Raw genomic sequence first — 64,455 nt, 5'->3', positions numbered from 1 at the left:
GGGCTGGACCAGGGATTGAACCTACCTCCTAGCGCTCCCAAGACATTGCTGGACCCGTTGTGCCAGAGTGGGAACTCCCCATGCATGCTTCCTGATGCCCACTGCAGGACCAGCACTCTGCTGTATGCTGGTGGAAAAAATGATGTAGGGAATGAGGTCCCTGCTCTTAGGGAGCCCGCAGTCTGGCAGGAGAGGCAGATGTAGAAACCATTGTTCACTGAACAATGTATTTTCTGTGCCAGACATGCACAGAGAAAGGCCACTTCACCCAATCCGAGGAGGTCAGAAAAGGCTGCTCTGAGGTTGTGTTCCTTGAATTGAGCTTAAAGTTTCAGATTTCCCCAGATGGACAGGTTTGGGTGATGTTCCAGGAGAGAGTAGCTTGGGTGTACAATGGCACCGTAGCTGTCGAGAGACCAACGTGATTCCAGGGACCCAGTAATTTGGACTAGTGGGAGTGCGGCTAGTGTGACTGAGTGGTGTGAAGACTGGGATGCCGGTCTGGAGTGTCCACACCATCACTTGATCCTCCAACTCCGCAGACACCAAGTGGGTGTCCAACCACTTGATTCAATTCTTCGACTACCCAGAGTTAGCACGGACTTGGCAGCTGAAGGGCGCCGTGCCACAGGACCATCCCCACTTTAGATGCCAGTTGTAAAGCTACCCTTTGGTTATAAATAGAGGGCTCTCATGAGCCCCTCCTTGGGTTCAATAATTTGCTAGAACGGCTTCCAGGACTTGGGGAAATGCCATACTTAGGTTTACCAGTTTCTTACAAAGGATATGACCAGGAGCAGCCAGATGGGAGAGAGGCACAGGGCAAGGGCCAAGGGTGGGCAGCAGTGTGAGCTTCTGCGACCTCTCTGGGGCACCACCCTCCCTGCACCTCACTATGTTCCCCTGCCAGGAAGCTCATCAAATCTCATTGTTGAACAGTTTTGATACAGCTTAATCTCCAGCCCCCACCTGCTCCATCCCCTTTCTGTAAGTCAGTCGGCAGGACTGAGATGTCCAACCCTGTAATCACTTGGTATTTCTGGTGACCCTAGCCATCCTGAGGCCACGTGGGGCCCCACCCTCAGTCGCCTCAGTAGCATCAACTCAGGTGTGATCGACGGGCACGGTAAGATTAACAGATGGCACTCCTGTCACTTGGGAAATTTCAAGAGTTTTAGGAGCTCTCTACAGAAACCAAATATCATAGCAAAAGATGCTTCACACTCAGGAAGTTACCTGGGTTTTAGTTGCTCTGTGCCGGGAACCCAGAACAAAGACCGAGACATGTCTCATTATACTGCAGCAGATTGTAAAGACCTTTAATGACAGACTGATGTCTTGAATAACAGGCTGAGGGTCTTGGGGCCTATGGAGGGGCTTTAAGGAGGGAATGACGTGGTCACACCTGTGTTTTAGAAAGATCTCTCTGGATGACTGGCTGGGATATGTGTGTGCAGAGGGGATCAAATGGTCCAGTCTCTGCAGAATGAGGACTTGGACAATGATGTGCTCTCGATGCAGCCCCTGGGGTTGGCCCCAACCCCCATGTTAGGCCTGGGCCCAAACCCAGTTCTTGTTCCACTGACCCTGCGAAGCTGAAGTCAAGGCAGCCGGGCTGAAGTTGTGGCATCAGAAAGATGCAGGGGTTCTCCTTTTTCCAGAGGGGTGTGCAGTGTGCCCGAGGTCTTCAGTCTTGTTGCGGTCCCTCTCCAGCTTCAGGGCTGCTTTGGACCAAGAAACACCAGTATGTGGAAGGGGAGAGAGTTCAGGCTGCAGAGTCGGGTGGGCTTGGGTTTGTGTCTTTGCTCTGCCACTCACTGGATTGTGTCCTTAGAGAGGTGACTTCATTTCCTCTGAGCTTCAATTTCTTCATATGTAGAAGGGAAAAATAAAATGTATCTATCTTACTATAGAGTTTTTCAGGTAGCAGCTAATGCAACTAATGGGAACCAACTTGAACCATTTTAAGCAAAAAGGAGAATTTACTAGAACCCAAGTCTGGGCTTCCTGAATCCCTAGAGTAGGGAAGAGAGAAGCAGATGGGAACTCAGGCAGGACTCTGCCTCTTATCTCTGCAGCCTCTGCTCAGTCTCCTAATTTTTCTGGCCCTGCAGACCCTCTTTCTTCATTCCTTCATAAAAAAAGTCTATGCCGCAGCTTAGGAGTGAGTTCCTAGCAGGTCATTTTAACCACAAGCAGACCTGACTGACCTCTTTGAGACACAAGTCCAAATTCCCAAGAGTGAATCTGATCGGCTGAGTTGTATCTCATCCATTCAGCTGTGACAGGGTTGGGGGGGCATACAGCACAAATGTGGCAGCTAGTGGACATACACATAAGCAAGGGGTAGGATTTTTTTTTTTGAGATATAGTTGAGTTACAATATTATATTAGTTTCAGGTATACGGCATAGTGATTCAAGTTTTAGAGATTATACTCCATATAAAGATATTATAAAAATTGGCTATATTCTCTGTCCTTGTAACTTGTTGGTTTTGTAGTAGTTTGTACTCCTAATCCCCTACCTCTATTTTACCCTTCCCTTATTCTCTTTCCCCACTGGTAACCACTGGTTTGTTCTCAATTTGTCTGTGAGTCTGTTTATGTTTTTTTATATTCTTTCATTTGTTTTTATTTTTAAGAGTCCACATATAAATGATAACATACAATCTTTTTGTTTCTCTAACTTGTTTCACTAAATGCAATACTGTCCAGGTCCATCCATGTGGTTACAAACGGCAGAATTTCAGTCTTTTTTATGGCTGAGTAATATTCCATTGTATATATGTACCACATTGTCTTTATCCATTCACATGTTTATGGACATTTGGGTTGCTTCAGTATCCTGGCTACTATGAACAGTGTTGCTGTAAACATTGAGGTGCATGTGTTTTTTGGAATTAGTGTTTTCATTTTCTTTAGATATATATCCAAGAGTAGAATTGCTAGATTATATGATAGTTTTAATTTCACTTTTTTTAAGGACCTTCCATACTGTTCTCCATATTGCACCAATTTACATTTGCACCAGCAGTGAACTAGAGCTCCCTTTTCTTCACACTTTTTCCAACTATTTGCTATTTGTTGTCTTTATGATGATGGCCATTCTGACAGGTAGGACGTGATATCTCCAACATTGTGGTTTGACTTGGTTTTTCTGATGGTTAGCAATGTCGAGTATTTTTTCATGCTGCCTATTGGCCACCTGTATGTCTGGAAACATGTCTATTCAGATCTGCCCACTTTTAACTGGATTTTTTTTTTATATTGAGCTCTATGAGCCATTAGTATATTTTGGACATTAGCCCCTTGTCAGTTGCATCATTTGCAAATATTTTCTCTCATTCTGTAGGCTGTCTTTTCATTTTGTTGTAGTTTCCTTTGATGTGCAAAAGCTTTTAAGTTTAATTAAATCCCTTTTGTTTATTTTTTATTTTGTTTCCTCTGCCTTAGGAGACAGATCCAAAAGCATTGCTACAATTTATGTGTTCTGCCTATGGTTGCTCCTAAGAGTATCAAGGTTTCCAGTCTTACATTTGTGGCTTTATTTTGAGTTTGTTTTTTTCTATATAGTGTGAGGAAATGTTTTAATTTGATTCTTTTGCATGTAGCTTTCCAGTTTTCCCACTTATTGCAGAGGCTATCTTTTCCCCCATTGTGTATTTTTGCCTCCTTTCTCCTAGATTAACTGAATCATAAGTGCATGGGTTTATTTCTGGGCTCTCTGTTCTCTTCCATTGATCTGTGTGTCTGTTTTTGTGTCAGTACCATCCTTTTTCCCCCCTTTTTATAGCTACACCCATGGCATATAGAAATTCTCAGGCTAGGGGTCAAATTGTAGCTACAGCTGCTGGCCTACACCATAGCCACAGCAATGCCAGATCCAGGCTTCATCTATGACCTACACTGCAGCCTGTGGCAATGCCGGATCCCCTAACCCACTGAGAGAGGCCAGGGATCGAACCCACATCTTCATGGATCAAGTACTTGGATTCTTAACCCACTGAACCACAATGGGAACTCCCAAGTACCATCCTGTTTTGATTACTGTAGCTTTGTAGTATAGCCTGAAGTTAGGCAGTGTGATACTTCCTCCTCTGTTCTTTCTCAAGATTATTTTGGCCACCTGGAGTCTTTTGTGGTTCTGTATAAAATTAAGAATTATTTGTTCTAATTCTGTGGAAAATGCCGTTGGTATTTTGATAGAGATTGCATTGTATCTGTAAATTGCCTTGTATATTATAGTTGTTTCAACAATATTAATTCTTCCAGTCCATGGACACAGTATATCTTTCCATCTGTTTGTGTTGTCTTCAGTTTCATTTCTCAGTGTCTTATAATTTCTGAATATGGGTCTTTTACCTCCTCAGTTAAATTTATTCCTACGTATTTTATTCTTTCTGATGTGTGTGTAAATGGGATTGTCTCCTTAAATTTTCCTTCTGATAGTTCATTCTTAGAGTATGGAAATGCAACAGATTTCTGTATATGAGTTTTGTACCCTGCAGCTGTAGTGAATTCATTCATGAGCTCTAGTAGTAATGTTTTGGTGGCATCTTTAGGATTGTCTCTAGATAGTATCATGTTATCTGCAAACAGTGACAGTTTTACTTCTTCCTTTCCAATTTGGATTCCTTTTCTTTTAAAATTAAAAAAAAAATTTAAGTATAGTTGATTTACAGTGTTGTGCCAATTTCTGCTATACAGCAGTGACTCAGTTATATATATATATAAATATATATGTATATATATACACACACAGACATATATATATACAACACATTCTTTTTTTATACTTTAAAGTTTTATTGAAGTATAGTTGGTTTACACTGTTGTGATAATTTATGTTGTACAGCAGTGTGATTCGGTTATATATGTACACAATCCATTCTCTTTCAGATTCTTTTCCCACATAGATGATTACAGAATATTGAGTAGAGCTGAGGCATATGGAATGATTGGTCAACAGGGATCTGCTCTATAGCACAGAGAACATATATTCTTTTTTAATATTCTTTTCCATCACGGTCTAGCCCCAGCAGACTGAATATAGTTCCCTGTACTATTCAGTAGGACCTTGCTGCTTATCCATTCTAAATGTAACAGTTTATCTATGAATCCCAAACTCCCAGTCCATCCCCACCTCTGCAGGCAACCACAAGTCTGTTCTCCGTGTCTACAAGTCTGTTTCTTTCATAGATAGGTTCATTTATGCCATATTTAATTCAAAAAAAATTTTTTTTGGTCTTTTGTCCTTTTAAGGCCTCACCCGAGGCATATGGAGGTTCCCAGATTAGGGATCTAATTGGAGCTGTAAGTGCCAGCCTATGCCACAGCCACAACAATGCCAGATCTGAGCTACACCCATGACCTACACCACAGCTCACGGCATTCTGGATCCTTAACCCACTGAGCGAGGCCAGGCATCGAACCCGCAACCTCATGGTCACCAGTCATATTTGTTTCTGCTGCACCATGATGGGAACTCCCATATTTTAGATTCCACATATTAAGTGAAATCATGTGGTATTTGTATTTCTCTCTCCAGCTTACTTCACTTAGTTTGATAATCTCTGGTTGCATCCATGTTGCTGCAAATGGCATTATTTCATTCTTTTTTATGGCTGAGTAGTATTCCATCGTATATATGTACCACATATTCTTAATCCACCATCTGTCAATGGACATTTAGGTTGTTTTCATGTCTTGGCTTGTGTGTGTGTGTGTGTGTGTGTGTGTGTGTGTGTGTGTGTGTGTGTGTTTTAGGACTGCATATGGAAGTTCCCAGGCTAGGGGTCATGCTGGAGCTACATCTGCCAGCCTATGCCATAGCCACAGCAACTTGGGATCCAAGCCACTTCTGTGACCTATACCATAGCTCATAGCAATGCCAGATCCTTAACCCACTGAGTGAAGACAGGGATTGAACCCACCTCATGGATCCTAGTTGGGTTTGTTAACCGCTGAGCCATGAAGGGAACTCCATTTTGGCTATTGTGAGTAATGTTGCTATGAACACAGGGGTGCGTATATCTTTTTGAATTAAAGTTTTGTCCACATATATGCCAAGGAGTGGGATTGCTGGTAATTCTTAGTTCTCTATGGAACCTCCATACTGTTTTCCACAGTGGTTGTACCAACTTACATCCCCACCAACAGTGTAGGAGGGTTCCCTTTTCTCTATACCCCCTCCAGCATTTGTTATTTGTAGACTTTTTAATGACGGCCATTCTGACTGGTATGAGGTAGCATCTCATTGTAGTTTTGATTTACCTTTCTTTATTTAGTGATGTTGAACATCTTTTCATGTGCCTACTGGCTATCTGTATGTCTTCTCTGGAGAAATGTCTATTTAGGTCTTCTGCCCATTTTTTAGATTGGGTTGTTTGTTTATTGCTGAGTTGTATGCGTTATTTGTATACTTTGAAGATTAAGCCCTTGTAATTTGCATAATTTGCAAATATTTTCTGTTTTCATTTTTTAAATTGTTTCCTTTGCTGTGCAAAATCTTGCAAGTTTGATCAGGGCCCATTTGTTTACTTTTGTGTTCCTTTCTATTGCCTTGGGATACTGACCTAATAAAACATTTGTATAATTTATGTTGGAGAATGTTTTGCCTTTGTTTGCTTGTAGGAGTTTTATGGTGTCATGTACTCTGTTTAAATCTTTAAGCCATTTTTTTGTGCATGGTGTGAGGGTGTGTTCTGATTTCATTTATTTACATGCAGCTGTCCAAATTTACCAGCACTACTTGCTGAAGAGAGTCTTCTTCCAATTTTATATTCTTGGCTTCTTTGTTGAAGATTAATTGGCTGTAGGTATGTGGGTTTGTTTCTGGGCTCTCTGTTCTGTTCCACTGATCTGTAAGTCTGGTTTGTTTGTTTGTTTTTTTACCAATATCACATTGTTTTGATTACTGTAGCTTTGTAGTATTGCCTGAAGTGTGGGAGAGTTATGCCTTCTGCTTTGTTTTTTTGTTCCTCAGGGTTGCTTTGGCAATTCTGAGTCTTTTATGGTTCCATATACATTTTTGGATTATTTGTTCTAGTTCTGTGAAAAATGTCATGGGTGATTTGATAGGGATCACATTAAATATGTAGATTGCTTTGGGTAGTAATTTAATTTATTAATTTCCTTTATTAATGTTTTATAGTTCTCAGTGTGTAAGTCTTTCACCTCCTTGGTCGGTTTATTCCTAGGTATTTTATATTTGGGTGGAAATTTTAAAAGATACTGTTTTTTTCCCACAATCATTTTCTGATATTTCATTGTTAGTGTACAGAAATGCAACTAATTTCTAAATGTTAATCTTGTGTCCTGCTACTTCACTGAATTCGTTTATCAGATCAAGTAGTTTCTGTGTGGAGTCCTTAGGGTTTTCTATAGATAGTATCATGTCATCTGCATATAGTGACAATTTCACTTTTTCCCTTCCAATTTGCATAATTTTTATTTCTTCTTCTTGTCTGATTGCTGTGGCTAGGACTTCCAGTACTGTGCTGAACAAAAGTGGTGAGAATGGGCATCCTTGTCTTAATCTTAGAGGAAATAATTTCACCTTTTTACCATTGAATATAATTTAGCTTTGGCTTATCATACATGGTCTTTGTTGAAGTATACCCACTTTGTAGAAATTTTTAAAAATAAGTGGGTATTGAATTTTGTCAAATGCTTTTTCTGCATCTGTTGAGATGGTCATAGAATTTTTATTCTTCCATTTGTTAATTTGATAAATCACATTGACTGATTTGTGGATATTGAATCATCTTTGCATCCTTGGGATGCCCCCCAATTGATCATGGCATATAATCCTTCTAATGTATTGTTAGATTCAGTTTGCTAATATTTTGTTGAGAATTCTTCATCAGTGACATTGGTTTATAATTTTCTTTTTTCGTGTGATATCTTTGTTTTGGTTTTGGGATCAGAATGATTCTGGCCTCAAAGAATGAGTTTGAAAGTGTTACCTCCTCTGTAACTTTTTGGAATAGTTTGAGAAGGATAAGTATTAACTCTTCTCTAAATGTTTGGGAGAATTCACCTGTGAGGCCATCTGGTCCTAGACTTGTTTGTTGGGATTTTTTTGAATTTTTATTTTTACTGATTCATTTTCATTACTGATAATTGGACTGTTCATATTTTCTTTTTCTTCCTGGTTTAGTCTTGGAGATTATACATTCTAGGAATTGTCTGTTTCCTATAGGTTGTCCATTTTATTGGTATATAGTTGTTCATAATAATCTCTTATGATCCTTTGCATTTCTGTGGTGTTGGTTGTAACTTCTTTTTCATTTCTGATTTTATTGATTTGAATCCTCTCTGTTTTTTATTGATGAATCTAGCTCAATGCTTATCAATTTTGTTTATCTTTTCAAAAAAACCAATTCTTAGGTTCATTGATCTTTTATGTATTTTTTTGCCTCTTGTTGTTGTTGTTGTTGGGGCTGCACCTGCAGCATATGGAAGTTCCCAGGCTAGGAGTCGAATCAGAGCTATAGCTGCCGGCCTACACCACAGCCACAGCAACACCAGATCCGACTGAATCTGCGACCTACACCACAGCTCACGGCAATGCCAGATCATCGACTGCAGGGACTGAACTCACATCCTCATGGATCCTAGTCAGGTTTGTTAACTGCTGAGCCACAAAGGGAACTCCTGATCTTTTCTATTTTTATTCTCTACTTTTTTTTTCTGCTCCGATATTTGTGATTTTTTTTCCTTCTACTAAGTTTGAATTTTGTTTTTTCTTTCTCTAGTTGCTTTAGGTATAAGGTTATGTTTATTTGAGATTTTTCTTGTTTCCTGAAGTAGGCTTGTGTTGCTGTAAACTTTCCTCTTAGAACAGCTTTTACTGTGTCCCATAGATTTTGGATCATTGTGTTTTCATTTTTATTTGTCTTCAGGTATTTTTAAATTCTTTTCTTTGATTTCTTAAGTGATCCATTGGTTGTTTAATATCATATTGTTTAGCCTCCACATGTTTGTGGTGGTTTTTTTGCAGTTTTCTCCCTTGCGGTAGGTCCCTTGTATGTACCTTGTTGTGTTTCCCTTGCTGCTTTTAATATTCTGTCTTTATTTTTAATTTTTGCCTTTTTTGGGGGGCAGGCCAGAGATTGACCCCCCACCACAGCAGTGGTAAGAGTCACAGCAGTGACAATGCTGGATCCTTAACCACTAGGCCACAAGGGAACTCCAATTTTTGCAATTTTAGTGACACTTTGTCTTGGTGTGATCTTCTTTTTGGGATTCCATGCTTCCTGGACTTGGATGTTAGTTTCCTTTTTCAGTTCGGGATATTTTCAGCTATTAAGTCTTCAAACTTATTCTCAGCTCCTTTCTCTCTTTTCCTTCTGGAATCCCCGTAATGTGACTGTTAGTGTGTTTGATGTTGTCTCAAAGGCCTCTGAAGCTGTCCTCATTTCTTTTGATTCTTTTTTGCTCTCTTCTGTGTAGCTCCAGTGATTTCCACTACTCCGTCTCCAGCTCACTGATCCACTCCTCGATATCATTTAATTTAGTGTTGATTCCTTCTAGTGTATTTTTTTTAATTTTAGTTTTTGTATTCTTCATCTCAATTTGGCTCTTTATTTCCTAAATCTTTGTTGAAAGCTTTGAGCGTCTCGCTCGGTTCATCCATCCTTCCTCGAGCTCTGTGATCACCTTTGTGACCATTACCTTGAACTCTTTGTCGGGCAGGTTGCCTACCTCCACTTCACTTGGTTCTTCTTCTGAGGTTTTCTTTTGTTCCTTTACTTGGAACCTGTTCCTCTATTGCCTCGTGTGGCCTAGTTTGTTGTTTTTATTTCTATATACCTGGTAGTTGGTTACATTTCCCGACCTTAGAGAAGTGACCTTTCATAGGAGACATCTTACGTATCCCAGCAGTACACTCCCCTTTGGCACCAGAGATGTTTGCTCTAAGCGTGTCCCCTATGGGGACAGCCTGGGTCTTTCTGTTGTGGCAGACCGACCCCTGTGGGTGGTGTGGTGTGTGTGGCTGGCCCCCAGTCGGGTTGGTGCCAGACCTTGACGTAAGCTGGGTGACACTCAGCATTGTCTCTTACGTTAGTTCAGGGTTGTTGAGAAGATTAAATAGGACCATGAATGTAAGCATCTGGCACAGTGTCTGGTAGATACTTTGGGCTCTCTAAAGGGCAGCTGCTATCATTCATTCCTTACCTTACTTAAAAACCACTTTTTAGTGTATAGTTTGTATTAGATCCTGCACTAGGAAGTTCCTGCCATGGCTCATTGGAAATGAATCTGACTAGTATCCATGAGGATGCAGGCTTGATCCCTGGCCTCACTCAGTGGGTTAAGGATCCCACCCTCCAAAAAAAAAAAAAAAAAAAAGAGATCCTACACTAGGTGCTGAGGACAAAGTTGTATGTTGTTGTTGGGGTTTTGGTCAAGGATTGGAAGAAAAAAGACATGCAAATTGATGAGACAGTTCCTGACACATAGTAAAGTTTCAGTAAATTTGCCTGCACACGTTGACTAATTGCAAAAGGGCAAAAAAAAAAAATTCTTAGGATTTGTCTATAGTTTTTGGTCCCCTGGCCACAGGGCTGAGACACGTTTGGTTACAGAAATAGATTTCAGTGATCAAAATAATGTCAGCTGCCAGACTGACAGTTTTCAGATGCTGTGTTTCAGTCCAAAGTTTAGAAAAAGAACATTGGCATTTTCTGAACTTAAGCACTTAAATTATTAGGAATTAAATCATTTAAAAATACCCTTGTGCAATCTGTGATTGTCTTTATTTTCCTGGCCAGCGTGGATGGGCCTTCCCATCTGTAGGAGAATAAACTGGGGTAGAAACGAGCAACGAGGATGAACATACTGAAAGCGCAGACAATGGATGGGCAACTCACAGAGCTGGGCAAAGGAAACCAGACACTAAATGATTCTTTTTATATAAATTTCCAAAACAGGACAAACACATCTATGGTATTAGAAGTCCAGAAAGTGTTTGCCCTTGACCAGGGCTTGGCTGGGAGGGGGGTTTAGGTGCGTTGGTAATGCTGGGTGCTGGGTACAAAAGTGAATTTTGTGAAATTTTATGAACAGTGCACTTATGTGCATTTTAATGTATGAATGCTATACTTTGATAAAAAGTTAAAAAAAAAAAGGGAGTTCCTGTCTTGGCTCAGTGGTTAATGAACCCAGCTAACATCCATGAGGAGGCGGGTTCGATCCCTGGCCTTGCTCAGTGGGTTAAGGATCTGGGGTTGGCTTGAGCTGCGGTTCAGGTTGCAGATGTGGTTTGGATCCCATGTTGCTGTGGCTGTGGGGAGACCGGCAGCCACAGCTCCAATTCAACCCCTAGCCTAGGAACCTCCATATGCCTCGGGTGTGGCCCTAAAAAGACAAAAAACAAAAAAGCAGAACCTCCCCCATCCCTCTCTTTTGCCTGTAGATGCAAAACATTTCTGGCTCCAGGGACCACTTGCTAATAACCCCAGTCTGCTCTTTTCCACATTTCTGCTTTTTCTGCTCTTGGTGCAAACTAATGAAACTCTGGAGCTCTGCACTGAAATCTGCAGACTTCTAGGAGTTCCCATTGTGGCTCAGTGGGTTAAGAACCCAACCTAGTGTCTGTGAGGCTGCAGGTTCAATCCATGGCCTCACTCAATGGATTTGTTGTTGCTCAAGCTTCAGCTTGGGTTGCAAACGTGACTCAGATCCATGTTGCTGTTGCTGTGGCTCTGGCGTAGGCTGGCGGCTACAGCTCTGATTTGAGCCCTGGCTTGGGAACCTCCAAATGCCACAGGTTTGGCCCTAAAAAGACAAAAAAAAAAAAGTGAAAAAAAGAGAGCCCCACCTTTATGCACCTGCTTAGCCAAGGCAGGAGAGGCAGGCTCCCCCCTTGATAACCGAGGAGGAATTAGGTTTCCAGGCAGAGGGGGCAAAGGGAGAGGAACTAATATTTGTTCAGTCATGGGAGAACTTTGTTTTGAGGCGCAGTAACAAAAAGAGTTTCACTTCTTCTGAGCAATAATTTTTTTCTTTTTCTTTAAAATATCTCTTTGGGAGTTCCCACTGTGGCGCAGTCGGTTAATGATCCAGCTTGTCTCTGTGGAGTTGCCGGTTTGATCCCCAAGCCAGGGCAGCAGGTTAAGGATCCAGAGTTGCTGCAGCTGTGGCAGAGGCTGCATATGCGGCTCACATTCCATCCCTGGCCTGGGAACTTCCATATGCCTTGGGTGCGGCAAAAAAAAAAAAAAAAAAAGGCGGGGGGGAATATCTCTTGCATCTTGTTTTTTTTTTTTTTTTTTTTTTCTCTTGCATCTTGTGAATCTTGCAACAGAGGCTGCTTCCCTCTACAGTGGCTGCTACTTAAAGTCACTTTTGGGTCCATCTCTGGCAAGAGCAGGAATTGGATCTTTTGGTGTCATCTATTTTTCCTTTGTTTCCTATCCTTAATTTCCTTTGTCCCAATTCACTCCCTTCCTTTTAAAAAATTGTAATGCACATGTTTTCTTTGTCTTGATTTACTCACTTATTTAAAAAAAAATTGAGATGTGTGTATATTTCCTTTGCCCGTAGTTACTCACATGTTGGAGAAAACATGATGGTGCGTGCATGTCTTTTAGTGGCTTTGATTCTTTTTTGAAGAGGACGGTGTACAAAGAAACAAAACAGCGCAGAAAGCACTGGTAGAAAACATGCGTGCATGGGGTGTTACCACCACTTATTTCAGAGGACAGTTCCTGGGGAAAGGGCACAGACCGGGGTGGGGGGCTGGTGCAGCCTACAGTAGGTGTCCAATGCATTTGAGAGGTACTGGCCAGTTGGGGAGAAGGATGGAACACAGGGGACTGCATGAGGTCTCTGCTTTCTCCAAGTTCTGCAAAGCGCAGAGAAATTCACTCTGAGCTGGACCAGGATCTCTGAGCTTGGAGGCAGGAAACTTGGGTTCAGTTCCCCACTCTCACTTACCTGCTGTGTGTTTCTTGTCCACTCAAAGCCTTGGTCCAGCAGGAGGAGTCTCCAGCAGGCACTGCCTGGGACTGGGGTCTCCTGTCCAGCATCTTCAGCCTGGGGCCCCCTGCCTGGAGTGGTCAGCAAGTATGAAGGGGACTCTTAACCCAGCCTCTTCTTTCTGTCCCATCCCTCTGCACCTGAGTTCCAGGGGACCTTTGGTAACTCAGGAGTATCCCCATGCCACTTGCTCACGTCCACAAGACTCAGAAGAGCAGGGAGTCCCAGAACCCAAGCAGATGGCTGTGGGGGGCTTTACCGCTCCCTGCATCTGCTCCTCTTAATCAGGCTCAGCAGCCGGGCACTTAAGAGACTGAAGCCCTGACCAGCAGAGAGAGATGGGCCCCTCTTTGACCCCACCTTAGGAGGCAGCCTGTCTGCTGTTCCTTCTGAGCTGACCAGGTGGACTTGAAATGCTGCTGGGAGACCTCAGCCCTGAGAAGTACATTCATCATGTCACCTGAATGCAGTACAGAAGGGTTTACCCCTCGGCCCAGGTAGCTGAGCCTGCGCACTGGCGGAGAGGTAGGCAGCCTGGTGGACCGCTGGAGTCTTGTGAATCTAACCCTGTGGGAAAAGGCATTTCCCAGCATCTCTGTTTGGACCATCACTTTGTTCATTTTCCCAGCACATGGTGTGCTCCAAGCATCCCCCCGCCAAAGCTGGATACAGGCTGCCTTCAGAATAACCTTTCCTCAGCTCAGCCTGGAAGAGAGGACGCCCCTCCACCCCTCCGTCCCTCCACCCCTCCATCCCTCCACCCCTCAGCCCCTCCACCCTGGCCTTGGTGCTTCCTTGAATCGAGCCACACCCTTGCTTAAGCCCCTCAATAGTTTCCTGTTTCTACAGGGTCAAGTCCACACCGGAAAGGACAATCAAGGTCCTTTCTGATCTGGTCCCTGCTCGCCTCTCTAGGTTCTATTCTTGTCACTCCACTCCTGGGCTGTAGTCATTTTGAACATCCGAATGCCCCTTTCTTTGGCTGTTTCTCTGACCTTGTCATCCCTCAGGTTGAAGGAATAGCCTCTTGATCTGGGGTCCTGTAACACACTTCACATTTCAAAATGATGGAAATGGCTGAAGTTTTTCTACTGTGTTTATGCATACATGCCTCCCCGTTTGTGAGCCTTTGGAGGGAAGGAACAGAGTCTTGTTCAATACTGTGTCTCCATTAAAAAAAAATGTGGATATCTGTCTGTATGACTGAGTCACTTGACTGTGCAGCAGAAATTGGCACAACACTGTAAATCAACTATACTTTAAAAAAAAAAAATTGTGTCTCCAGCTCAGGATCTGACTCAGGGCCTCATAACTATTTGTTGCACGAGTGGCATTGGATCATAAAGATGCCAGCGATTGTGCTGGAGCAGGGGGCTGCCTCCAGAGGGCCTGGTCTGCCCTTGCATTGTTCTAGTTCTTTCTCTCTCCCTGTCCCTTCTCAGTGTGTCAGTTCTAGCTCTCCTCCTCTTTCCATTTGATACTTACAAGCTTCCCAGCAGAGCTGTAGGTTGCTTAGAGAACAATATCCATGATTGCTACATAAATAAGCTTATATTCACAGACAGTTCAGTAAAACCAGGTTTGGTGAGAATGACTGCCTTCTTACCAGGACACTGCTGGCTGTGTAGCAGTCCTTTAGAAGACGAAACAAAACACTCTTTTCATTTTGAGAGAATTTTAGACTTACAGAAAAATCGCAGAAACAGAGTTCCTGTATGTCCTTCATCCAGTTTCCCCTAATGACCACCACTTAGACACCCACAGTAGGATCAAAACCAGGAGGTTAACATTGGTACAATTTTGTTACTGTATCCTATGTAAATTTCACTAGTTTTCACCTCTTGTTCCTTCTCTGTTTCTAGGTCAGCTTCAAGAGTCCATCTTGCCCATGTCCTTGTGTCTCCTTGAGTCTGTAACAGTTCCTCATTCTTTGCTTGCTTTCATAAACTTGCCATCTCTTGATGAGTACCGACCAGTTACTGAGAAGCTTTTTATTTGCTCCTGGTTCCTGGTTGGTTTCCAGGTGATTGAAGTTCCTGGAGGCGTGTGTTTAGGATGAGGTCTGCATAGATGTTTTTTTTCCCTTTCCCTTCTCATGCTGCTTGATTCCCTTGGGATTCTCTGGAGCAGGCGTCAGGGGCGGAAGGCCTTCTGTGCAGGTGATTCTTGTGTTTGACCTTGAGTGTTCACTGTCAGAGTTCCTGATCGCATCTGCAGTCAGTTATACAGTTAACCATGCGCGTTGACCTTGGGGTGGGGCCGATTCCTTCTTGCTCCTGCTCCTCTGTGTGCCTTTCTCTGCTCCTCCCTGCTCCCCGTTGTCTGCTGTTGGTCACAGATTAGAGGAGGCTTCACGGCCGGCAGATCTGGTCACGCACTTTGCTGGAATCTCATGCCTCCTGGGACAGCTCTGCCAGGTCTGCTGAGGGAACTGGGTGGTGATTTGAGAGATGGGACATGTGCTGAGCCTCACAACCCTCGTGCATTCCCCACTGATGGGGTTCTGGGGCCCCTGAGGATTCCAGGAGCAGAGGTCGGGAGGGGGGTCAACTGTGGTAACAGAGTGTCCATCAGCTCAGCCCCTATCACATCCAGTCACTCATCCTCCAGCGAGGAACGTGGGCTTTCTGAAGGATAATATAAGAACATGCTAGAACCCAGTCACTTAATGCATTCACTCATTTTTTTTGACCAGAGTAAGGCCTGGTTGGTTGTGATTATTACACTTGTTGTTGCTGTTATTATTATGAAGTCCTTGGTGCGAGGACGTTGGGGTGAGTGTGACTCCAGCGCTACCCTCAGAGTGCTCGTAGGGAGACCTCGGCCCCATGTGGCCCGCGCTCTGTGGAGGGATGTGTTAAGTTTGTGGGAACAAGGGAGAGGAGTGACATAATTGTGACAGGGATGCAGTGGATGTGCAGGTGATGCTAAGGGGTTTGGAAGAGTTAGGCTGGCAAACCGGGGGGGACTGATGGTCCAGGGAGGGGGAGCATCCTGTGCAAAGCCCTGGAGGACAGAGCGCCTGAGGCTCTCTGAGGACTGGAAAACTCTCTATACCTTTCCACCTTCATGCATCCATCCAGCCATTTGTTCTGGGCCTTTGCTGTGCACGGGGCCACCAAGGTGAGGTAGACCTGGCCCTGCCTAAGAGCCTCATAGCCATGGCGGAAAGACATACATTTATTATGAGAGCAGGAATATACACAGATGCCTTGGGAGGATAGAGGGATGGGCAGGGAAGGCTTCTTGGAGGAGGATATCATTGAGCTTTGACTTGCGGAGTTGGGCAAGTGAAGAAGTAGGACAGTCATTCTTTACCGAGAGAGGAACACATGCCAAGGCCCAGAGGTCATGTGTTCATTCATTCGTTATATTCATTCCTTTAACAGGTATGCATTGACTGCCAGCCATGTATCTGTATTATGCATAGAGGTTACAAAGTGATTATGGAGCTTACACAGAGTGCTTCAGTCCCTTTAGGCTAAATTGCACTTTGGTGACGAACAACCCGCAATCTCAGCGGTTCACAACAATGAAGGTTTATTTTCCACTCAAGTCATATGTTAATTGCTGGTAGCAGAGAGAAGAGAGGTGGTGGAACCATAGAGCTGGCTCTTAAGTTTCTGGTCTAGAGAGACAAACGTCTCTTCCACCCACAAAGGGTATTACCAGGCCGAGTTTGATAACAGTGGGTTAGGGTTGTGTAGTCTCCTACAGAGAAGGGCTGTGCATCTTTTGACCAATAAGACTCCCTTCATATGTCTGAGGAAAGGTAGCTGAGTAGACTGACTGGCATTAGGGCAGTTGTGAAAATAATTGTTAGGGAGAAACCAGATGGTGCTGAGCCTTGGGTACCACGCTGAAGAGTTTGGGGTGTAAGGGCTGGCAGGGGCGAGCCATGGAAGGTTTGAAAAATTCTGTTGCGTGTTAGGGGAGTGCAAGATCTTATTTGGACTTTACAAAAATCATTTTGGTGGCAATAGGAGAAAGGCTGACAGGGGTTGAGGCTAGAGAGGAAGAGAAGTTTGGGAAATCTGGGGAGTACTGGAGTAGAAAGAATGAGGAGGACCCCAACCAGGTTGGAGCAGCAGGAGAGAGGAGGAGACGGCTTCGGAGATGTCAGGAATAGAATCAAGGGGATTTGGCACGGTGTTCAGCAGATAATTTAGAAAGAAAGAAGGATATTTAGAAAGAGTAAGTGTGTCTACCTGGACCTGCGCACCAATGAGATAACCAAGAAACCAGTATATAAAGAGAGCCAGACCCTGATCAAATCTCTCTCCATTAAAAAATGTTGATAACTTAAAAATTTAAAAATTATGTATAGTAACATTCACTTTTTTGAAGTATAATTCTATGATTTTTTCCCCCCTCTTTGGCGGTACCTGCAGCATATGGAAGTTCCCAGGCCAGGAATTGAATCTGAGCCACCGCCGCGATCTGCGCCACAGCTGCAGCAATGCCAGATCTTTAACCCACTGTGTCAGTCTGGGATCAACCCTGTGCTCTCTCAGAGACCTACGCCACAGCCGCAGCAATGCTGGATCCTTAACCCTCTGTGCCACATTGAGAGCTTCTAGTTCTGTGATTCTGACAAATGCATTAGACCTGTGTAACCACAATTATGATAGCGAAGGGTTCCATCTCTGCAAAAGTCTCTCATGCAGCTTCTCTTTGTTAATCAAACCATCCCTCCTCCCCCATTCCTGGAAACCCTGTTCTGTTTTCTGCTGCTATAGTTTTGCCTTTTTCAGAATGTTGTATAAATGGAATCATACCGTATGTCATTTTTAAAGTCTATCTTTCACTTAGCATCATGCATTTGAGATTCACTCAAGTTGTTATGTGTGTAATGTTTCCTTTTTATTACTAAACAGTATTTAATTGTATGGCTGTACCATATGTATGGTTAAAAAAAAGCCTAAATAACTTTTCTTTTCCTTTTTTTTCTATAATGATTTTTATTTTCATTATAGCTGTTTTACAGTGTTCTGTCAATTTCCTACTGAACAGCAAGGTGACCCAGTTACACATACATGTATAGATTCTTTTCTCTCACATTATCCTGCTCCATCATAAGTGACTAGCTATGGTTCTCAGGGCCACACAGCAGGATCTCATTGCTTATCCATTCCAAAGGCAATAGTGTGCATCTTTTAACCTCAAGTTCCCAGTCCACCCAACTCCCTCCCCCTCCCCCTTGGCAACAACATGTCTGTTCTCGGAGTCTGTGATTTTCTTTTCTGTGGAGAGTTCATTTGTGCCGTATATTAGGTTCCAGGTGTAAGTGATATCATATGGTATTTGTCTTTCTCTTTCTGACTTACTTAGTATGAGAGTCTTAGTTCCATCATGTTGCTGCAAATGGCATTATTTTGTTCTTTTTTATGGCTGAGTAGTATTCCATTGTGTATATATAACACATCTTCCTAATCTAATCATCTGTTGATGAACATTTAGGTTGTTTCCATGTCTTGGCTATTGTGAATAGTGCTGCAATGAACATGCAGGTGCACGTGTCTTTTTCAAGCAAAGTTTTATCCAGATGTATGCCCAAGAGTGGGATTGCTGGGTCATATGGTAGTTCTATGTATAGTTTTCTTTCTTTTTCTTTTTGTCTTTTTAGGGCTGCACCTGTGGCATATAGAAGTTGCCAGGCTAGGGGTCTAATCAGAGCTGTTGCTGCCAGCCTAACCAGAGCCACAGCAATGCCAGATCCGAGCCGTGTCTGCGACCTACACCATAGCTCATGGCAACACTGGATCCCCAACCCACCGAGTGAGGCCAGGGATAAACCTACAACCTCATGGCTCCTATTCGGATTCGTTTCCACTGTGCCAAGACGGAAACTCCTATGTATAGTTTTCTAAGGTAACTCCATACTGTTCTCCATAGTGGTTGTACCAACTTACATTCCCACTGACAGTGCAGGAGGGCTCCCTTTTCTCCACACCCCCTCCAGCATTTGTTATTTGTGGACTTATTAATGATGGCCATTCTGACTGGTGTGATGTGGTATCTTGTGGTAGTTTTGATTTGCATTTCTTGAATAATCAGGGATGTTGAGCATTTTTTCATGTGCTTGTTGGCCATCTGTGTATCTTCTTTGGAGAAATTTCTATTCATGTCTTTTGCCCATTTTTCCATTGGATTGTTGGCTTTTTTAGCTGTTGAGTTGTATAGGTTGTTTTTATATTTTAGAGATTAAATCCTTGTCATTTCATCATTTGAAATGATCTAAATCACTTTTCACTATTCTCTACATTCTGCAAAATGTCGGCTCTTTTATGTGATGCCCCAGACAGGCTTTTCTATTTCTTGCCAGGTGCCCTATGCCTGTAGATCTCCTTCTGCTCAGTCAGGAAAAGCCTTCTCTGGTTCCCTGGGCTCAAAGGTAGAGTTTTGTTTTCTTCTTTGAGAGACCTGCTTTGTGCTCTGAGTCCCATATGAAAACACAACCCCCTTGCACAGCTTCCTGTGTCATATCATTAACCATCCTGCCAGCAAGCATTACTCAGGAGCATCAGAGGTTAACTGTACTTTCTACACCTTATGCTAGAAAAGTACCTGCAAAGTGCTATGAAGTCCCCGAGAGTGGGTGGACACTCAGCTTTCCCACAATTCCCTGGATGGCCTCTAGATGGACTGTGGGAAATTGGTCTCAGCTTTTTCTCTTCTCTTTTGAGTAATGTATCTTTGAGTATAAGAGTAATGTTGGATATTTCTGGAAGAGTTCCCATTGTGCCTCAGCAGTAACGAACCTGACTATTATCCATGAGGATGCAGATTCAATCCCTGGTCTTACTCAGTGGGTTAAGGATCCAGTGTTGCTGTGAGCTGTGGTGTAGGTCAGAGATGCAGCTTGGATCTGGCGTGGCTGTGGCTGTGGCGTAGGCCGGCAGCTGGAGCTTGGATTTGACCCCTAGACTGGCAACTTTCATATGCTGTGAGTGTGGCCCTTAAAAAAAAAAAAAAAAAAAGAATAAAGAGTAATGTAGGATATTTCTATGCAATGCAGAATTCTGTGGGGTCCCCTGGTGGTAACACCAGGCTTTTCTCATGCCATGGATTGCGATAGTTCTGATCCAGAAAGTTGCTGCAAATTTGGGGTTAAAAAACTTTGAAGGCTAAGAGGTGTGGGCCCCACAGGACCAAGTTTAAAGGAATGCTTAAAAAAAAATCAATTCCCAACAACAGTTTTGCTGGATTCAAAAGCAATTAGTTAATTTTAAAAAGTATTTTTTGCATTAATAAAGAATAAACTTTTTTAAAAAAAAACAACTTTCAATGTTAAAAATGACATGTGGGGATATACTTTGCTTATCAAATTTACTGTTTTTCAATGAAAAAGTGTAAATTAACATCAAAATCAAATTATTTTCTGATTATAAATATAATGCATGCTGATTATAGAAAATTGAAAAAAAAACCCACAGGATTAAGAAGAAAAGAAAAATTCTTCATTCTTCTAAGCCTGGAGATGGATATGTGCTAATAAGAAAAATTGGGATCCTACTGTAAATAATTTGAGTTCAGCTTTTTTTGTTTGACCTTGAATTCAGCTCAAGCTCACCGTGACACACTGTGTTTTGTGGATCTGCCATCATGTACCTTACTAGTCTTTTATTGTTGGGCATTTCTATTTGTGTCTTATTTTTTGTTCTGTATATACCAGAAATTAACATTGTGGCAGATAGACTTTGTGTATGTCCCTTTGGCTACATCCTTGGAAGAAGAATTGCTGGGTAGTCAGGGGCTATGGTTGTGAAGATCAGAGACTCAACCTATTGTTTTGTGGAGAACAAAATTTATGGTAAGGATTCTTGACTTGGGAGCTGCCTGGAAACAGGGCACTCAAGGATGGCTGCTCCTTCTGGTTCAGGGTCAATATTCCAGGATTGCCTTGACAAAAGCAGGGTATAGTAGATCAGGAGGGTTGAGTGTGGACACTGGGGCAGGGGCCCTTGTGCAGGGAGGGATAATGGGGTATACATGCTCAAGGATCCCACAGCCAGGGCCAGCTGCTTCCCATACTTGAGATTCTTGGTGTCATCAGTGTTGCTGGAAGCCACAGGTACCCCCTTCCGCTTGGGAAGGATGGAACTAGGTACCTACCTTTCCTTTTCCCATCAGAGACTGACATAAGAGGAGGTGCAGAGTGGTTGTGGGGCTGAACCCTGCTTCCGCCTCTCTTATCTAGGTTCTGTTAAAGCTCAGGCCTCTCAGAACCAGAAGTTTACGTCAGGTTACCAGGATACCAGGATACCAGGTGTTGCAACACAGGGATGCTGCTGAGTCCTGAGCATGTGTTGATCCCGCGCGCCCCCTGGTGGTCATTTTCCCCGTAACTCGCTCAGTGGGAGCGGGTGATTTTCCTGGTCCATCCTCAAGCTCCTGAGTCTGTGGAACTGCCTCCTGCAGACCACATTTTCCTAGGAGCCAGGAAGTAAGTACTACTCCCAGTTCTGTCTTTAACTTGCTCTGTAATGCCACATCACGTCCCTTTCTGAGTCTCACTTTAGTCATCTGTGAAATGAGAGAGCTGACCTCATAGGTTTGACCTGGGGGAGGGGAAGGGCTCAGAGCCTTTGCAGCTCCTGCCCACTTTGGCCAGGGGTGGGGCAGGGTTGGCTAGAGCAGATATGTGCAGTGTGGAAACCGATTCCAGAGAGTACTGGGTTTGTGCCTTTTGTGTCCACTAAAGGCTCCAAATTGAGAAGTGAACCCTCTGCTTTCATAAAGATCACTCCTCCCTCCTCAGGGTAAACAGGAAGCAGAGAGGATGTGGGCTGCATGGAAAAGTGCTCAGAGCCAAGCCCCTCGGGGAGGTTGGAGGGATAGGGACTGCCTGATTTGGGACTGCCTGCAAGGCTTCTTTGAGGAGGCAGTAGTGAACAGATCTCATGAGCTCCAGGAGCTGGACAACTGTGAGTTCAGAGGGAAGGCACTTCAGACAGGTAGGAAAATAGAGCTCAAAAGGCAGCTTTAGGGGGTGACATCATCAGGAATGACAGAAAAAGGAAATCCTCCCTTCCATAAAAGCAATTAGAACACTGGAGAAAAGTGTCAAAATCAACTTTTTTGGAACTCTGGAAATTAACCAAAGTCTTGAAACAATCCAAGGAATACTCATTAAAAAAAAAAAAAAAAAAGGCATCTAAATCTTGGTAAGAACAATGAACTTCATGATATTTAACTTCCTCTAATCCCATCCCCCTCTCTCCAGCGCTGAAGTAGCCTTGAAACCCAAATAGCTCCACAAGTGCAATGAAAATCAGCAGCCTGGCAGCCACGGGGAGGGGAAGAACAGAATTGCGGCTCCTCCAAAGCTCAGTTCCCAGATAACTGTCATCATTTTACCTTTGTCTGATTCCCTAAGTGACCTCCCTTGAAAGCTTGTTTATATTTATTTTTGTATTTTTAGGACCACACCCATGGCATATGGAGGTTCCCAGGCTAGGGGTTGAATTGGAGCTCTAGCTGCTGGCCTACACCACAGCCACAACAACGTGGGATCTGTTTGACCTACACCACAGCTCATGGCAATACCAGATCCTTAATCCACTGAGTGAGGCCAGGGATGGAACCTACATCCTCATGGATACTATTTGGGTTTGTTAACCACTGAGCCACTATGGGAACTCCTGAAAGGTTATGTTGATTTGACCTGACTTTAAGCTTGTTTTAGTGCAAACAAGCCTTTTTTCCTGAGGGTGTTTGTTGAAAATAACCAGTAGCATTTACTTAACATCAGTTGTCTGAGGCAGTGACAATAGCCAGGGCAAATAAGAAGCTGACCAACCACTATGGAGAACAGTTTGGAGATACCTTAGAAATGTATACATAGAACTTCCATATGACTCCGCAATCCCACTCTTGGGCATATATCCCGACAAAACTCCACTTAAAAGAGACACATGCACCTGCATGTTCATTGCAGCACTATTCACAATAGCCAGGACATGGAAACAACCCAAATGTCCATCGACAGATGATTGGATTCAGAAGATGTGGTGTATATATACACAATGGAATACTACTCAGCCATAAAAAGAATGACATAATGCCATTTGCAGCAACATGGATGGAACTAGAGAATCTCATACTGAGTGAAATGAGCCAGAAAGACAAAGACAAATACCATATGATATCACTTATAACTGGAATCTAATATCCAGCACAAATGAACATCTCCTCAGAAAAGAAAATCATGGACTTGGAGAAAAGACTGTGGCTGCCTGATGGGAGGGGGAGGGAGTGGGAGGGATGGGGAGCTTGGGCCTATCAGACACAACTTAGAATAGATTTACAAGGAGATCCTGCTGAATAGCATTGAGAACTTTGTCTAGATACTCATGTTGCAACAGAACAAAGGGTGGGGAAAAAATGTAATTGTAATGTATACATGTAAGGATAACTTGATCCCCTTGCTGTACAGTGGGGAAATTAAAAAAAAAAAAAGCTGACCAAAATTATAAAAGAAAAGTTAGAGAATGAGCTGTCCACAGAGGGCTTTGAAAAACTTTGGCATATTCCTGGGACTATAAAAGGCCACTCATGTGTAGGCTTGTGTGCATTCTTAGGGAAGACATGGGCAGGCCCTAAGTTCTCACCTCTGGCTGACCTTGAGGCCCTGTGTAACAAAAAGTGAAGGCTAAGCAGATCTGTAAACTGCCTGCCTAAGCACTGAAGTTCTCCAACACACACACAGAACCCCTTGGCAAATGCTGAGAGACTTTTTCATTCTAGGCATTTAAGGGACTCCCATCCCTTAACTGACCACTACTGAGCAGAGACCTCAGTGGCCGCATACAACAAAAAGTACAGACTTTACAGCATTAGTTTTAGAAAGTCACTAAACAAAATCCGGCAACAACAAACTCTGGGGGTCAGGGATCTGGTTTCCACAGTAACCATATGGTATGGTATTAGTTTTTGTGTACAAAAATCATGAGACATACCAAGAAACAGAGATTGATCTATTCACAGGAAAACAAGCAATCAGTAGGAAATTAATCCTAAAGAAACCCAAATGTTGGACTTACTAGACAAATACTTTAGTCCAGTTATTTAAAATACGTTCAGCTAACTAGAGTAAACTAGGTCTAAAGAATGAAAGATGGTGTGAGAATTATGTGTCATCAATAGAGAATGTCAATAAAGAGGTATAAAAAAGAACCAAATAGAAATTCTAGAGTTGAAAGTACAATAGGTGAAAGAAAAATTCACTCGAAGAGCTCAAGAACAAATGTGAGTTAGCTGATGAAAGAAAGGTTCAGCAAAACTTGAAGACAGGTTAATTAAGATAATCTAATCTGAGGAACAGAAAGAAAGAAATAAAATTAATAGAAACTTAAATACCCATTGGACATTGGCAAGTATACTAATATATGCATAATGGGAGTTCCAGAATAGAGGAAAGAGAGAGAGACAGGATATTTGAAAAAGTAATGGTCCCAAACTCCCCAGATTTGATTAAAAATAGTAATTTACACATCCAAGAAGTTCAGCAACCTCCAAGTAAGATCAACTATTAGAATTTATCCTAGACATATCACAATGAGACTGTTGAAAATCAAAGACAGAGGGAATAGTGAAAGCAGCAAGAGAGAACTTATCACATAAAAATTCTTTCAATAAGATTAACAGTCTGTTTCTCATCAGAAGCTAGGGAGGCCAGAAGGCAGTGGGGTGACATTCAAAGTGCTGAAGGAAAAATCCTATCAACCAAGAATTCTGTCTCTAGGAAAACTATTCCTGCAAAAAGTAAGGGTGAAATCAAGACTTCCCAGATAAAGTGGAGAGACTCCTCACTAGCATACCTTCCCTAAAAGAATAAAAAAATAAAGTAAATACTAAAGGGATCATTAAGGTTGAAACGAAAGACAGTAGACAGTAACTTGAATCCACATGAAGAAATAAGAACAGCAGTAAAAGTAGCTAGATATAAAAGATAGTACCTATATAGTTTGTAACTCTTATCCTTCCTATATGATTTAAAAGGCAACTGCATAAAGCAATAATTACAAATCTATGTTGATGGATATACAGTGTATAAAAGTGTAAAATGTACAACAGTGATAGCAACAAAGGAGTGGGGAGGGAGTGGAGCTATTAGGAGCAAAGTTCTACATACTGTTTAAGTTGGTACACATTCTAACTAGATTGTTATAAGAGTTAAGATTTTAAGTATAAGCCTTAGTGGAATCACTAAGACGGTAAACAAAGATATGGTAAAAGAAATGGCAAGAGAATTAAAATGGTACACTATAAAATATCTATTCAACATAAAAAAGGGAGTAATGAAGTAATAGAGGAACAAAAAGACATGAGACATAGAAAACAAACCAAAAATGACAGACATAAATCCTGCCTTAGTAATTACATTAAATGTAAGCGTCTTAAAAATTTCAATAAAATAGCAGAGATTGGTAGGATGGATAAACTGCCATGATCCAACTCTATTTTGTTCACAGAAAAGACACTTTGTATTAAAAGACACAAATAGGTTGAAAATAAAATGATGGAAAAAGATATGCCATGTAAACCAAAAGAGAGCAGGAGTGATTATACTAATATCAGACAAAATGGACTTTAAGATAAAAATTGTGACTAGATATAAAGAGGTATATTTTATAATGCTAAAAGGGTCAATCTATCAAGAAGATATAGCAGTTATAAACCTATATGCTTCTAGCAACAGAGACTCAAAATACCTGGAGCAAAACCCAACAGTATTGAAGGGAGAAACAGAAAATTCAACAGTAAGAGTTGGAGATTTCAGCACCACACTTTCAGTAATGGACAGACTAATTAGACAGAAGATCCATGAGGAAATAAAAGACTTGAACAACACTAGCAGACAGCTGTAGAACACTCCACCACCAACAGTAGAAGAGCACGTTCTTCTCAAGTGCACATGGAACATTCTTCAAGCTAAAACATGTTAAGATATAAAACTAATATCAGTACATTTACAAGGATTGAAATCATACAAATTATGTTCTCTGATCACCATGGACTGAAATTAGAAATCAGCGCATGTAAATTGGGAAAATCCACAAATATGTGGATGTTAAACAATATATTTGAAATAGCCAGTGGCTCAAAAAAGAAGTTGCAAGGGAAACTAGAGCAAAATTGGAATTCAGATAAATGGACCCCTGAGAGCTCCAGGAAGTAGTGTTTATCCAGAGCACAGTTTGCAGAATATCCCTCAGAGTCACACTGCCCAGGAAACCCTGCTGGCAGGGATCCAGGAGCAGGGGACTTGCTGAAGTGAGTTTCATCTCTCACCTCCTCATTTCAAGTCCTAAGTCTGGCAAGGAGGATTCCTATTCTCAATTTTGTTGGTGAGGTTTTCCAGGCAGGACCCCCTTGTTGGATCCACACACTCCAATAAAGTTCCAGCTGCTCAGTCCCTGTTGTCAGCCAGCTAGTTAGAGACTGATTTCCTCCCTCACTCCTTTCCTCACCCCCCTGGTTTATCAGTCCAGTGGAAAAGGTGTGACAGCTCCAGCTTCCAGAGGCTCTGCCTGCTGTGTGGGGTCAGGTGGGAGGGAGGGGCATATACAGAGGCTGAGTGAAGGCATGGAGCTCTGGGAGAAGACTGGGCTGGACTCAGGGTCCCTTGTTATTCTTTGTGGCAGTCACTTTCCTGTGGTGTGTCTTTGAGATCCTAACTGCAAATGTGGCCTTGCACCCTGAGTTCCTCTGCTGGTGGTACTGATGGTTGTGTTTCACATGAGCTTGCTCAGCTCTAGAAATAGAAATATTTCAAGATTTTTATTTACTTAATTATAAAAAAAATACAGTATGTCCCATGCATTCGTGCAGCCAATATATATATAGTCATTATCATTAAAGCAATTACCACAATGATAGGAAATAGAAGGTTATAGGAATTGGTTTATCCAACTAAAAAAACCTGAATTTAAGTTGTTAACCTAAATAGCAACCAGCTCATTATGCAAAAAATCCTTATTCTATTTGTGAGAGCTAGAAATGTGTAAGTATTATTAGTTAAAAAAGTGAGAAAGTAGTTATTAGTTAAAAGCAAAAAGTCAGTGTTATCTACAGTCCCCTGAATTGTGGGGGGAGCCTTTCCCAAAGCAGGAAACTTAGTTCATGTCAAAGGGTGCGCTGAAGAGTTTGCTTCCTTCCCCCATCCCCTCCTGTTGAGTGGAGCCATTTCCCAGAGGTGTGTTTGCAGTGGAAAGTTCCATAAGTGCGAGATGCATGGGTGACTGCAGGGCTTGGGCAGGGGCCTTGCCCCCTGCAGGAATGAGGCCCTGCTGGGGTTCCCTGAGATGTGGCCATGATGAGGTGTAAAGGCAAATGGCACAGCTCTGTTATGCAGTCATGTTTGGGTTTGGACTTTGGCCAGAGTTGATGTGGGTCACATCTTGAGGGCCTCTAAGTCAAGAGATCAAGACTGGATGGAGAGAAAAGGAAAAGAGCATGAGCGAGTGACCAGGGGAGATGGGCAGAGGTCTTCTGCTCTGGGAACATCGGCCCCACTTGCCAGGCAAAACTGGAGCGGTGTCATGAGTCTCAAGTTGGGGTCACAGTGACTCCAGGCCCTCTCTGGAGGGAGTGGGAGTGGCCCTCACCCTATGATCTGTCACACTTGGTCTCCACTATCCCTCCAGGATGAATTCACAGTTGCTTTGAAGTTCAACAAACCATTTCCCTGACTTTGGATGAGTTGTCAACACTCAGCACAGCATAGTTACAAGCGTAGCAGGCCAGCAAGGTCACCACAGGAACTGTCAGGGGCCCTTCCTCCCTCTTGACAGGTCTGAGGAGAGGCTGAGGAGTGCTGGGGACTCTGGAGGGTGTAAGGAAGCTGAAGCAGGGCGGGTGTGATGGGTGGACCCAGTCGCCTGTGGCACTAGGCTGCAGAGTCTTGCCCCACGGTTGCGCCAGCCCGCCCTTTGCTTCCAGGCTGACAGGCACCAGGACCTCCCCATGAGGCTCTCTGACCTCAGAGGAAGAATTCCCCTTGGGAGTCGATAATAAGCTGCTTTGCGGAGCCAGAGAAAGGCTTGAGTTGGACCCTGGGTCCCGGGTGACAGGATGCCCAGCCCAGACAGAACACCATCCTGGATTTTCCAGCATTTTGTGAGTAGCCGTTGCTGAAAGATGTTCCTGGACATTTCAGGGACTTGGTTGTGCTACTCAAGGTGATGAGGTCTCTGGGACCCAGGAGGAAGGGCTCTTAGGCTGGGGCATGAGTGCTACAATTCAAGGGCTCAGTGCCTCATGTCTGACTAGCCTAAGCCTCGGTGGTTTGGGTCTCCTAATACAGCAGCTCCTCTCGGGGGTCTGAGCCGTACAGCTCGGCCAGCATCTTGAACCTGGGCCCCCAGTCATTGAGGAAGTCATAATCGATGTCAGAGTCGGATGAGTCGGTGCCCAAGGAGCTGAGGGACTCGGCGATGGACTCAGCGCCCTCGTAGCCATAGATATGCAGCGTGTCGTAGGGAGGGCCGCCGCCGTCATGGTCCGCCTCATCCTTCTTCACCTCGATCATCGCCGCCATCTCCCCTGGCGCATGCGCCCCGGGTGCGTGACGTGGTGGCTTCTGCACCTGCGCGTAGAGGGACGGTCGCGCATCCAGCGCCGGCCGCGGGGGCTTGGCCCCGCCGTGGCGCACTGAGTTGAGGACCGAGACGTCGTAGCTGGTGGTGTCCATCTCGCCGCCGCCCTCCTCATCGTAGGTGACCAGCTGCTCGTGGATCTCCGGCACGCTCTTGCCGTGGGCGCGAGCCTGCTTCCGGAGACGCCGCCGCAGGTACACGAGGAGGGAGATCACTGCGATCAAGCGAGCCAGAGCTGGTCAGATACAGCCCCAGGGGCTGGGTGGCCACTACACTCTGAGACTCACCTGCGCCCTCCCTTCCTCCCTGGGAATCTCGGGCCCACCCAGCTGCCCAGTGCCGCCTGAGCCTTGATTTGGTCCAGACACCTGGTGGGCCTCCCCGCACCCCCATCTCAATCCTAGGGTCATCTCCACCCCACCCCACCCCACCCCCACTCCAGTATATGAGCCTGGCTAGTGTCAGGGCCACTGGTAGGGCTGCCAGGAGAAGGACATGTGGGCCTCTCAGATTCATTCTCTCCTGTCACTCTCATCTCCATCTGCCTACATCCTCATTTCCTCCCTCCTCTAACCCTTTTGGCAGATCCTTCTATGTCATGTTCAAAGGCAGGAGGCCAGAGGTTGGGCAGAAATGGGGAAAGGGATGGAGTTGGAATTTGGAGTGCGAAGATTCTGAGCCATGGGGATGATGATGGGTCATGGTGGCGCTGGTAGACATGGCACCTGTTGCAGTAGCAACAGCCACTCTTGAGCACCTACTGTATATGTGGTGGCATGATATTAGCACACTTTTATGTTCTCTCACTCAAGGTAGGTATTGTCCTATTTTACAGTTAAGCAAACTGAGCTCAGAGGGGCTGAGTGACTTTTCCCAGAGTCCCATGATCAGGCAGTGGGACTGCTGGCCTTGCTTAAAGCTCTGAAGGGTGTAATTGATGGCATGAGGGTTGCCAGCCTTTCGGAGGAATGGACCATGTAGGGCAGAGAGCTCCTAAAACTGGCTCAGAGCATCCCTAGACTCTGTCCTTATAGGCTCGAGTTACCTAAAGTGTTAAACACATAAGAAAAGCTGGGTGGGCCTCAGTTTATTTGTCTGTAAAATGGATGTGATGACTCCTCTGTTCTGTTTCTATTTGATAAGGTGGCTCCGAGATTAAGTGCAGTTCTTCATGTGGTGGTGATGCCACATCATGGAGAATCTGGGTCTGGGCTCTCTGCCACAGAAGCCCCAGATGGGGGGCACAGCCAGGGACCTCTCAGGGAAGCTGCTGGTTTCCTGCTGGCCTGGAGCAGATAACGTGGGTGTCTGGTCCGGTCACGGTGTCCCCTGGTCCTGTCACGGTGACCTCTAACTGCCCAAGGGCCGGCCCCTGCCCCATGTCTTGGCAGGTGAAGTACAAGATAACTTATGCCTCAGGGAGGAGCCCCACCCATTAGCTGGTGACCATTGGTGGGTATGGGCTGAATGCCACCCCCTGTCCCCAGTGGGAGGAAGCTGCAGTGACCCATGGTGTCAACTTCTCTGACAACTTGTCCTTCATTGGCTGCCTCCCTCCCCTGTCTCACTCCCCCTTTTCCTTTGGGGGCTTCCTGCGAGCGCCTCTCTGATAAACCACACGCACCCCAATCCTCGTCCCAGGGTCTACTTCTTGGGGAACTCGTTTAGGCAAGGCCTAAAATGCTCCTAACATTTCTGAGGCCAAAACAAGAGAAAAAGGGGTATCAAGGCTGGAGGAATCCTAAAAAAAGGAAAGACAGACCCTGGTGATAATCTAAACTAGAAATTTTAAAACTTTCTGTTTCTTTCCCAAAGAGGAACTGGATCCTCTTTTTTTCAAACTAGTCTTTATGAAAGTAAATGCTTAGGACAGTGGCCGGCACACAGTAAATGCTCCAAATATGTAAGTTGAAAGCGTGAATGTTATGAACTATTTTAAACTGGGTTTATGCTGCCTCAAGGTCCCATCCCTCCTCCCCTTTGTCCATCCCCACCCTTAGGCACCCAGGAATGTGGTGCCTGCACCCATGTACCCCAACATGGAACCGTGAGGCCCAGGGCGGGGTTCTAGGTGCAGGGATGGAAGCGGGGCCAGGCCTGGATCCCAGGGCTCTTCTTCTCCTGTGCAGCCCCATCAGTGTCCCCTCCCGCCCTCCTGGGCACTGACCTGCGATGGTGAGGATGCAGAGGAAGATGGCTACCAGGGCCTGGATGCTGACGCCCACTTGGGCGCCCATCTCCTCGCACAAGGTGAACTCGCCCCGCTCGTTGCACTTGCACACGGTCACGTGCAGCGTGCTGGTGCCTGTGAGGCTCGGCCTCCCGTTGTCCGAGATGAGTATGGGAAGGTGGTGGACCTTGGCACGCTCCCGGTCAAAATACCCGTGCTTGACTGTGATGTTGGCCGTGTTATCTGGAAACACCAAGGCCTCACCGTTAGGCTCTGCTGCCCAGAGTGCCCATCCTCTTGTCCACACCGCCTCCTCCAGAAAGCCCTCCTTGACTGCACCAGCCCACGTGCCGTCTGGGACTACTTCTCTGCCCTTTGCATCCCCTCCCTTAAGTTTCTACCATTTGAGCGCATGTCTTTCCTCCCGAGAGGGGATGTTTTGGGCAGCTGCTCTGACCTAGCTTTTAGGAAGGACTTGGCTAGAATGTGAAATCCTTGCTTTCTGTTGCTGAGGACAACTGATGTGCCTGACCCCTTCTTCCTCCCTAACCCCACCTCAATAAGAGGTGACTCAGTTAATTGATGAATTGTTTGAAGCTTTGACAAGCAATCGGGGGGAAATAAAGTCTTAAAAAGTCTTTTAGCCTCGGGCTGACTTCTAGGGCTGTTTTTGCTACCCCTGAAAATCCACTGGAAAGTAAAAACAACGCACAGATTCCCTGGGGTACCGAGGGAATGATTACCTATACAATTGAGGATCCCCTGGGTAGGCTGGAATTGGAAATGTGCTTTGGCCCAAATATTGACTCCGCCTCCTTGCTCCAATCAATTCATGTGCAGAACTCACCAGGGAGATTTTTAAACAAGCTGGTGTTCAGACCTCTCCTCCCCTCCCCCCCACATTTCTGATTCAATGGCTCTGGACTGAGGCCAGATAATCTGTCTTTTGTAGCTCCTGGGAGGTTGTGATGGTCAGAGGGTCCAGGGACTCCCTGCTTCAGGGTTTACCTAGCCATGTGGCATTGGCACCAAAAGCAAAGGAGGCCATCTTTTAGATTTCAGATGGAAGCCAATTATATTTCATGGTTAAGCAGCCATGTCTGTTTTAATTGAAAAGAACAACATGGCTATTGATACTTTATAATAGAAATTAGAGATTTCTCACTCTACTTATTTAATATTATAGCAGGACATTCGTGTTATAAGTGAATCTGAAACCACCAAGCTTGTCTCCTGGTCATACATAGGTGTCTTTGAGGTGGCACTTAAGTTTTCTGCTCCACTGCACACCTCCTCTGAGGTGGCATCGGGGTGAGCATTGGGGATGGGATGACAGGTATTTTTGTTGCACTATTTCCTACTAAAGATAACTGAATGTTGAATGGTCATTGACTATCACAATGTCACGGCCACTGTCGCCATCCTACAGGAGGCTCCTTTCGGACAGGTCTGTGGCCGGTTCTCTGTATCTTCACCTCACTCTCAGGCACCCTGCTCCCTGACTTTCCTGAAAGCTGGCATTGGCTGTTTCTTTGCAGGGATCCTCATCAAACACAGGGTTGCCAGTTAGGGACAGGCAGGGATTCCACCCCATTCTGGGGGAAGGATTATTCTATTTAGACCCAAGGAGATTTTCTCTATTTTTCTGAGGAAGGTACAGAAGTCATGGAAGCCTGTCTGCTTTTGTTTGGAATTCAAGCAACCTAGCATCATCACTCCTAGGAGCACATACTCATCAGAAGCTCTGATTGGCTACTACTGAGATCACAGGACTCTCTAGGCAGTGATTAGTGGACCGATCCTGTCCCAGAGACACCTGGTGAAAGTAATCATTGTGGCAGAGTTAACACTGTATCCTTGGCACCTTCGATTTTAAACGTGAGTTTTGACTCTTTGGGAGCTACTTCCAAGTTGCACATCATAGAGTAATTTGCAGTTGTGCTGTGCACAGGGGTCCCATGGGAGAGTCCCTTGGTTAGTTCATGAACTGAGCTTTGTGTGCTCCATATTTATTCTGTGGTGCTCCTTGTGACCTGAACATCTTATGGGGAAGGGCAGGCCATGTGGACTTGGCAGTGCACAGACCATTGCCCAGAGCAATGAGGTATGTGGCAGGAGTTGTACAAAGTGTCCTGTAACTTGAAAGTCTCGGTGAGGTGCTGCCCCCACTACGCTGGCTTGGTCCTTGACCGTGGCACTTCATTACTCAAATAACCCCGACCTCGACCCCCCACGAGAGCCAGGCTGACTGCTTTGAGGCACACCGTGATTATCCGTGAGGGTGAAGTTGCTGTCCTCAGTGCTCAGGGAGAACTTGAACTTCACATCTCGTGGTGTTACATCCTTGTCTATTGCTGAAATTTGCACAACCAGCTGGAAGGTGGAAAATGGGGGAGAAAACAGGGGATGGTCAGTGGTGGCGTTGGGCTGATCCAGGATTCAGTGATGGGGACTTTGGGTTTAGACCTGACTGTGGCTGCTTCTTACCTGTAGTGCTAACCTGAATGTCTCTGCAAAGCCCCTCTTTCTACCAGCTCCCTCCCCCCCAGCCTATTCATTACACATTCTCTCTGAGCCTCAGTTTCAGCATTACACTCAGTGAAACACCAGCTGATTGTGGCTGGGAGGTGCTCCCCCTCAGCCTGCCCCAGGCAGGTGCTGCCTCGCCCTCCCACTTGAACTAGACTCACCTTGCCCTGTGGGGCGTCCTCACACACTTTGGCCTCATAGGGCTTGGCAAACTCCGGGGCGTTGTCGTTCTCATCCAGAACTTCAATGTGGACCTGCACAATGGATTCCTTGCCCGTGGGGGTGCCTGCAGGGGAAAGGACCCATCACTGCACTGGGCTCAGCAAGTGCTGCCGGATTAGATGTGTATGGACAAGAGTCCTGGAGGGGTGCTCTTTTTACAGGAGGAGGGGGCTACTGATCTCTGGAAGGGAGGCCAGGGATGGTGTTCTGGATGAAAGGAGTTGGGGAGGGAGTGAAGCTTCATGAACAAGGATGTTTGCTAAAGAATTACTTGTAAGAGTCAAAAAGTATTTGAAGAGGCTTTAATTAAATCAATTAAGTAATTATTAAATCGCTTCAGCAATTTAAGTAATCTAAATAAATTACTAAATAATTGAAAAGGTAAGCAATCAAAGCGAAATTGGGTTAATAAATTACGCCACTTTAAAAGAGTGGACTGTGTGTCCATTTGTAATGCCCACGTAAATTACATTTTAAAATGTATTTTTTTTAAAAGATATTTTTAGTACCATGAGAAAGCGATGCTGGAATAATGTTAAGAAAAAATGCAGGATATGGGAGTTCCTGTCGTGGCTCAGTGGTTAACAAATCCGACTAGGAACCATGAGGTTGTGGGTCCAATCCCTGTTCTTGATCAGTGGGTTAAGGATCTGACATTGCTGTGAGCTGTCGTGTAGGTCACAGATGCGGCTCAGATCCCGAGTTGCTGTGGCTGTGGTGTAGGCCGGTGGCTACAGCTCCGATTCGACCCCTAGCCTGGGAACCTCCATATGCCATGGGAGTGGCCCTAGAAAAGGCAAAAAGACAAAAAAAAAAATGCAGGATATGATTTTTATATGAATATTATGATCTCACCTGTATAAAAAATATATATAGAAAAAAGACGAGAGAAAAATAACACTAGAATGCTAACACTTATCTCTGTATGGTGGGATTGTGGGGGAATAATTTTCCTCTCCTGTATTTTGTGGTTTCCATATTTTACAATGAATAACAAACTACTACTTGAAAGTTTAAAAATTGTAGGAGCAAGATTAGGTGGGGAAGGAAGGGACAAAGATTGATCTGGAAAGTACGCAGGAGTCTATTGAAGTTGGCCTGGTTGCCCTGCGCAGGAATATGTTGCCAGCAGGAGGCAGGGGGCCCTCCAGGATAGCACCAGTGGGATCTCGGCCAAGTCACTCTGTTTCTGGGTCTCCTGGGTGAGGTGGGAATATTGACCCTTCTCCTGGAGGCTGGTTGTGATTTTCCCACATAGGCTAAGAGTGCAGACATCAACCTACACTTGTCTTTCCCTCGGGCAGCAGTTGCCCTAATTTCTGGAGAACCTAACAGTCTTGGGGTTGGAAACTGCTTCAGATTTTGAATTAAACCTACCAACTAGCACATAAACATCCTCCCAAACCGCCTTTTCCAAATGTACATGATAATAAGAACCACATGGCACTTGTTCAATGCACATTCCTTGGCCCCATTTCTGACTTACTAGACCAGATCCTCTAGGGAGGCATCTGAGGAGCTCTCTTTTTAAGAGGTGCCTCAGGTGACTCTTATCACAGGGACATGTGACAGCTGGTTTTGAAACAGTGCATCTTAAACTGCACTGTACATGAGGTTGTGATTCTGATTAATCCTGGGGGTGGGACTCCATGTGTTTCCCTCATAACAAAGTCTCAGGTGACGTGGATGCTGCTGGTCTATCAACACCTGGGGATGGAGGCGCTATAGCATTCCAGTCAAGTGGTGCATCAGCAGGTGCTTATGGTACTTCTAGAGACCAGAAATGTCAGATTATGACGATTTTGGAAGAATGAGGGAAGGAGAGGAACCCAGGTCCTCTGGAAAATGGGACCACTCACCCCTAGAATCCAGCTCTTTGGCCTCCACTGTCAGGTTATACCAGGGGTAGACTTCTCTGTCCAGTTCTTTCACATTGTAAATATTCCCGTGCTTGTTTATTCCAAAGAACTGGCCCTTGTCACTGGTCCTGCGGATGGAGTATCTGCCCAGGGAGAGAGTTTCAAGAGAGTTTTGTGGCTTTTCCATTGTTCTTCTCCGAGTCCTAATTCCTCAGCAGGTCAGACAAGGCCCTTCAGGATCTGTCCCTTGCCTCCTCCTCCATCCTCCTCTCACTGCTCATTGCACTCGACCACCCAGAGGGAGTTAGAATAGCAAGATGACCCCTTTGATCTTAGCAGTGTTGCCAGCGCTGGGCTGAGGGTGGCGTCTGAGACTCCCATCAACAGCACTTTCAGTGTTGAGGCAGGTGGCACTATACCATAGCTGGGATCAGATTTTGTGGTTAATGAAAAGAGAGTTGAGCAAGAGCCAGGAAGAATTAAAAAAGGAACTGGAAGAAGGAAGAGATGTTTGGAAGGGAATTAAATTTGTGAAGTAAAAATTCAAAAAGGCATGAAGAGATGAAAAGAGAGGTGAAAAAATATATAACATTCCAAACATAATACTTTTCTAATAGGAAAATTTCAGAACAAATATACAGAAGAAATAACAAAGATATAATAAAAGAAAACTTCCTGACCTGAAGAAAGACTCAAGTCTACAGATTAAGAGAGATTATTGATATCAGACATAATTTTAAAAAGAGATCAATATTTAGGTATATCCTGATGACATTTTTGAATTTCAAGGCTATATGAAGAAACTGAAAAGAGTCCAGACAGAAGAAAAACAGGCCCGTATAAGGAAAGAGCCACCCAAGACATCCTCATAAAGTTAAATACTGGACACAGTGGTAGTATTTTTAATTTATAAATATGTAAGAGCTCGGGAAGTATATCACTCTGTGACAAAGATGGGTGCTGAACTTTTTTTTTGGAAAGTTTACTTCATTTAAGAAATGTCTTGGAGTTCCCGTCATGGCACAGTGGAAACGAATCCCACTAGGAACCATGAGGTTGAGGGTTTGATCCCTGGCCTCTCTCAGTGGGTTAAGCATTGCCATGAGCTGTGGTGTAGGCTGCAGATGCAGCTCTGATCCTGTGTTGCTGTGGTTCTGGTGTAGGCTGGCGGCTACAGCTCCAATTAGACCCCTAGCATGGGAACCACCATATGCCGCAGATGCAGCCCTAAGAACACAAAAGACAAAAGACAAAAAAAAAAAAAAAAAAAAAAAAAAAGACAAGAAAAAAGAGAGAAATGTCTCAAAATAAGGTGAAAACCTGGTTTGGGAGGAATTAAAATTAAACTGTTGATTTCTCTATCATATATAGGAAAGTGTTGGTGTATATGTGTGTGTATGGGGGGTGGGTATTTGTAACTAGAAAATTTGGGTCCAGGAAAACATTTAAAGATTTTTCAGACAGAAGTAAATTTCAGTGGTAAAAGTAAAAATGGATGTATTCCATCCATCCAGGTATATAGGAGAAAAAAATTGAAAGAAGTAAGATCAGACTTAACATTTAAGATGAAAAATGTAAATCCGGGAGTTCCCGTCGTGGTGCAGTGGTTAACGAATCCGACTAGGAACCAGGAGGTTTCGGGTTCGATCCCTGGCCTCACTCAGTGGGTTAAAGATCTGGCATTGCTGTGGCTGTGGCGTAGGCCAGCAGCTATAGCTCTAGTTTGACCCGTAGCCTGGGAACCTCCATATGCCATGGGTGTGGCCCTAAAAAGACAAAAAAAAAAAAAAAAGGAATTTTATGATTCATAAGAAAGAAAAGGACTGGCCTTATACATGCTAAGTTTTAGTGCAAAGCTGCTGCAACAAAACAGAATGACGTTGCCACAGAACAATACATAGAATAGGAGATTCAGAAATAGATTCAGGAATATAAAGGAAGTTAGTACATAACAGAGGTGGAAAATAATGACTTTTTTTTTTTTTTTTGTCTTTTTGCCTTTTCTAGGGCCATTCCCTCGGCGTATGGAGATTCCCAGGCTAGGGATCAAATCGGAGCTGTAGCCGCCAGCTTACGCCAGAGCCACCGCAACTCGGGATCCGAGCCGTGTCTGCAACCTACATCACAGCTCACGGCATCGCCGGATCCTTAACCCACTGAGCAAGGCCAGGGACCAAACCCGCAACCTCATGGTTCCTAGTCAGATTCGTTAACCACTGCACCACGACAGGAACTCCAAATGATGACTTATTTAATCGATGGTGCTGGCACAGTTGGCTGCCCCTCTGGAATAAAATGAGATTGCATGAAATTCACATTTACTGTCAAATGTTTTTGTGGCTCTCGGAAGTAAGAATTAGAACTGTGTCTCTTGTCACAGAGGGCAGAGGAGAGGACTCCAGTTGAGACAGAAGAACAGGCAGTGATGAAATGGTCCTACTCTAATCCAAAGAAATTTTAATATAATCAAAGCCCTCAGACAAACAAATGACAAATCCACCATAAATGCCTGTTGGTGTGGTCATGGAGAAAGGCGTGCTAGGACCACAGCACACCATGAATGTGACTTATCTGGAAGTCAGGGTTACTGATGTTTTCTTTATAGATCTTTGTGTTGCTTTGCTGTGTGAAATAAACACTTCCCTTTTGTGGTTTTGGGAAGTCAGGTGATAAAGCATGTTTAGTGATGTTTAGTGAAGGGCTTTCACGTATGTCAAGTTGGTTGCCCTCTAGACCATCAGCTCTCCCCAGACCTGGGGGAGCCGTGGCCCAAAGAGCAGCTCCTTCAAGATGGAGCAGATAACGGGCAGCCGTGATGGCCTGGACTGTGCTAGGTGGCGTGCCTGGGCAGGACAAGAGTCCACCTGGCATGTGGGTTGGGGGGGAGCTTGGGCTTCTGCTCTGGCTTCAGCCCATGTCCCAGGAGCTGGAAAAGCCAGTTTCCCCCTCTGAGTCTTGGGTTAGTCCAGCAGGTCTAAGAATCTCAGTGCCGAGGTTGTCGTGATCATCACCTTCCTCACACCCTCCACCCCTTACCCGATGCTCCGCTGAGCAGCGTCCGGGTCCACGGCCAGCACTGAGCCGATCCAAGGTTTCTTCTCATTCTCCCGCAGCTGGAAGTGGTAGAAGGGCTGCTTGAAGTTGGGGGGCTCGTCCACGTCTGTGACGTTGATGATGACACGGGCGATGTTCTTGGTGGAGGTGCCACTCAGGTAGCGGAGGTCGATGGTGGGGTCTGTGGCCTCAATGGTGAAGCTGTATTGCTGGATGCGTTCATAGTCCAGGGGCTGCAGAAGGAAGAAGTATGGTGAGCACCTGCTAGAGCCAAGCACGTGGCTGTGATCTTCACAGCGACCCTGCAGAGTAGTATTGGCATGCCCCCCGTTTTACAGACAGGGGCCTGTGGCCTGGAGAAGATCAAGAGAGAGGCGGGGCCTGCCTGTCTTCAGCTGTCTCCCTTGCTTCCTGACCCTGACTCTGCTCCGGATATTGGGAACCAGCAGTGGATCAGCCACAATCCTGTTCTCAAGGGACCACAGACTAGTGAGTCTGTCCACGGCTCCTTAAAGACATGCCTTTTCTTTGTGCCTTTGCTCAAGATGCTTCTGCCCTTGCCTCCTTGGCACATACCTACTCACCCCTCCAGAAGCCAATCTGAAGGCAATTGGGTGTCTTCTCAGAACTGGTCCCTGCCCTCCCCACTCAGGTAATCGCTCCCTGCCTGGGTACCCTTTTTGTCCGTGCCTTTTTGTCTACCAGTAGAAAGGACAGGTGCACAGACCAAGAGCCTTAGTACCTTGGAGGTTGTCCTCCTGCTTAGATCCAGTTTCTAATGCAGGGCTAGACAGAAGCACTCAAGACAGGTCTGCTGGAGGAATGGCCTGGGACCCTCTGTCCTCTGCATGGCCATCTGGAGGCAGTCTGTACTCCTGGGAGACTTGCCCCCCTCTTCCTGATTCAGTCTGTCTGACTGGTTTCTCATCAGCAGCTACTGCCAATGGCCACCCCATCTGCACGGCATTCACTGTTTGCTTACGTGCTGACGGCTTTATGCTACAAGCACCTGTAACGTACCAGGGCTCCCCTGGCCTGTGCTCAGGCAGATCAGAAAGTGCCAGGGAGTGAGCGTCCCCCGGGAGCCCTCAGTCAGCCCACAGCTGCTTCGACTCAGGCATATTCCACACATATTCCCCTGATGTCCCCGATGGGACTGCACCCCACATGCCCACGGTGATCACCTGCTCATGACGGAGCCTCTACGAGCTTTCTTCCTTTTCTCACGTCACTGCCCTGGGCTTCCTGGGATCACCTCCCAAATCTGTGCCTCATGGTCTGTTTCTGGGGCACCGACCCTCCTCTCCTGGCTCCCCTGCCCAGCTCCAGGGCCACAGTCTCCATGAGCACAGCTCCAACCTGACCCAGAACGTGCACCTTTGATGGCCTCTGGCTTGGGAGCAGCCCCTGGATGAGTCCCAAGGATGCCGGGAGCCCCCAACCCCACATCTGACATCACCGCCCAGGCCTCCGAACCTTCATGGGCTTGATGATGCCCTCGTTGCGGGTGGGGTCCGGCTCGATGGTGAAGGTGTCCCTGTACTCGCCCTGCACGATGCTGTACTTGGTTTTCCGGTTTTGGGGCTCATCTGGGTCCTTGACAAACAGAGAGCCCAGGGGGCTGCCCACACGGATGTCTTCAGGCACAGAAAATGTGTACCTGGCTGATGAAGAGGGGGGCCCCAGAGGGCACTGTGTTAGTGGGATAGATGAGGCGATTGTCCCCACTGCCACCCTAACATATTAGGATGCAGGAAGTGGGCACAATAAAATAATAACGATAGCAATAATAATAACAACCATAGGTGTAACAGTAGTAGTAATAATAGTTCCCCTAGAATTTTGGGTCCAAGGCAAAGAGGTTCTGCTCTGTCCTTCTGTACCTCCATCCATCTGATATGTTGTTAATAAGCACCTACTGTGTGGTAAGCACTTTGCTAGGGACCCATTGATTGACAGGAGAGAAAAGTCCTGCCTTCAGGGAGCTTGTTCCCTGTACAATGAGGCCCTTTCAGGAAAGGTCCTGTCCTTGGGGCGGCCAAGCCTCCAAATGACCCCGTCAGCATCGAAGGTGCAAGTGTTGAGCCGCCTGACTCTCCTCCCCAGGCCACCCAGGGCATGTGAAAGGCTCTTGTCAGACATTTTTCTCGGGGGAGAATCAGTCTGTAGGTGGGTCAGGGCCCAGCCCTCGCCCTGGATGTGGAGATTTGCTGAACCCCTGCTCCCCAGCTCATGGGAATTTTCTAGCAGGGGCCTGGGTTTTCCTGAGCTCATGAGATCTGGATGAAACTGGTCCTCTCTGGTAGTGGGACTCTGGGCCCGGTGGTGGCACACAGCAGGGAGTGTGACCTCCCGCAGTCCTCTGAGGGCATGACGGCAGGAGAGAGTGGGACAGCCTTGGGAATGTGTGCAGGGATGGGAGCAGGGCCCCTCCACATGTCAGAAAGGTTCCCTAAGCTCAGACCCACCCTGGGGTGGAGGGAGAGATGGTGGCCACCAGGGTCCTCCCTGAGAGCCTCGGGTCACCCAGTCTGGAGGGTCCCAAGCCCCGCCCTGCCTAGGGCCCTAAGGGAGGGGCTTACTCTGGGTGAAGACGGGGAAGTTGTCGTTGACGTCCTGCAGAGTGATGAACACAGTGGCTGTGCCTGAGTCCCCACGGAGGCCCTGGGCATCTTGTGTTTCCACCACGATTTTGTACATGGGCACTGTCTCTCGGTCCAGGTTTTTGCTGGCCGTTTCAATGAGTCCTGTAAAATGCGTTGCATCAGGAGCCATGTTACCTAGGGAGCCTTTAGAAAAGACTGGTGCCCAGGACCTACTTCGAAGCGCCTGACTTCCAGGGAGCACCCATGCTCCAGGGCTGAGAGCCAGGAGTGAGCCACCTCCCACCCCTACACCCTGTGCCATTAGGCCAAAGCCACCCAAGTGCTTTGGTCCAGTATCAGTCCTAGTCACCTGGAGCAGTGGGTTGGTAAAGAGCCTGGGGCCACATCGAGGCTCCGAGTGGGAAGAGAGCTGTGATGGGTTAGCGATGGCTGCGTCGGTGCAGCCTTGGTGGTGGCCCCGTCTGTGCTGTGTATTGCCATCACTCTGAAAGATGGTGTGTTCCATGCCTGACCACCTAGACTTCTGCCTTGATCCCAAGACTCAGTCCTTAGATTTTTTTTTTTTTTTTTTTTTTTGCTTTTTTGGGCTGCACCCTTGGCATATGGAGGTTTCCAAGGCTAGGGGTCTACCTGGAGCTACAGCTGCTGGCCTACGCCAGAGCCACAACAACACCAGATCCGAGCCATGTATTTGACCTACACCACGGCTCATGGCAACCCTGGATCCTTAACCCATTGAGCGAGGCCAGGGATCAAACCAGCAACCTCATGGTTCCTAGTCGGATTCATTTCTGCTGCACCAAGATGGGAAGTCCCAGTCCTTAGCGTTTTAAAGGTCACATCGAATGGATAACGATGATGGACTGTGTACTCTCTGTATGTTATCTAATTTCAGACTTCACAGCTACTGTACAGGTGAGTATAAGCTTCCTCTTTTCAGAGATGAGGGCACGGGGACTCCCAGAGGTCACTTGACTTGCCCTGAGTTGTTAGAGCAGAGCCGGGTTTGGACACCAGATCTATCTGATCCCATACCCAGAGCCTCTGGCCAGCAGTCTTTTCCACCTCCCGTGTCCTGATTTTGTGCCTTGGACTAGAATTCATGTCTGGGGCACCTGCCTGCCTCTTCCTGCCCTCACCAGCCACCTTGCCTTGGCGTGTGTTACCAGCCGCCTCCATAGGGCAGCGTGGGTCAGTGGTAGGTGCCACCTGTCGGACTGGACTGCCCTCGTGCCTGCATCTGGACGGCCCGCGGCCTCCCCCCTCCCCCCCGAGTCAGCACTGCCTCCGGGGTTCGTCACACAGACCAGGACCACGGATGCGGAAGTGTTCTTCTCCCTCCTTGAGCCGGTATATGACAGAGGCGTGGTCTGCCACCGTGGGGTCATCTGCGTCTACTGCTGTCAACTGGATGACCGAGGTCCCTGCAGGGAGAGAAGCCAGGGGTTGCCGCCGTCACCCCATTCCCAGATGAAAGCAGAGGGGGCTTGGGCTGTTCCCAGGTCCTGGGGGAGAAAAGGCTGTTTTGTTTTCTGAGGAGCCTGCCAGGGGCCACAGTGCCAGCAGTGGCGGAGGCGCAGCCCAGTTAACCGTGAAGGGACAAGGAGAACAGATGATTGTCATTTCTAGGGGTAGTGAGGAAACGGGTGAATGGCTGGGGTCCTGAGGAGAAACAGAGTAAGGGCAGCTTCTTCCTTCCCCTGGAAGCATGAGAACAAGGGAATAGGAAGGGCCCCCCAAGTGGTAGTGGTCACATCACTTTCCCCTTGAACTCCAGGCTCCCCAAGCTTAACAGGAAGGTCAGAGATCCTGCACTACAGAGGGGGGAAGGGTACTTTTTTGGTACCTCTGGAGGCTGGGGGTAGAATTGAGGAAGGGAAACTCCCCTCTGGAGGTCTAGGGTCCAGGCTGGTGACACACTTTGGGCGACGTGTGTCCCTCTCCCTCCCCCATCCTGCATGGACCCTAAAGGTGACTTTCCTTGTCTTGGTGGCAGAGTTGGCTTCCTTCATGTGCAAAGTCTGTGCTCTTGCCATGCCAGTCCTGAGAGTCAGAGCAGTGGTGGGGTTGGCTCCGAAGACTCTGTGTGTGTGTGTGTGTGTGTGTGTGTGATGCTGTGATGGTCAGTGCTCTCTGTCTGGGGCCAAGCCAGAGCTTAGTCTTTAGAGAGTTTCTTTCCTGTGCCATAAAGGGGCGATATGGGCATCCCATCACTGCCCGGAACTCAGTGAGTCCTGCCCCAGGTAGTGACCTTGCTGATGGGCGAGGTCCCTCCAGGCAGAGATGAGGAGGGGAGAGGGGGAGGGACAGGCTGGGCACGCACCTATCACTGACATCTCAGGCACGGAGGCGTTGAACACGAGCTGTGTGAACACAGGCCAGTTGTCGTTGATATCGTGAACTTTGATGGTGAAGCTGGAAGGAGACTCCAGGTTCTTCTCAGTGTTCTTGTCCACCACGAGGGCGACGAGCTGGTACTCAGGGATCTTCTCCCTGTCCAGCCTCTCGAAGGCGTACACATCCCCGGTGTTCTCATCCACCCGGAAGACCTTGCCGGCGGACTCGCCTTTGAGCTGGTACTTGGTGTTCTTGTGGTTCACGCTGGATTTAATCTAGGAAAGGAGAGGCAACGGCAGTGGCGGCTGTGTGTGTGTGTGTGCGTGTGCCAGCAAATAGATACAAGTGTCTGCGTGTCTTGTGTCTGTATATAGGCACACAGGCATGTTTATGAATGTGTGTGTGTGAGCGTGTCTGTGGTCCTGGCCAGAGACCCTAAAACGTGACACTGCGGTTTTTTTGTTTGTTTGTTTGTTTTTGTCTTTTTGTCTTTTTTGCCTTTTCTAGGGCCGCTCCCACGGCATATGGAGGTTCCCAGGCTAGGGGTCGAATCGGAGCTGTAGCCACCGGCCTATGCCAGAGCCACAGCAACGCGGGATCCGAGCCGCATCTGCAACCTACGCCACAGCTCACGGCAACGCTGGATTGTCAACCCACTGAGCAAGGGCAGGGACCGAACCTGTGACCTCATGGTTCCTAGTCGGATTCATTAACCACTGTGCCACGACAGGAACTCCGACACTGCGATTTTTAACAAGACTCTCTGGTCATTAGAGAGCTTTCCTCAGCAAGGTCACCTTGAATACCTTACTAATGTGCCTTGCCCAGCGCAGTGCTCCTGTAAGTCTAGAACTGTGCCTGGATCATAGTAGGTGCTTAGAAAACCTTTTGTTGTTGTTGTTTTTTGTTTTTTGTTTTTGAGTGGAAAAATATACTTTGTTCCATTGGAAGGGAAAAGGTATCTTGTTTTGCCCCTTAGATGTCACTTAACCTCTGAGTCATGGTAACCTCATCTGTAAAGTGGAGATTACATTGCGTCTGATGTTGAGTTGCTGTAACAGGCAGAACAGTGCTTTTGAAAGCAAGTGCCAGGGAACACTGGTCTCTTTCACTGTTTTACCCACATTGTGATCCCAGCATGCTAGAGCTGGCGTAGACTGGCTTGGCTTCAAGAGCCAGCTTACATTTTCAGGAATGTTTGTGAACTGGTTGTTAAATATAGACATTATTAAAAATTCAATTATGTAAGCTTAAAATGAATCATGTGGAGTTCCCGTTGTGGCGCAGTGGTTAATGAATCTGACTAGGAACGATGAGGTTGTGGGTTCGGTCCCTGCCCTTGCTCAGTGGGTTAACGATCCGGCGTTGCCGTGAGCTGTGGTGAAGGTCGCAGATGCAGCTTGGATCCCACGTTGCTGTGGCCCTGGTGTGGGCCAGTGGCTACAGCTCCGATTCGACCCCTAGCCTGGGAACCTCCATATGCCGCGGGAGCGGCCCAAGAAATGGCAAAAAGACCAAAAAAAAAAAAAAAAAAAAAGAATCATGTGAAAAACAAAGGTAACATACTCAAAAGCCATTGCTACCTAATTATTTTCTTGTGGTCTTGAGTTTTTTATGTTGATTGTATCGAAAGATGGAAATCATGGATAACCCTGTGTTAATGCACATCCGTTCCCACCTCTGCCTTCAGTGGCATCACGTTGGTAGCTTGAAACAGACATGGCCAGCGTATCTACACCAAGGAAATGGGCAGATGCTGCAAACAGAATCTTTCGCCCCCGAAAGCCAGTTGTCAACTAGTTATAAGCATACCACTGGCCCCTGTCATTTAGTTTTGGCGTGGTACGTAAAATGTTCTTAGGAGATGTATAATGTATAGTCCTACAGAAAAGACCTTCCTTGAGCTTTAACTCAGGTATTCCTCTATATCCTTATTAGAACCCGAATCCTTTTTCTTGGCAACACAGACTATTAGTGTCCTGAGGAATAAGATTTGGAAAATAACGTGTAAAGCAATTTGCACAGGCTCTCAGTAAATGCTCATTGTTATCCATGCTAGATCCATATGTTCAAGGATATTAGAAGGTCGGAGTTGCTGAACGTGTTATTTATATAATCTTAGAAACAGAGACTCTCAGGAACATAAGCTGATCATATTGCGTACATGTCGAATGGTTCTCTTGTAGATGGACAGGCTGTCCAAAAAAATAGAGTTTGATTAAATAAAGGAAAAAGTCATATGCCTACAGGGCACCAGCCTGGGAGTATAGAGATTCCAGACCCTGTTTTTGCTCTCAGGGCCTGGTTTGAAGTTGCAGAGGCCGAGATTTTGAGGAAAGGCAGCATGTAAGGTCTGACAGAATGAGAGCCTCGAGTGAAGGTGTCTGATGAAGATGCATCAGAAAGGCTGGACGAGAACCAGTGGAAGAATGGGGTCTCAGGACAGAGGAGGGGGCGTCAAGACGGGTGTGGTCAGATCCCAGGAGGTCTGGAAAGCATCCTAGGCTTAGCAAGGATACAGTCGCCAAGCCATTGGTGAGAGCAGCGTTGGGGGTGGGGCTGGAGTGGGAAGCCAGGTGACAGGTGGGAGAGAAGGGGGAGAGGAGGCGGGGACAGGGAGTGAGGCTAACCCCCCCCCTTGGTAGACGGGGAGGGAGAGAGTTTGTCAGTCTCCTTTTTTCTTTTTTTAATTGAGTGTAGTTAATTATAATGTTATATTAGTTTCAAGTATGCAGCAAAGTGATATATATATATATATATATATATTCTTTTTCAGATTCTTTTGCCCTAGAGGTTATTATATGGACTATAGTTCCCTGCGCTATACAAAAGGTCCTCACTGTTTACCTATTTTATTTTATTCTTTTATTTTTTTTTATCTATTTTGGGCCACACCCGCGGCATATGGAGGTTCCCAGGGCAGGGGTCGAATTAGAACTGTAGCCACCAGCCTACACCACAGCCATAGCAACACGGAATCCAAGCCACATTTGCAACCCACACCACAGTTCACGGCAACGCTGGATCCTTCACCCACTGAGCAAGGCCTGGGATCGAACCCACATCCTCATAGATACTAGTCAGGTTTGTGAACTGCTGAGCCAGGACAGGAACTCCCGTTTACCTATTTTATATATAGTAGTGGGTAAATGTTAATCCCAAACTCCTAATTAATCTCTCCCCACACCCCACCCCCTCTGGTGGTCATAAGTTTGTTTTCTGTGTCTGTGGGTCTCTCCTTGGTGTGATGACCCTGAGAGTTTTGAGGAGCACTGGTCTTGGGTTTGTAGGCTGTCCTCCTATTGGATTTGTCTGATGCTGTCCTCATGATTAGACAGGCTAAGGTTATAGGTTTAGGAGGTCAAAATTATCCCCATATTTGGATATAACTTCATGCCAGAAACTGTGCTGACCCCATGTTTACAGAGGGCGAAGGCCGCTCAGGACCTGCTCCCATTGTTTAGCAAACGGCTCAGCTCTCGAAACAAAGGCTCCAGGCTCTGATCTTGATAAACAGGGACTTCCTTCCCTCCTATTACATGTTTGGAGCCTGGAGGTGATCCTTGGAGCCCTGTCCTTGCCTTTCCCGGGCACCCCTGCTTCTCCCCAGGGAGAGGATTGCACAGGCTCCTCTGTCCCCCAGCCCCATGCCAGCTGCCAAGCAAAAGCCTTTGGCAGGTGACGGCAGGCTTGATGCTCTTCCTGCCACACAGAGCCCCCGGGGCCAGCCATCTAGAGTCTGCCTGGCCGGGCTGCTTGGGACGCTGGGGGCCGTGTCTGCTGACCCCCTGACTCAGCCTGTGGATATTCCTGGGGGGAGTCATTCTCTTCAGAGGCTGATTCATGGCTCAGTCATCCCATGGCGAGGGTTGGTGACATTTTCCTCTAGGACACAGAGTTCACCTTTGTGTCGGGAGTCAGGATCCCTGTGCTTTCCTAGGCTCTGTCCTGGTTTCACTCTGTGATGGGGAGCAAGCATCCTCCCCTCCGAGTGGCCAGACTGAAGGATCTAAACTTCCTGGCCATTTCTGGGGACCAGGAGGCAGCCTGGGCACAGTGAGCCGGCCGTAGGCGGGGCAGAGTGGAGTTTCCCCTGCTGGCTCCACCCTCAGCTGCTGTGGCGTTTCTGAGGCCAGGCTGGACCCTCCCTCACCAAAGGGTCCTTTCCAGCCTGTTTCTCTGGCACTTGTGGGGTTCTTTGTCTGATGTATGCTGCTCTCCTAGACCAGGATGGGCCAATTGTTTCTGTAAAGGGCCAGATGGTAAAAAGTTTTGACTTTGTGGGTCCTATGTAACAACCACTCAACCCCTCTGTGGTAGCGTGAAAGCAGCCACGACCCTTTGTAAGTGCACAGCGTGGCTCTGTTCTAATAAAACTTTATTTAAAAGACCCCCATGGGGGGCTGGTTCTGTCAGCCCCTGCTTTAGACCACACGCTCTATGAGGGTGAAGACTGAGTTTGTCTGCCCGCTGCTGTCTTCCCAGAAGCCAGCCTCATGCCCGGCACCATCCTTGCTGTCACCAGTGCACTGATCTTTCTTTAGCTGATCATGTTTATGTTCCACGAAACTGACATGGTGAGATTTTAAAGCCCTTGCAAGGGATTTTTCTCCTCACTGAAAACTCTCGAAATACCTAGCCTGTCTCTGTCACTGTGTGTGAAATTCCACCAGTTAGAGCCAGTCCTTTTCATGGGAGTGGATGGTTTTGACATCAGCAACCCTTTGACCCTGGAACATAGTCCCGTAGTCACGCAGACTAGCTCCAAGCCCTAGGAAGGTTGCTGAGGATGGACGTGTTTTAAAGGGGATGAAGTGAGGGTTAGAGCCTGAGGCGCAACGCTGGGGGGCAGGCTTGGGTCAGGCACCTTGTTACGGGTGTCCTAGAATCTGGGGAGTTGTCCTAGAATCTTGTCAGCTGTGGGCTGACAGGGAGCCAGGGAGGGTGGTTGGAGAGAAAGAGGTTTGTGAGGCGTTTCAAAGGCCTCGACCAGGGTTGGCAGATTGTGCTTAGTTGGTGAACTTTGTAACCAGCACAGCGTTGTGCATGTCTGCTCAGGTCTTGCAGACCTCTCAGGTGGGGAAGTGTCCTGCCCTAAGCCCTGACTTCCCCCAGAGCAGGCTGATCACCTTAGCCGGGGCATGGGGACATGTGCCAGAGGTATTCAGTCCACAGACCAGAGCCTGGGAGAACAGGAATTTTTGTGCCTGCCATCACTTTCACCGCCAGCCCCATCACCTCCACGATCACCGTTGTCTCCGTCACCACCTTCTGCATCTCTATCCCGGTCACCCCCCGCCCCCACTGTTACCACCACCGCTTTCTCCTTGACTGTCACCATAGCCGCCGCCACCACCACCACCACTACCACCACATCGACCACCTCCACCACCTCCCGCTGTTACCATCACCCGCACAGCCAACGTCCCCTTCCCTGCAACCACCACACCACCTAGCACTGTCCTTCCTGGCACTGGTGCTGCGGGCCCCCTGCGCCCAGGCATCACCTACTTCGGGGCCTGAGCCTTACCTTGCCCACGTAATGGGGCAGCGAGCCGTTTTTCTCTTCGTCGATGTGCATCTGGTTCCAGATCCAGTCTCTCTTCTGGCGCCGGTGAAGGGGCAGCGTGCTGGGGGTGTCCTGTCGGCCAGGGTTCGAGGCGGCTGTAGCTGCTGTCAGCAGGCCCAGGTAGGTGCCGGCTGCAGCGAGCAGCATCACGAGCACCTGCATCTTCCCAGGAGGGGCCGGCCTGGGGAAGGAGGGGAGATGCCATCAGGCGTGGCGGTCATCGCCCTGGGGTGCGAGCAGCGCCCGTGGAGCTGTTCACTCCTTCATCCTCCACTCTCTGCTCAGACTGGTAGACCCTGATCTCGCCCCCATGGAGCTCCCAGCCCAGGAGGGCAAGACAGACACAGATACACTTCCTACCCAAGGGTCACTGGTGCTGGTGGAGGAGCAAGTGAGGGTGACCGGAGCTGGAGGAGAGCTGTAGGGAGGAGTCCCTGAGGAGAGGGTGATGCTGATGCGGCTGATAGCTCCCAAATCTTGGGAGGCGGATGCCCACGTCATCCTCATTTTACAAATGGGAAAACTGAGCACCGAGAGGTTAAGGTCACATGGGAGTCAATGGTGGGGCCGAGAACAGAGCCTAGGAGTCTGACTTCAACAGCTAACAGTTATCAGTGAATGTTATCAATAATATAGTAAGTATCAAAAATAAGTATCAGTAACTTCTTACGAGCCTGACACACTTCCAAGCACTGGTTTTTTTTTTTTTTTTTTTTTTTTTAGTGGCATACAGAGGTTCCCAGGCTAGGGGTCCAATCGGAGCTATTGCTGCCGGCCTACGCCAGAGCCACAGCAACACAGGATCTGAGCCGCGTCTGTGACCTACACCACAGCTCACGGCAATACCAGATCCTTAACCCACCGAGCGAGGCCAGGGATCGAACCCGCAACCTCATGGTTCCTAGTCGGATTCGTTTCCACTGTGCCATGAACGGGAATGCCCCAAGCACTGTATATATGTCATCTCACTTCATCCTCCCTCTGACCCTTGAGGTGAGTAGCACTGTAACCCTTACTTTATAGATGAGCTCGGAACAGAGAGGTTTAGCAACAATTCTGAGATCATCCAGACTGTCAGCCACAGAGTCAAACTTGAACTAAGTTGGCCTGGCCCAAAAGTTCGTGCTTTTTCCCACTGCCCTTCTTGTCCTAGCAGCTGCTGTGAGGTGGGGTTTAAAGACTTGTCTCAACAAACATAGCCCCCCAGGCAGCCCAAGAGCCCCCATGGCAGCATTGCTTTGATGCTGCCTTCAGAAAGCTCTTAAGAAACACAAAAGTCCTAACCCAGAGGGTCAGCCTCATCAGACCCAGAACTCCTGGTGATGAGCTTAGGAGCCGTCATGAGAGCAGGGGTGGGGTGGGTTGAGGGGTTGAGAGGCTGGGCTCACAGGACAGGCTTCATTTGTGGGGCTGAATACAAAATGGAAACATGGGTTCTTTTGTTTCAAAAGTTAGTATGGATTTCAGGAGGGAGAAGGAGGACTTGAAACTCAGCATGGGGTCCTTTTAAGCACAAGGTGACAGCACCCGGGTGATTGCACCGTTGAAGGCACCCTTGGGATGTGGGATCAGCCTGGACTGGAATCTGAGGTCACCCGGAGATCAGAGCCTGGCTTCATCCTGAGTTCCAGGAGGAGGGATTTTCCCACTGCCCCATGCATGGTGCATAGAGACTGTGACCTTGGCTATCACCGTGCCCTCTCAGCCCCGAGTATCAGTCCAGCCCTGTGTCACTGACCTGCGGCTCCTGGGATGCTTCAGAGGAAGAGGCTAGTGGACGGGAGTGGGAACCAGGGCTCCTGCCTGGAGAGGGATGAGGACCCACTGGATGCTGGGTGGGATGCCTCCTCCCTGGCTGCCCCTCGCCCTGGCTGGAGGGAGAGGCTGGATTCTGCACAGCACAGGAGGTTTCTAAACTCTAGTGACATTTCCTCCGAGACACTGGCGCCAGGGAGGGCCGGGGTGTCTGTGCAGGCCAGCCTCTGAGTCTGCTGACCTCAGCATCCAGCGCCCTCATCCTATGGCCCCCTTGCTGGCCCAGGAGGAAGTGGGCTCTCAAGGTTGGGATGGGGCAGAGTGTTCCAGCAGGGCCCAGAATGCATGTGCCATGTGCTGGGGAGACTCCTGGTCCCAGTTTCTTTGGTCCCAAATGAGATGGCCGAATGGGGGGAGACTCAGTGTCCTTGGAGCTGGGCTATGGCCACGCAGCCACTCCGGGCAGGAGGAAAGCAGTGAACAAAGGCTTGGGGAGCAGAGAGTCCTGGCCAGGAAGCTGGTTCTGACTCAGGGGAGATGGCAGCTGTGACCCTTGCCCGGCCGTGCTGGGCTCAGGCCCGGTGGGTCATTTCCTTCTTTGCCTGGAAAGGAACTGTGCATCTTGCTTATTTCTTCCTCCCTCAAGTGGAAGTGACTCAAAAATGAAAAAGTAAAACAAACAAAGTAAAACTGAGAAACAGGGAGAGTTCGTTCTCAGGCTCCTGGGCGGGACTCTGTGTGAGGCTACACCCTGAGCAGACACGTAATAAGCACCTGCGGTGGGCTGGGCTCCATGCCGTGAGAGGACAGACAGGACCTGCTCTCAGGGGGTGCACCCCGTAGTGGGAACCCCAAGAAAATGAGTACACGAGGAAAAATATTCAGCTGGTGATCGGCGGTGCTCAGGAAATTACACTGGGGGACACAACAGCACATGTGGGTGGCTGGCTAAGGCTTCCAGGCCAGGGAAGGCCTCCCAGAGAGATGGCATTTATGCCAACATCGGAGTACCAGCCCTGGGAATGCCAGGAAAAGCGAGGGGATCCCGGGCAGAGGGACCAGCAAGTGCAAAGGCCCTGAGTTGGAAAAATGGTTAGTTTGTTTGAAGAACCAGAAGCCCCTTGGTCAGATAGAAACGAGCAGCGGGGAGTTCCTGTTGTGGCTCAGCAGTAACAAACCCGACTAGTATCCATGAGGTTGCGGGTTTGATCCCTGGCGCTGCTCAGTTGGTTAAGGATCCAGTGTTGCTGTGAACTGTGGTGTAGGTCGCAGGCATGGCTCAGATCCTGTGTGGCTGTGGCTGTGGTGTAGGCAGGCAGCTGCAGCTCTCATTCTACCCCTAGCCTGGGAACCTCCATATGCCGTGGGTGTGGCCCTAAAAAGCAAAAAAAAAAAAAAAAAAAAAAAAAAAAAGGAGGAAATGAGCAATGGGGCAGAGCGGTGGAGCTCCAGGAAAGGAGACCAGTTCGGGGTGCTCGGCTCAATGAGGTCCCCCTATAGACACCCACATGCTGATCCCTAGAACCTGTGAACATTTCCTTAACTGGCAGAGGACTTTTAGCAGATGGGCTTAGGCCAAGGATTGATTGATTGATTGATCGATCTATTTATTTGCTTTTTAGGGCTGCACCCACAGCATGGAGGTTCAGAGGCTAGGGGCCAAATCGGAGCTACAGCTGCTGGCCTCTACCACAGCCACAGCAATCCCAGATCTGAGCCACATCCACAACCTACACCACAGCTCACGGCAACACCAGATCCTTAACCCACTGAGCGAGGCCAGGGATTGAACCCACCACCTCATGGATACTAGTCAGATTCGTTTCCGCTGTGTCACTATGGGAACTCTTAGGCCAAGGATCTTGAGATGAGGGATTATACTGGATTATGTGGATAGACCGATTACAGTCACAGAATCCCTAAAAGATGAAGGCAGGAGGGTGAGAACCCAGAAAGAAGAGATGTGACGAGGGAAAGAGTTTGGAGTAGGGCTGGGCCCAGCCGAGGAGTATGGGTGGCCTCCAGGAGTCAGAAAAGGAGAAAAATGGATTCTCCCCTAGAGCCTGTAGACAGAAAGCTGTCCAGATTCTTGTGCACTGAATCCTGTTGCAGACTTGAGACCTCCAGAACCCTGAGCTGACAAATAATTTTGTGCAGGGTGGTTACAGCAGCTGGATGAGACTAACGAACGCATTTGGGTTGTGCGGGGCAGCCTTGGGAGGGGAGGGCTGTCTCCTAAGCACAAGGGGTGTGTGGTCTGATTTGAAGAAACCCCGGCTGAGGAGAGGAGGCCAGGTCACTGTCATCCAAGCCAGAGCCGACGGTGGCCCAGACCTGGTTTAGGGGTGCGTGGCCATAGGATGTGTTTTTTGTTTTTGTTGTGTTTTTTGGGCCACACCTGTGGCATATGGAGGTTCTCAGGCTAGGGGCTGAATCGAAGCTACAACTGCCAGCCTATGCCAGAGCCACAGCAACGCAGGATCCAAGCTGTGTCTGTGACCTACACCACAGCTCACGGCAACGCCAGATCCTTAACTCACTGAGCGAGGCCAGGGATTGAACCTGCAACCTCATGGTTCCTAGTTGGATTCACTGGGATGAGTTTTTTTTTTGAGCTGGAGTTAACAGGACCTGCTGTGGGTGGAATGTTGAGTGAGGGGTGGAGAGGAGTCGAGGACTGCCCCCCGGCCCGCTCCTCAGTTAGCGAGGAGGCAGGACTCTGCAGCTGGGGATCTTTGCGAGGTGAAGGTCACATCACCCCATGTCCCCCCCCAGGCTGGACCACCCTCGTGTGCCCTCCTAAGTCTGTCTGTCCTTGCCTGAGGCAGTCTTTCCTGAACACCTCCTCAAAGCTTATCTCACTTAAACCTTGCAAACTGCTAGGTAGCCATCCGTAATCCTGTTATGTTGGGGAGGCTCAGAGAGGTGGAGTGAGGTGTCCTGGGTCACACATCGGCAAGAGGCGGAGCCAGGGTTTGAACTTAGTCTGCCTTTCACCCCAAGCATTGCTTTCTCCGTCATGCCACTTTATCCCTGGGGTTGATGTTCTCATGTAATGATAATAATAGTCGTAGTAGTAGGAAGAAGAAGACACAGCTGTTTTCCATGCTCAGCTTTCGTAGACACCATCTCATTTAGTTTCCACCCTATTCCAAGTTAGTAGGAATTAGCATCCCATTTCTCAGAGGAAGAAACTGAGGCTCAGAGACAAACATCTTGGAAGTGGTAGATCCGGAACCCTCAGCGAGACCTGTCTTTTTCTAAATCCTGGGCACCTAATCTCAGAGGGTCCCGAGGGACATTTTTGTCTGAAAAGCCATGCTGTGTGTCTCTTGCCCTCTGTGTTAGAAGTTTGTCCACCTAAATGGGGGCCGAGGGGAAGGGTTTTGTGGAGCAATTGTTCCTCCTCTTCCTGCGGGATGTGCTAGACCCACAGCTGGAAACAGAATTTCCCTTGGCCGCACCTCGGGAGGCGTGGTCTGAGCACAGCTGGGGTCAGGCTTATCTTAGCCCTTTACTTTCCTATAAGGAGTCTCTGGGTTGCTCTCACTAAGTTTCCGGAGATGAGGCTGCAGCCGGGCGGATGTGGGGGATGACACACGTGCAGGGAGGCTGAGGATTTTGGAAGTGATTTCTGTGCTCAGAAATGCCCAACTGAGCAGCCCTGGGAACCTGCCTGCCAACTGCCCTGGGGGTGGGGAGTCACTTAGCAGCTTGGGTGTGCCTGCTACGCACCCAGAGGCCAGGGGCCGGCGCCCCGTCCCTGTTATCCAGCGCCTATGACGCTGCTCCATCCCTGGTGCTGTGGTAGAGCCTTTAGGGCAAATGGACTGATGGATGAGGGCGGGCGTTCTGTGCCCTCGGTCAGTCTGGGAAAGTCCAAGGGGCCTAAAACGAAAGGACAGAGTGTGTGTGTGGGGCCTGGAGCCCAGGAGAAGGGGCAGAGGAGCCTTGGAGCATCTGGGGCGCAGCCGGGCTCAGCTGTGCTCAAGGCCGTGGAGAACTCCTGGGTCTGGGTCTGTGTCCGTGTCCACAGTGAGGTGGGACCACTGAGCTCAGAACCTAGATGGCTGGACTCAGCCTGAGGACCGAGGGGGGTCTCTGGAGGCTGAGCCTAGCTGGCAGGGTGGGGGTGGTTCTATGCCTCTGTCTACTCCTCCCAGGTTTCTGTCTGGGTCTTGAGAGCGCTTGGTGAGCCTCCAAGGGTAGCCCCAGCCTCTAGGATGGTAACACCCACCAGGCTTGGTCACACCCTCCAGCCTTTGCACTTGCCATTCTCTTGCCTCTGTCTGGATTTAGATCCATGTCACCACTTCTCTGAAGCCCTCTTGAGAGCCCGGTGTTATGCATCATTCAACAAACATTTAATTGAGCACCTACTATATATACTAGGCACTGAACTACACCTGGGAGCCTACCCAGGCTGTACCTCTGTAGGGGAGGTGGATCCTCATCGCTTGATTAGAGACACACAGTTTTAAATTGTGGTGTGTGCTTTGACCGAGAAGCAGAGGAGGCTGGCAGAGGGAAGAGGCGGAGGGTCCTGATGCCTCAGAGGCTCTCTGTCTAGGAGTGAGTCTTGCCTCTCTCTGACCCGCTGTGGGACAGACTCCCTGGGTCCCTTTCTCTTTGTGGCCCCCGTCCTGTCCCTGTGGTTTGCCCTCAAAGGGGCTGTAAAGTCTGCCGCAGACCTTTAAATGGAGGGGCCGGGGGTCGGGGAGCACAGAGGGAGATGCAAGCGGCGGCGTCCGGGGCTGCTCCTTTGTAACCAAGTCGACCCTAGAACGTCTGGACCCAGCTTGGAGCTGCTCAGCGGGCAGCCTGGCAAATGCCCTGGGCTGGCTGTGCCCTGACACCCCCCTCAGTCCTTAGGTTTCAGGGGCCGTCTGGGCGTTATTGAGCGGGTCACAGGGCCCTTGGGGTGGAGTGGGGAAGACACCAGGTCGGGGATACACATGTGACACCCTCAGGCCCCACAGACACACACACACGCACACACACACACACACACACACACACAGAGCCACATGAGCACACCCCTGTGCCCTGAAGAGTCTTGCTCTGCGGGGCTGGCCCCTCCCACCCAGCACACCTGCCATCAGCGAGGCAGCAGAGCCCGGCCCCAAGGCAAAGCTTCCTAGGGTGGACTCGACCTCAGTCCCAGCCCAGCCTCCTGCCGGTGCTGGACTCCTGCCCAGAGGCCCCGGGTCAGGGTTTAGGGGCCAGGCGGTGGGAGGAGAGGCCCAAAACAGGCAGGAGGTGTGCCTGTGGGGCTGGCGGTGCTGGAGCCCCACTCCCTGTGTGGCCCTGAGCAGCTCCCCTGCCCTCCCAACCTACCTCCTCAAGCCTCCGTCTAGGGCAGTGCTTGAAGCCAGTGATTCCTACACTGCTTGAGGGCTTCCCCAAAGCCTCCTTGAGCTCCAGCATTTACGGCTGGGCCTTGGCAGCCACAGGCGCCCGGAGGATGAAGGGTGAGGCTTGGAAGCCCCCGGACGGGGTGTGTCGGGGGGTGAGGCTGGGTTGCTATGAGCTGGCCCCGTGGGACTTTATCCTGGTTTGGGGCTCAGTTCAGCGTCTGAGCTGCTTCTGTGGGTCCAGATGTGCTTCCCTCCCCTATGGTTCTGCCAACAGCCTCCTGGGCCCGGCTCCCTTAGAGCTGCCCACGTTGCTGCCCTGTTGACTGCTTCTCCCCGGCTCCCCACCCCTGCAGGACGAAGCCTAACTCCTGAGCCAGTGTTCAGGACCCAGCACGGCCTGTCCCAGCCCACCCCTCTGGCTCTCCTCTCCCTCACCTCCCTGCTCTTCCGGCTGCGAGGAGAACTAGACCTTTCTGGAACACACAGAGCTTTCTCTCTTTAGCATGTTTTTGGCATGGGCTGTTCCCTCTGCCCAGAATGCCCTTCCTTGCTGCGGCCCCTGGGCGAATGTTTTACTTCTTTTCAAGCCCCAGTCCGTACCCCTGCCCCCTCATCCACCCGGGGTCTTCTGGTTGACCCAGGCTCTAGCACAGCCTCTGTCTCTTGGCCTGAGTGTCTCTGACCAGGTGGGTTCTGGGCCCATGTCCATTTCATCCCGGCATCCAGCTGCAGGAACTCGAGGCCCAAAGGACCTGGAGCTGTCAGTGTCCCCCCTGCTACCTGTTAACCTGCCTTAGTCTCCAGTTCTGTTCTCGCCACTGCTTCCCTCCACACTCACAGAATTTAAAACACATCTGCCCATCTGCAGACAGCACCTTGGGTGGTCAGAGCAGTACAACAGTTGGTATAACTCAAAGAGCCTCCTCTCTGTCCCCAAATAGCATCTCTCATGGCCCATCACTTTGTCACACACACCACCATGAGGATTCTGATCCTTTGAGGACAAGGTTACCCCTCTTCTGGGTCCCTGATGAACATACACACACCCTGTGCAGGGGACCTCTGAAGGTAGGGCTGGCAAAACGGAGCTCACGGGTTTCCATTCGACCCCTCCCACAACCTCGGCAGACATCGCTAATCATTCCCAGGGTTCCTTCCCACGGAGCTTGAGCTCCGATCCTGAACCCTTACTATAGTCTTTGAGCTAGAGAGTACCAGTTCACCAGACTTAGTTCATGATTGGAAACAAATTTGTGCTCCGGTCTCTGGGGCATCCCCCATCTTCTAATGGGGCAACTCCAAGTTTCAAGGAGAGAACACCCAACCTCGGGAGCCTCTTGTAGCCTCTTCTGGGCTTTCTGACTTTGCCTGGGCTCTGAGGCAGTCGGAGGGGGCAACAGAGCAAGTCTCACACACGTGCCTGTTTGATCCTGAGCTGTGTGGCCTTAGGCCCGTTCCTTGCTCTCTCTGTGCTCTAGCTTCCTCATTTCTAACAGAGGATTGAATGAGATCATGGGTGCAGGCCCGGCAAGCAGTAGGTGCTTCGTAAATGTGTGGGCTTCTCAGCCATCACCTACCCACTCAGTCTGGCCTGGCAGCTGTGAGCTTCATGGGCTGCCTCATATCTGACTTCATTTCCTGGTTCTGCCCTGGGCCCACCTTCTGCTCCTGTCTGTCCTTCTCCAGAAGGAAATCTCCTTCACTGCCTGCCTGGCCCAGCCCTGGGGGCCCCACTTCCTGTTCCTCCCAATACCCGCACCTTCCAGAATCTAACCATTATACTGCAGCAGACAGTCTGGAATTTAGGGACCCTGAATGAGTTTAGGGTCCATCCATGTGGTCCATCCCCTGCCCTAGAGACATTCGAAGACTGAGGCTCAGAGAGCAGACCCAAGACCTCCCAGCATCCTCCAGGGCTCCCAGGCTTCTTCCAGGAAGTCTTTGGAAATTTCTCTACCCAGCAGCAACTGGATCTAGGTCAGGATGGGCTTGTCAGTATCTCTCCAGCCAGAAGCCAAGCTACTTGGGGCAGCACCTGTCTCCTAGAATACTCTTTTCCCAGGATCATCAGGCTCCTGGCTCATCCTGGGCCTGCTTCTATGGCTTGAACTGTCAGGTTCTATCCTTCCCAACTTCTTCGCTCTCCAGGAGGGGAGTGTGGCAGGGCAGTGGAGTTAGAAGGAACTGGCCTCACTCACATCCTGCTTTCACCTCATAGTAACTGTGTGACCTGAGACTGGCTGCTCAGCCTCGCTCAGCCTCTGTGGTCCTGCTGTCAAGACTCCAATTCTTTTAGCAGCTTCCGGGATGCCAAGGGGGTGCAGGGGGTAATGGAAGTAGCAGGGATGGATCCCCATGGGCAAGGGGCTCTAGGTTATTTCCCCCCCGAGCGAGTGTCCACTATGTCCATGGGCATCCCTGAGGCAGCAGCAGAGCCGTGAGTCATCCAGCTTTGGGAGAAAATAAGCGTGGCCCCTCTGGCTTCCTGCTCCCATGTCCGGCCCTTGTTCAGCAGCACAATCGCTCAGGTCCAGACTGCAGGGCAGGCAGTTTAACCCCTGCCAGGCCAAGGCCAGTAGGCGCCTTGCCTACCCCCTCAGCATGGGAAGCCAGAATTAGCAGAGCTGCCTGGGGGCACAGCAGCTCCTGGGCCCCTTGGTCACCTGCTGCCCTCCAGGCCGGGACCCACACGTGCTGGACTCAGGCCAGTCAGGAGGGTCCTGCTGCTCCCCATCGCCTGAAGATGAACCAGAGCTCTCAGTCCTGGGACTCACTCCTGGCCTTTAGCATCACTGGCCCTCCTGCCACTCCCTGCTCTAGAAACCTTCCAGCCACACTGGCCTCTGTGGGGCCAATGAGCTGCCCGGCTCCCTGCCTTCCCTAGAATGCCCATTGTTTCCTGTGAGGCTCCTGTCTGCCCACCACCCCTGGCAGAAAGGCCCAGGGTGTGGGGATGGGGGAACCAGTGTGGTGCTTGGCACCAAAGAGCTGACACATCCTCTCACCTGCTAAGGACTGACCAACTTCAGGGGTCAAACCCTTTATAACATTCAAGCCATGGTCAGCTCGGGTGGCCGGTGAATTCAGCTGTGATTTCTTAAAGCCCCCCCCTGCCCCCCGCGCCTCCCGTGAGCCATTCCCGACACGAGGTGTGTTCAGGCCTCCTTTAATTGACTCACACAAAGACCGTTTCTTCCAACTTGCGCACGAGGAGGCTGACACATGAGAAGCTATGTGTTCCGGGAAGGAGCCTGGGCTTTGGGGTCCAAGGTCTCGCTTCTCCACTGAGATGTGGGGAAAGGCCTTATCAAATTCATCGGTTTGCCAGTGACAGGAAACAGTGAGCTCCAGCGCCCCAGGGCCGTCTGTGAGCATCATTTTCAGCTCTTGCAATGAATTGCAAAAAGAACTGCCATCTCCATTGCTCAGACAAGCCAACCGAGTTTTGGAGACTTTGAGTAATCTTCCCAAGGTCTTACGGGAAGTGAACGGTAGAGCTGAGATTTATACTAGGATGGCCGTCTTCAAGCCAGGCTCGTACCCTAGACCGCCTGCCTTCAAGTCTTTAGGGGGAACTTCTTCAAAATATGAGGGCTCCTGGGTCCCTTCGGTTCCCATCTATAGGTACCAGGGTGTTGGAAGAGAAAGACCACAGCTCCCACAACTCGTGACTGGCCCCTACAGTGTCTGGGGCTGGGAGGGGACAGATTCCACTGGCAGATCCCCGGGGGCCCAGAGCCGAGCCTCAGCCTGCCCATACTGAAAATGGGGGCAGAGGTTGACGAGGAGGGGCCGGGGCTCTGAGCTCCCCTTGCGGGGCTCCTCTTGCCGTCCCGGCACAGAGCTTCAGGGTGGAGGGGATGACCTCAGCCTTGGTGAATCCTCTCTCACAGGGGAAGGGGCCCCGCAGGGGAGCCTAGGCCTGGGTGCCAGTCCTCTGTCCCTGGTGTGCTGGGCGACTCAGGCAGAATCCTGCCCTCCAAGCGTCTGTCCCCCGCCCCCACGGAAGCCCATGGGCCCTGGGGCCTGGGTGTCTACCCATGGGGGAGCTGAGCTCGCCCCTTCCCCAAGCGCGTCCCTCCGTGCCTGTGGCACCCTCGCTGGGCACACCTTCCCGGCCCTGCCCTGAGCCAGAAGCCCGGGCCGCCCCAGGAGCGGCTCTTCCCTGCGAACCCATGAGGACCATTCCCCGGGTGGGAAGCCGAGGCCCCTCACTCACCGTGCCGGGGGCCGAGATGTGTGTCCGTCTGTCTGGCTGTCTGCCGCCCGTCCGGGGCTGAGTGTGCCGGGGAGCTTGGCCCACAGCCTCTCGAGGGGAGCCCCGCCCGGCGGCGAGGGAGGCCTGGCCGCCGCCCCTTCAGGTTTTCCAGCTGGCCCTGGCCCACGTCCCCCCCGGGATGGTTTCCTGTTATTGTTCCTTTGTGAGGGCCGGGCTGGCTGCAGAGAGGCAGGCCTTCAGTGGGCCTCGCCCAGCCAGGCTGTCCCCATGGAGGCCGAGCCCTGGACCCGGCCCCTGACCCTCAGTTCGAACCCCAGCCCTAGGCCTCAGCTCTGGGGCTTTGAGTCCAGCACCTGCCAAGGGCCTTCATTCACCCTCCTTATAAGCCTGGGGACAGGTGCCATCACCCCCATTTTACAGCTCAGGACACTGAGACTCAGCAGGTGTCAGGCGCTTGTGTACTCATCTGGGGCACAGTAGAGCCAGAAATGCAGCCTGGGTCGCGAGGGCTCAGAGCCAGATTTTCCCAGGTGACCCTATGACTTGCTGGGGGGGAGGGGCAGACTTCTTAGGTGACAGGGAGCCCTCAGGGGCCTCTGTGGTGGGATGGGTGGGGGCTGGGAAACACACCGCAGCTCTCAGTTCTGGAAACTGCTTCACCTTCTTCCCAGTGGGGGTAGACGGGGCATGGGGCTGCTGAGTGGGTTTAGGAATATCAAGAAAAGTCAAGCGCCGTGACTCTACCTTGGACGTGACCGTGGGCCCGTCGTGCCCCTCCACCTCGCCTCGGTTTCTCTTCTGTAGAGTGGGGATACTCACAGCCTCAGCCTCAGCCTCATGTGGCTGCTGAGATAAACAGGAGTCCAAGAGGGGTGTGGAAGATCGCCACGGCGAAGGCAGGACCAGAGATGGTTAGAACCAAGAAGCTGGGGGCAGGAGGTGCTCAGATGCTCTTCATCATGAGAGTCCCAGAGAAGGTTTTACAAACTGCGGACACGGGAGCTCCACCCGAGTCCATCTGATTTGGAATCTTCCAGGCGTGTGGTGGGAAGCTTTGAATCGTTGGCCCCTATTTTTCCACGGATGAATGAATGGGAAGTCCCGCAGTGGTTCCCCCCCCCCTTTTTTTTTTTTTTTTTTTGCCTTTTCTAGGGCCACACCCGCAGCATATGGAAGTTCCCAGGCTAGAGGTCTAATCAGAGCGTAGCTATCGGCCTACACCACAGCCACGTGGGATCTGAGCCATGCCTGCGAACTACACCACATCTCACGGCAACGCCGGATCCTTGACCCACTGAGCGAGGCCAGGAATCGAACCCGCAACCTCATGGTTCCTAGTCAGATTGATCAACCACTGAGCCACGACAGGAACGCCAATGATTCCCTTACATAGCTGGACAAACAGAGACCGGAGAGGGGGCGGGCCTGGCCCGGGGCTACTTGGTATGTCAGTGGACACGAGTGTGGAGATGGGGATGGGGCAGAAGGGTATTTTGGGGGAGGGGGAGATGGAGATTTCCCTGTTTCAGGCATGTTGAGATTGAGGTGGCTCATAGACACCCGAGTGGCCAGGTCAGATTGGCAGCTGGGGACTCGGGTGGATACGGTTGGCTACACTTGGCCTAGAGCTGAGGTTTGGAAGCCTGAGCTTATGGCTGTCTCCCGAGGCCACCATGGAAGTGGGCGAGCTTATGGGGAAGGAGGCCTATAGGTTGCTTAAGATCGAGCCCGGGAGGAAGGAGTGTCGCCTGGGTCAGCCTGGGAAAGGGGAGGACTGAAGCTTGGGTTGGGAAGTCAGGGTCGTCGATGGCTGTGCCCAGAGCAAGTTAAAGGGAAAGGAGTGGAGACGAGGGGCTGGCGGAGGGGAGTGAGGAGTGAGCCCAGCTCCCTTTCCCAGCCTCACAGTGGGTGAAGCAGAGAAACGGAGGCTTTTTGGTTTTGTTTTAAGGCTGTGCCGGCACGTGTGTGTGCTTTGGGGGACCCTGGCAGCAGGGAAGCTGGGCGATGCTGGAGGGAGGACGGTCCAGTGGGGACCTCTGTGCGGGATGCAGCACATTCGGTCACTGTTTGTGGAATGAACAAACAAAGGCTCAGCGTTTCCTTCTCCAGCGCGATTAACTCTGCCTTCTCCTGCCAGGGGCTGGGGTGGCCACAGAGGAGCCAGGACCGGCCAGGGCTCTGTCCCTGGTGCCCCAGCCTGACTCCTCCTCACCCCCGCCTGTGTCACTGGCCTGCCCTCGTGCTCTGCGTGTCTGTGGCGTCGGGCCCGGCCCAGGCACCCCTTCCTGCTGGGTATTGGGCTCCGTGCTCAGGCAGACAGGGATGGGGTCTGTCCTGTCACCACCTGCCAGTTCCCTTTGTGCTCTCAGTCCGTGGGGAAGTTGACCCTGCCCTGAAACTCTCTGTTCCTGTTGTCTGTAAACAATGGGGTGGCCGCCTGGGAGTGCCCCCCTGGGTCAGGGAAGGGGCCTCCAGGCAGAGGTTGGCCAGGCCAAGGGAGCAAGGGCCCCCTCAGCATCTCCCACCTGATCTCTGCCACTGCCCAGCCCCAGCTCTAACCCCTCTGGAGGCAAAGGAGGTGCTGGGAGGGCACGAAGCCAGGAAGGTACCATCAGGAGCGAAGGAGGCAGCCAGTGGCCGGCAGGAAACGGGATGGTCTGTGAGACCTGATTAGGGGCTGGAGGCGGAAGCAACAAGGGGACAGTGGGGGTGGGCTGGGAAGTGTGACAATAAGGCCTGGGGACACCTGTGGCCAGGGAGGGGGCATGGTGATGCCCTGCTTGGAGAGATTTAGGCTTGGGGGCTGGCAGACTGGGTTCAGATCCTAGGCTAGCTCATCACTGGCTGTGTGACCCGGGTAGCCCACTTGCTTCTCTGATCCTCTTTCCTGACCTGTGGGCTGGGTTACCAGGTCAGACTTCGCAGTGCTATTGGCAGCACGTGAGTCACTGAAAATAAACGATGGTAATAGCAAGCATTCGATGAACAGGTATTTCTCAAAGTGTGGTCCTCAGGCCACCAGTCTCAGAATCACCTGGGGAGCATGTGTGGGAAATGCAGATTCCTGGGCCCTGCCCCAGGCCGATGGAGTCAGATGGCTGGCAATGGAGCCCTGAGACCTACAGGTTTGTAGTGCCCAGGCTGCACATTTGCATCCTCATGTTTGAGGACCACAGTCTGTGAGCTCTTTTCTCCGGGGCGGGGGCCGGGGGGCGCTTTCAATCCTCAGGACAACCCGGGGAAGGGGGAAGTTTCCTACTGTTATTCCCATTATGCAGATGGGGAAACAGAGCCTGGAAACTGAGTGCTCCCAAGATCACAGAGCTCGTCAGTGGTAGGCTGGAAATTTCCAGCCAGACTTCTGTTTGCAGAGGCCATCTCCTCGCCCACGAAGCTCTCCTGCCTGCTTGAGTCTGGCGCACAGAAGGGGCTTATCAACTGGCGAGCCCGTTCCTCCTTCCCTGCAGTGTGGGAGGCCCAAGGGTGGCACAGGGAAGCCAGGCCACTGGGTCTTTGTCCACGCGCTTCTCCTTACTGGGCTGCCTCCTCTGCGCCCCCACAGCTGCCTCGGACCCCCATCCTCTGCTACAGCTCACTGCCCCATCCACTTCTCTCCTCTGCCCCTCCGCTCCCTCCTCTGTGCCCCCCTGCACCCCCAGTCTTTTACGCAGACCTCTTTCAAGGGCACCCCCTCATTCATCTGCTCATCTCCCCCCGCACCCCACTTGTGTTTCCTTTGTGGGTCTGTTGCTGGGGGGGCTCCTGGTACTGAGTGAGCGCTCTGTAAACGTGGACTTGAAACCACAGGCTCCTAGAAGGGCAGTCAGGCACCGCAGGGTGGAGCTTTGCAGAGACTGCATGGCTGTGTAGGGCGTTGCACTCTGCACGGAGTGAACCCGGGCCTGTGGGCAGAGCCCTGGCAGAGAGCGTGAGCACAGCCCACAGTATCACACAACACATAGAGAGGGGGAGGTTAGGCTTCCCCTAGGAGAAAGTGCCTGGAATGAACTCTGGGGGTTCTATCTGTAGCATGATTTGGTTGCTGAAATGTTTTTCACTTCCTTCTCCTTTTCTCCAGATAATTGCGCAACACCTGCAGCTGATAAGGAGCGTGGGCACCAGGCTCGGGCTTTCCCTGGGCCGGGGGAACGGAGGGGACAGTTGGGTGCTTTGGGTTCCCAAGCTGTTG

General features: G+C 49.0%; 1 protein-coding gene across 1 annotated transcript; it reads right to left on the bottom strand.

The window, feature by feature from the left end:
• On the bottom strand, nucleotides 26,783-60,368 carry CDH5 (cadherin 5, type 2 (vascular endothelium); the record flags this gene model as incomplete). Its single annotated transcript, NM_001001649.2, is given in 13 exon segments — nucleotides 26,783-27,829; nucleotides 27,925-28,803; nucleotides 30,757-31,002; nucleotides 33,024-33,132; nucleotides 33,450-33,574; nucleotides 35,370-35,512; nucleotides 38,406-38,656; nucleotides 39,900-40,087; nucleotides 41,006-41,170; nucleotides 42,337-42,453; nucleotides 43,353-43,641; nucleotides 48,897-49,116; nucleotides 60,267-60,368. Coding segments are annotated over 11 exon segments (2,349 nt in total). The 5' UTR covers nucleotides 49,098-49,116; nucleotides 60,267-60,368.

This window comes from Sus scrofa, chromosome 6 (genome assembly GCF_000003025.6).
Source record: "Sus scrofa isolate TJ Tabasco breed Duroc chromosome 6, Sscrofa11.1, whole genome shotgun sequence".
Taxonomy (NCBI): Eukaryota; Metazoa; Chordata; class Mammalia; order Artiodactyla; family Suidae; genus Sus; species Sus scrofa.
This window is presented reverse-complemented; position numbering and strand designations above follow the sequence as displayed.